Source organism: Carex rostrata, chromosome 20 (genome assembly GCF_964058835.1).
Source record: "Carex rostrata chromosome 20, lpCarRost1.2, whole genome shotgun sequence".
In the NCBI taxonomy this organism is placed as follows: Eukaryota; Viridiplantae; Streptophyta; class Magnoliopsida; order Poales; family Cyperaceae; genus Carex; species Carex rostrata.
In genome coordinates this window covers 1364411-1436499 of record NC_135937.1, presented here as the reverse complement: position 1 = coordinate 1436499, position 72089 = coordinate 1364411, and the positions used below count along the sequence as shown (strand labels likewise).

General features: G+C 32.7%; 3 protein-coding genes and 1 long non-coding RNA gene across 15 annotated transcripts; 2 read left to right on the top strand and 2 right to left on the bottom strand.

The window, feature by feature from the left end:
* Nucleotides 1-28178: 28178 nt before the first annotated feature.
* Nucleotides 28179-29402, bottom strand: LOC144572894 (uncharacterized). Its single transcript, XM_078322578.1, has one exon. It carries the CDS (start codon nucleotides 29255-29257, stop codon nucleotides 28208-28210), a length of 1050 nt encoding a protein of 349 aa, XP_078178704.1. The 5' UTR covers nucleotides 29258-29402; the 3' UTR covers nucleotides 28179-28207.
* A 9570-nt stretch (nucleotides 29403-38972) lies between these two features.
* Nucleotides 38973-47917, top strand: LOC144572400 (S-adenosyl-L-methionine-dependent methyltransferases superfamily protein). 11 transcript variants are annotated; one of them, XR_013517723.1, is made up of 13 exons: nucleotides 38973-39137; nucleotides 39410-39505; nucleotides 39860-39943; nucleotides 40216-40290; nucleotides 40373-40453; nucleotides 40687-40826; nucleotides 42229-42453; nucleotides 42557-42758; nucleotides 43832-43915; nucleotides 44162-44339; nucleotides 46244-46383; nucleotides 46968-47445; nucleotides 47818-47917. XR_013517723.1 is itself a non-coding variant. In XM_078321965.1 (13 exons), exons 1-13 carry the CDS (start codon nucleotides 39006-39008, stop codon nucleotides 47648-47650), a joined length of 1629 nt encoding a protein of 542 aa, XP_078178091.1. In that variant the 5' UTR covers nucleotides 38973-39005; the 3' UTR covers nucleotides 47651-47917. The 11 variants fall into 11 exon arrangements, 9 of the variants coding, with proteins under 9 accessions (XP_078178091.1, XP_078178090.1, XP_078178088.1 ...); XR_013517722.1 differs by having other exon boundaries at nucleotides 47621-47917; XM_078321965.1 differs by having other exon boundaries at nucleotides 40699-40826; nucleotides 42232-42453; nucleotides 46968-47144; nucleotides 47621-47917.
* Nucleotides 47918-56107: 8190 nt separating this feature from the next.
* LOC144572103 (NAC domain-containing protein 21/22-like) lies at nucleotides 56108-64999 on the top strand. 2 transcript variants are annotated; one of them, XM_078321516.1, is made up of 4 exons: nucleotides 56108-56488; nucleotides 62386-62504; nucleotides 62678-62830; nucleotides 64410-64999. In XM_078321516.1, the coding sequence occupies exons 1-4, from the start codon at nucleotides 56296-56298 to the stop codon at nucleotides 64863-64865; spliced, it is 921 nt and encodes a 306-aa protein (XP_078177642.1). In that variant the 5' UTR covers nucleotides 56108-56295; the 3' UTR covers nucleotides 64866-64999. The 2 variants fall into 2 exon arrangements, with proteins under 2 accessions (XP_078177642.1, XP_078177641.1); XM_078321515.1 differs by having other exon boundaries at nucleotides 56168-56488; nucleotides 64407-64999.
* On the bottom strand, nucleotides 59437-62377 carry LOC144572104 (uncharacterized). The gene is made up of 2 exons (XR_013517681.1): nucleotides 60801-62377; nucleotides 59437-60570 (listed from the first exon to the last, which is right to left on the bottom strand). It is a non-coding gene; the product is annotated as an uncharacterized LOC144572104 (long non-coding RNA).
* Nucleotides 65000-72089: the final 7090 nt, after the last annotated feature.

Below are 72089 nucleotides of genomic sequence, written 5' to 3'. Positions count from 1 at the left end.
ATGTGATACTATCGTGTGGAAATGGACAGCTAGTGGTGCATATACGGCTAGTTCACTGTACAAGATGTTCAAAATTGGAGGGAGAGTTAATTTTGATCATGCATACATTTGGAGGCTAGCCATACCACCTACTGTACATATTTTTTCTTACCTCATGATCCAAGACAGGATCCTCTCGGGAGAGATTATGACGAGAATAAACATAGGGAACCGACATTCATGTATGATGTGCCAAAATTGCCCTTATGAATCAACACTCCATCTCTTGTTTCTATGCCCTAATGCAGTTCAGGTTTGGTTTGAATTAGCACAACAATTTGGTTTTCGGCTTATGATACCAAAGACAACAGTTGAGGAAATCATAGTGGTCTCACGAAGGCAAGCTGAAATGGAAGGAGAAAGATGTAGCAAGATATGGAATTCACTATTTATGTGCACATGTTGGATGATTTGGAAACAAAGAAACAACAGGATTTTCACGGGAACACTTGTTCCACCATGGGTGTTAGTCGGCCGAATCATTGAAGATACAAAGATGTGGATGAACTATTGTGGCCCAGGAATGATGAACAGGAATCACAATCTCATTGAAGAACCAGATTGAGATGATGGTGGTTTGTCTTAATTTGTCTTAATTATCTTGGCAGAATACCTGTCATTTTATTTCTAGTGCAATACTCTTTAATTTTGCATGGTAGCTTTTTGTATACGCTGTGAATGTTTCCTGAGTGAAACTAATGTAAGACAATTTTTTAACATTCAATAAAAATCCACCTAGGCAGCCACTGCCAGGTTTTCAAAAAAAAAAAAGATAGAGAGCTCCAATCGATGGTGCCCAGCCCGATTGGTAGTGTCTGTGCTTGATCGAGATCAGCAGAGGGATTCGATTAAAAATTTATACGGAGAGAGAGAGAGATTCGAATAGAGAAGCATCGGAAATTAATTTGTAAAAACCATTATTTAATGTCAAACAGGAAGGTTGGTTCATTTATGGTAGTATCGGACAGTTATAATTCGTTAGAAGCGCGTGGGGACCTGTCGCTGTGGAAAAACTCTGGACAGAAGGTTGTGGACAAAAACCTTTTCTCTTCTTCTTAAATCTGACTCATGAATTTTAGGCAAGTGAGCTTTGAGCAAGTTTAACTGTTAAATTGAATTATTTATCAAGCTTATATGCTTAACTGCATGAAGTCTTCAATTGTTATATATAAGCTAGTAATATAGCTTGTCAGAAGTACTACAATAGATAATATGTAAATATTGAACACATGGCCGGTTGGAAAAATCTAAAGAAAAGTAACAAGTTATGAAATTGAGTCTTAGGCTCAATTAAGAATTGGTAGCAGTAAATAAAGGAAATCAATAGATAAGTGAACACATGGACGGTTTGAGACTTGTGAACAGTGGACTGTTGCACAATTAATCTTAATTGATGTGAGTTAAAAAAATGGATAATGAAGTCATTAATAGAAAGAATTAAAGAATAAGAAATTGATTAGTACATGATGCCTTTAACTAACAACGAATAATAAATAATTTTATTATGTCATAGGTGTCAAATTGTCGATATATGGAAGTGAAACTTGATGGGATTGTCAAGAACAGCTTATACACAATGATTAACAACTCTATCTGTCTACGTTATCAGGTGCAGGGGTTCACTGGCTTTGTTTTGATATTCATTTCTAAGAATTAAATTGTATTCATTTTCCATGTTGAATATCTAATTGACTGCATTATATGAATTGTTGCATCATATGCGTAATACAATACAAATGAAACTGAATTAATGGTAAATTGATGACTTATCATTTTGGTACAGTTTATCGATTGATTGTTCCTTGTTATAAATAATTGAGTGATTCCACAGTTACCGAATTTTATTGGATTTACTGATTACTGCAAAGTCTAGGTCATGACTAGACTTTGACCCAGGACCCTTATGCGCATATGGTGAATGGCCTCAACTGAACCCAATACCAGTTGGGTAGAGGATATTGTAAATTGTGACTGTAAGGATAGTAAAACTGTCACACCCCGCGGCCACGGGTAGTAACAGTCCCCCGCCGTAAGCATACAACGCCGTGTATGCTCACAAGGCTAATCAAATAATTTAAACCAAACAACACGCAATTCAAAACGAGTTTCTAATATAAAATCAGAGTACACAGTCTGGACAGTAAATAGTACAATATAAGTATCTCCTCCGGATACCAACCACGAGGCCTACCCTAAATCTATACAACAAAAACACATCTAGGGTCGTATACTGGTAAGCTACTAAGGCCTACTACTCTCGTGCCTCTCCGGAATCCGTCGCACCAGTACCTGTAACATAACGGGGAAGGTGGGGGTGAGAATAAATTCTCAGTGCGAAAATTTGCCACATTTGAATTATTGGACTTGCAATCAAACTCTATATTCAAAGATGAAACCCAAACAATAACAATGCAACAGTTATATAAGAAACATAAATAACAGAATGCCACTACTCGACAACAGTTAATCAACCTGAAACACAGTTTACGAAATTTACAATATGGATTTCAAACACAACATATATTTTGGCTTAACTCGATTCCTAACTCAGTTCAATTGGGCTTGTAGCAATTACAAATGTTCTCTCGAGCTGAACCGTTATCAAACCCACATCTGTAGGGTTACAGACGCCTACAGATGGCCAACCGCTGGACCCTTTATCAGACACCCATCTGCAATTGCTGTTTGGCTTAACCATTTCCTAAGGTCCGGTTTACAAGTCACCAATACAGGTCAACTTGACACAAATGCAAACACACGGAATCAAAGTTACCTATACAGGTCAACTTTGCTAAATCTCAAGCAAATATATATCAAAGCCACACATATAGGTCAGTCTCGCAAAATCATAACAGGTCAAACGCATAAGTCAGCAGCGTCACCCTATCCAGCCACCTAAACAGGTCGGTCTGGCAAATTCTAACAGGTCAAACGCATAAGTCAGCAGCGTCACCCTATCCAGCCACCTAAACAGGTCGGCCTGGCAAATTCATAAACACAGGTCAACGGATAGGTCACCGTTACCTTATCCAGCCACCTAAACAGGTCGGCCTGGCGGATTCATTCACATCAAGAACAATTAATAGAACTAATCAAATAATAACCATACCAACATGCCAAGTAATCTTAACCAAACAATTCAAATCATTCTCAGTTATGCAAGAATCAATCTACAACATGAATTCCAAAATATGCAATAATTAATCATTCAACATGACAAACGAATAAACAGTTTAATTCCTGAAAATAAAGTATCAAACAAGTCCAAGAATCCCGCACCTGTTTGACGAGCGTACCGCTTAAGCTAAGGATCGGACGTCTCGTATGGTCTCGCAAGTTCTTGCTCGACCGAGCCTACACCTATATCATACGTATACTTGGTTTAATTCGGGTTCAGTGGTCTATACGTTTACTTAGGGCTTGTACAGTCCTAAATCAGTTCTCATGGTTTGGTATCGATTCTTTTCGGTTCCTTCTTTCTTACCAAAATCTCACCAAACGGTACACAATTCCTTCTAGGCCCTCTAGCCTTATACTATGTCACTTTGGTAACCATCAATCACCGCTTTACTACTTTGGTTCTCGGTTCATTTCAATTTACCGTTTGGTTAACCCTAATTTGGTCAAAATCTCAAATCAGTCGTTAAATGTTCTAGAAATTCACGATCAGGAGGCAACCCTACCGATTACAAGTCTAATTGGTCGGGTTAAGCAAATCAAATCACGATTAGGCCAACTTTCAATCTTGGCACGAAACCCTAGAAATCAGATTTCATAAATCGGAAGAAATCGGGAAAAAGAATGACAAACAAACTAGTAAGAAGTGTAGAGGAACTAGTCCTCGAGCAATTCGAGCACAAATCTCGGGTTTAAAACGAGAATCCGAGAAATCGAGAAAATTCGAGGTTTCGAAAGTAAAAAGGAGAGAAAGAAATACCAAATAGAAGGGTTCTAAGAGATCCTCGGCTGCTTTCTCGGTTTCAAACTCGATTTCTCGCAACAATCGGGAGTCTGGAAGAAACGGAAACTCACGGGATCTTTTCCTTCTCTCTTAACCGAAAATAACTTAGAAATGGGGATAATGGTGAAGTGAGAGAGAGAGAAGGTTTAATTTGGGTTTTAGGGTTAAAATTACCCTGAATGCGGATTAGCCAATCCGCACTGCGGGTTACCTAATCCGCACTCGAGACTTAGTCGGTTGTCAGCCGAATCCAGGAAAAGTCCGAGCCTACTGCGGATGAACCTGATCCGCACTGCGGTTCACCCTCATCCGCACTCACTACTTAGCCGATTTCAGGAAAATTCAGTGCAATACAGAAATTCATGAGTGCGGCTAAACTCATCCGCACTGCGGATCCCTCACCCGCACTCACTACTTAGTCATTTTTTTGGCAAAATTCCAGAAAAAGCCTGAGCCACTGCGGATGGCTTCCACCCGCACTGCGGTCAACCTAATCCGCACTGGGGCTATAAAATTCCGAAATCTCGAAATTTCGACGCGGTTTCAATTCACAATTAACTTACTTATTTAGGGGAACCTTAATTAAGGTTTAAACTTCCATTTTATTAACATGATTTATCGATTCTTTCTTTTAAATCATTCGAATTTAATTGTAAAAATTTCATAACGTAACAAAAACTGTGGTAAATGTCTATTGCTGGTCACTACCTATGAGGTGTGACAATATTGCTTCTATTATTGAATTACGCATCATTGAATTGAATTGTTGAATTTAAGTGTATGACTGTAAACCAGACTGAATAGAACGGTATAGGCCAAGCACAACAGATATGGGTATGTGTAAGGCAGATGTGGGTTGATGGTTGGCATATGTACAGGCAAGAAGGATGGTATCTGTTTGTGTTACCCGACCTAGTATTTGCATAAATTTAGAACCTAAATATTTTGATTATAGTCATTTGATTTTCATTGATTATTCCTATTGATTATCGTTTGACTGTCAATAATTAGCATTGCATTCATTGTTATAGAAATTGAATTGATATCATATTGCGGATATTTAATTTTGGATATGGATTCTTACGAATCCAGTAACCCGAATTAAATTCTGCACTGAGAAATATCGTTGTTATTTCTCACCCCCTCCCCATTTTGTGGGTTTTACAGGTTCGTTAGACGAAGAGATGCGTTTATCGGTTATAATTGACAGCAGGGCCAAACAAAAGATATGATATTTTGGATTGTAATATCTGACAAGATGTAGAGAGTATTTCTCTAGCATCTTCCACCACCAAATGTCAGATACATCTTGTAAACATTTTGGTTTGGGATTAATGTAATGAGTTATATTGGTAATGCATAAAAAGATCCATGCCTTGTGTATACTGAATTGGAAATATCATGGTAGGCTGTTGTACCCCCAGATTTCGGGTGTGACAGAAATCAATTCTAAAATCTATTGAATTGGCTTCAAATGATGAATTTAAATTGTTGAAATCTTTTTATTTTATGAGTGATGTGTCTACATGCGAAAATTTTAAAATTTTGAATTAATTGTGTATAAAGTCAAGTGGTCAAAAGACGTCCAAAAAATAAATGCATTATAATTAATTTATAAACTATCTAATTTTGACTACTTGACTCTATACAAAATTAATTCGAAATTTTAAAATTTTTGTATGTAGATACATCACTGGTAAAGTAGAAGAATTTTAACGGTTTGAATTCGTCGTTTGAAGTCAATCCGATATGTTTTAGTGTTGAGTTCACAAAGAATTTTGTGAACTTAGGAACACCCTAGTTCTACTCCTATGATTCTTATCATCTTATGTAAATTGTTGACGATTGCACAATACTTCTTAAATGATATTTTTTTATTTATAAATTATTATATAATAAGAGACTGAAAGAGAAAGATTAACTTGATTTTTCTATACTTTGGTAGATTGGTAGAATTTTTTTCCAGTGTTCTAAATAGCTAGCTATATATAATTATTGCGCTATAGTTTTTTCGGACCCTAAAAGCTATTATGGGCAATATATAGCTGGCTATCGACGCTATAGTTAGCTACTTAGTGCAATCGTTTATTTTTTTTAACTGTCTCGTTATACCACTATAATCGCTATTTAAACCATTGATTTTTTCCAATTTAAATTTTAAAACAGTAAACTTTCTATTGATTTTGAAGTCTCTTTTTTTCCAGCTGTCTGGATTTCTTTGTTATATTTATTGTGCACTATTCTCTTTTGTTTTGACTACCATACTGATCTATTAAACAATAAATAATAAAAAGATGCTACAGAAGATTCTTCTGTCTTTTCAAGTGAGATTTTTTTGAAAAAAAAAAAAAATCATAGAATTTTTATCGATCATTTTATATATGAAAAAATAGAGGTACTCTCTCTTTTTTTCTTTCCCTATCTTATTTTATTATATATTATATTAATAAAAAAATTATCCACTTTAAATCCAAGAACGGATCTAAACTGTAAATTTTAGATCGACCGGTTCAGATTTTTTAAATAATATATAATATATCCATTCCTTTACACTCACTCTGCCCTTAACATGTCAATCAAACGGTCAAAATTCTGACAGTATCCGTTCCAACCTGACCCAATATTAGAGAAAAGGAGAAAGGAGCTTAATAAAAAAAGAAAAAGAAAAATCATATCATCAATTTGTGGGTCTCCAATACAGCTCTTCTGGTATCTTTTCTCTATGCTTGATGTAGAAAGCACGTGATGCACTCGTACAAATAAATAGGTCCCATTTGTAACATGGCCACTGCCAATGGATCATTTTTCATGTTGGTTCAAGATCCTCTGCGTCGGGTTTTAATGGTCACTTGGTGTAACAGTCATCAATTCATGTCAGATCCATCACCTAGTAACTTTCCACACGCTAAATATTCCTGCATAATCATTTACAAATCCCAAACTCGGGGATCAATAATTTCACCTGCCTTGCACCGTTGCACGTAGATAATAAAAATATTTAAACCCAAGTACGACAATTACTCAAAGAAGTAAAAAAATTATATATAAGAAAATAGAAATGTATATCCGACAATTATATGACAAGACCCGCTAAACAAAGGTAAGCGCATGTTATTTAATTGGAAAATGTACATGTTTCCCGATATACTTAATTTACAACTCTCAAGCAATGAAATGCGTGGAAATTAAGTTCCCTCAATTACTTTTCTGTTTAATTTACAACTACAACAAAGTATACACTTTTTACGAGGAAAAAAATACATTTATGACGGTCGTCCGTCGCAAAAAGTACCATTGCAAAAAGAAAAAATTGAATAATGAGAATAATCCGTCACAAAAAGTCATTTTTTTATTCTCGCGAAAAGTGTCTCATTCTTGAAGCAAGGTACTTGAACAACAGATATATATCATGCACCTATTTACAATTTTAATTTAATATCACACAGTTTTTTTTCCCTCACTGTTATTGCAAATATTAGATATAGATAATGGATGGCTGAAAATGCAACTGATAGGGTGAAATTCGCTTCGGAACGGGAAAAAAAATTGAGTTTATACTGTAGCGGATTAATCTTAATTTGTCATGAAATTTTTTTTTTTTTTTTGTACACATTTTGTCAACCTCAAACCACTTGTTTAACGTTTTTTATTCAATAAAACTTGAAATTCTTGTTGGTGTTTTAATTACACAAGAGTTCTATATATGTTTCTAGACGACTTACATGACCCCTCAAAACTCACAACTATTGCAAGAGTTCCAATAACAGTTACAGGGTGTATGCAACCGTTACAACTCTCTGGATTTCTTCATATAACGATTCTCAACCATTGGGAAGGTTCTAGAATATTCTGGAGCCCGGCCTGTTTTGAGTGTCAATTTAATCCAATTATTTTGGTGTTTGATCAGAATACTTTAGAGATGATCCAAGTATCTCAATATATTATATTGTCTCCACATTCTAATTTGCAATATATACTTTCGATATTTAATAATACTATAGTTGTTATTTTACAAGCATCTATTACTTTTTTACCATACCTAAATTATAATATTACTAGGTGTAACATTTTGAGTCAGCATTCCATAAGAGAACTGTAACAATAATTGTGAGTTTTGATCAGATGAGAGGGACATGATTAGATCTAGATATGAACTGTAATAAATTTGATCTTGAAATGTTAATCAGATCAGAGGGACATGATTAGTTCTAGATATGAACTGCCTTGATCTGATCAGAGCTTTTGATATTATTTGTTTCTACTGCCAATGCCATGTGGAGAATTCCGAACCCTAAAGGCTCGAATTTAAATTAAATATAAAAATAAAGTAAATCTGTCAAGTCTCAAGAATAGAAGGGACCACATATACCCCAATCCATATGAATTCTCCTTATCTTTGGATCATGGGCAACTATCATGTACTTTCACATCCAAGATATGATAATAATATTAAATAAATTGTTTATATTGAAGTATAATTTCAAGTTCGTTTGAACGCGCGTCTTTTCTTTGTTTGAAATCCACAGAGCTTTTAATTATTTTATAAACAACTCAATAATCTTTGCAATATTGAAAAACAAAGAATTGTCTCACTAGAACTTTCTAGAGTAATTAATGTTAGGTCATTAATTCAATATTAGACTTAATTATATGTAAAATAGTTATGTATTATATATTGTCAATTTTATACTAAATTAAAATTGATTATTACAATTTATGATATATTAACCCATTAATGTGTTATATAAGGTGTGGATCTTTAATTTGTAGAATTTAAAATGTAATTTTCATTTTAATTATGGATTGAATTGAAAATTACAAATGACTACGTAGCTCAATGGATGTTTGAGTAATATATTATAGATTTAGTCTTCCATAATATAAGATATCCTCAACTCATTTTTGTTATCTCATTAGACAAGTGTAAGAGATTTTGAAAAATATAAAACTAAAGAAGACTCTCTAAAATGGACTATGTTATTCTTGAAGAATCAAATCGGCGCTCTTATGCAGAAGAGGATGTTGATTCATATAAATTTTCACATTTCAGTTTTTTTATATTCAGCACAGATCGATGGTCTTAAAGCTGGAGACACGATGATTTTCGTCAGTCCCAACAATTAAATACAAGAGATCGATGTTCTTGGAGAAAAGAGAAAGAGATGATGCGACAATGTAATCTAATTTTTGTAAATTATAATAATTACAACGACAGATATTATCTTTTAAAAAATGGTCCTGAATTCAATTGTACACTATTACAACTTTGTTACTAGAGAAAGTTTGCTAATTTTGTAATTACAGAATTAGAGGAATACAAATCGGTTTTAATAAGACGCGATTTAATTATATACACAATATTTCTGAAGCACTATAGTGATTTTTGTTAATTTATGTACTGCTGGAACTTGAACTCTCTCTTGTTTTGTCTTGCAGGTGTAGAGCAGAGATGTCAATGCCTGCCACCTCAGCGCCTATTATTCTTTCATGGATGGCATCACATAATTGATCATGGCTGACATATACGTGTTGATCATCAATCTGAGAAACAATAAATGGAGATGCATGCAAATAATTAATCAAGTTATGATCAGAGTTGAGCTGCACATTACTGGACTTACATCTGGCAATCAGATTAGGCTGGATCCTGTACAATACTGCACTGTGCAATTGTTTTCTTTATCTGCTACTCTCAATGATGTAGCACATACAGCAAAGAATCTGAGAAGTACTATAAGGTGTCAGGTTTATTTATTCATTTCTTAGTACTGGGGCATAAGTCTATAGTTCTCTCCTTCAAAAAAAAAAAAGTCTATATATAGTTCTGGAAATTACAGTATTCATTGCTTGAATGCGCATAACCAGTTATCATAGTTTCATCAGAGCTCAATGAAACCAAAATTCGACCCAAGAAAAATAAAAATGCATTACCAAACTACAGACAATATACTTTCAACAATACAGTTGTGTTGTTTACTTGTTATGCTTGCCCTATATATATTTTAACTCTTTTTTTTTTTTGAGGATTTGCTTATGACAAAAATAAAATGCATTTACCAAACTACAGACAGTATACTTACAGCACTAAGTTATCATAGTTTCATTTAGACAGAAGTATCATTCTGATGAGATTTGAGGAAACAAATATTGATAAACACACGACCTTATGTTCCAGAAACCCAAAAGTTTTATATTATGGAAATTCTAATGGCCATTGCAGCAAAATTTCTATTTTGTAACATATAGTAGAGAAACTGTGTCTCTAATTTCCTTAATTTTGATTTCAAAGGAAGTCAACCTCATTATTTTGGTGAAGATTTCTGTAATATTTCTATGGTTTCTAGTTGCTATTTATTACCCTGTGTTGGCAGCTAAAATTAACTATCTTGAATGCTCAAGTACACCATAAAAAATTTAAAAAGATATTGAGCATCCCTAATATCTATTTGAAAAAAAAATTAACTAAACAAAGGAATAGTTTCTTTCTTCTTTTTTTTTACACATTTTCGAATAAGAAATATAACATCACTGGTGGTGCATTCGAAGAAACTTTGATCGATTATTAAAAAAATGCTAATTGTACCTGGTTTGTAGCAAGGCTGTTGGGCCTACAATTTTTAGGTAGCATCTCTGTTGAGATAGGCCTCTTGAGCTCCTCTTTTTGGGCCTCTTCCATATTTTTCTTTGATTATTATTCTCTTTACCTTTTATCTCTTCACTCTTGCATTCCAATTTCCACACCCATTACCCCTTAACACCAAATCTCTGCCTATTTATACAAGCCACCTCCAAAGAATAGCTCCTAAAAAGGCGCAGAGGTTCTATAATTAGGGTTTGCATCCCCTCCAGAGCCGTTCGATCAATCTCAAGCCATCACATTTAATTGTTCAATCGATACCGACACCTATCTGAGAAAGGGGAGGTAGCACAATTGGCTAGGAAAATGTCCTAGAGTTGTTATACCCAAAGGTCGAGAGTTCGATTCTCCCTCACGAACCTTGGTAGCTACTACCAAGTTTTCAAAAAAAAAAGATACCGACACCTATTATTAGCATCAGAGAAAATGAAGGCTTGAAAAAGAAAGGTTATTTGGTAGATTTAGTCATGACATGTAAAGCTATAGACTTTGACACTCCATAAAAAAAATTGAGCCCAAGTCATTAATCACTTTTAATCGTTGGATAAATCATTTATTATTCTCAAACTTTATTCGTATTGCTGAAAATTATTAACTTTTTTACTAGGGGAAATTAGATCCATGCCACCCCAAAACTTTAAATTTAGAAATATGCCACTCTAAAGTTTTGATTTTGTTAAATGCCACTCCAAATCTCACTTATTAAGATCCATGCCACCAATACCAAATTTTTATACATTTGTAATAAAAAATAAACATAAAATGTTGTATTTTGAGTGGTATTTTTGTATATTCCACAAATACCCTTACCCTTTCATTTCTGCAGCTTTAATGGGTCTTCTCCACTGTCCCGCAATATTGCATCAACCATTCGGGAACTGTACCTGCTGTCCAATGCTCCCATGCCTGCTTGCAGAGTACAGTTCCAAAAATGAGCAAAACAATACAATTGTGGCACATATGATATGCTACCGAAAAAACCAAGTGATGGAGTCATGACAAAATCGTAAGTTTGAATTCAACCATCTAGATTATTACTGCCAGCCTTTTTGAATTTTTGGAACATAAGGGTTTAATAGTAAATTTTTGAACTATTTGATTTTTGAACTGTTCTAGATTTAGGACATTGTATTGGTTTAATCAAAATGCTTATAAATATTTTATCCAATAATGGGGCATGAGGAAAGAACTTACAGAGCTTAAGAGGTCCTAGCCTCATCTGAATCCGACAAAGCACTATTTCTTTTTCCACCGACCAATCGGTACGCACTACGCATTAATCTCACCGTCTATCTCACCTTGACACCGCCTGGAAACACAAAACAGATTTGGAGTGGAGAGGAGGGTTTTGGATCAAGGTTATTTTGGTAACTTCAATTATTATGTAAATTGTTAAATTAAAATTATACATTCATATTGTATTGGTGGCATGGATCTTAATAAGTGAGATTTGGAGTGGCATTTAACAAAATTAAAATTTTGGAGTGGCATATTTCTAAATTTGAAGTTTTGGGGTGGCATGGATCTAATTTCCCCTTTTTACTAATATATATCCATCAATGTGTGAGGTATACCTAATGAAATTAATTATTTTACTTTATAATCATTTATTAAATTTGATGTTGTATTTTAATCAGTGTAGTGAATAACGGTATGTGATATACCATTAAGTGATTAATCGCAATTTTGAGGACAATTTATATTCATTAAAATTATGTTCATATACTTATAATTTATTAAAATAATTAATTTTACTTATCAAACTTATTAAATAAACTAATTTTAACAAAGTTTACTTGTTAATTAATGATATTTCATGAAATTTTTATTTATAAAAGATCCAGATAAGTCAAGACAAAATATAGTGTAAAAAATAATAATAAAAATAACTGACTAATTGGCTGTATAAATGAAAAACAAACAATTAATTGGGTCATTTAAAAGGAAACCAAGTGACTAATCGACAAATTAGCCAATTAGTTGATCTCATCTACAAACAGCAGTGACGAAGCTAGTGTGTTACAACTACCCCTGGAAGCACCAGCACACCTGAATTTTTTTTATCTAGATCGTTTGATATATAATTAGCAGTTCATATTCTATCAACATAGAAAGATACACTATTAGAGATGTACGGGATCAAAAAATGTGGGTTTGAAAATTTTTACTACTTGATTTTTCTTGCTAGGACAGTTTACAGTTCTTGCTTTTAATTTACTACTTGCTTTTATTTTTACTGCTTGCTTTTAAATAGAAGGAAAACTAATGAGAGCACATATATATAATATAGATATCAAGTTTGAAATAGGTACGGATAGCGTATCATATATGATACGAGATACGTTGATACGATAATTTTTAACACAATATGAGTATCAATACGGCAATAAGATACGTATCGGATACGGGTACGGGACTACAAGTATATATGTTGAAATTTGTTATGTTAATTTTTTTTTGCAATTATATATGTTTGCCTAGCTCTGATAAAATTTCTAACTTCACCACTGACAAACAGCCTTTCGACAAGTCTGTTCGTGATGGTTTGGTCACCACCACTGACTAACTGGCCTATTAATCAAGTTAAACGGCTATTTTTTACAACACTAGTTTTAATATAATATTTGTCTTAATCTAATAATAATTTTGTTCTGTATAATGTATACTATTATCTTCGGACAAGACCTGAAAAATAGTCCTAACTTGACATAAAATAAAAAATAGTCCTATCAATTATGAAATAAATAAATTGCATAATAACGTCCATGGTTTTACATAAAAAAAAAAAATCATTAAAACGAATCTTTGTTTTTCACAGAGACGCACAAAATAAACCAACCGAGCGTGCATTTGAGATACTCTCCTTCACATCCTATTTTGAAATCAACTCAACCACTAGCCCACGAAATGGGCCCGGCCCGATTCAGTAAAAGAGAATTATTTTGAATTGATAACAACGCTTAGACTCGGACCTGAGCCCGATTTAGCGCTCCGTCGAATATTTTGGTTCTAACTCTCATTATCGGATCCGATGATCCAGCAGCTGACCAGTAATTTTTTTCCCCCCTGATAATAGAGAGTTATGTAATACAGACACGTCTATAATCGAGATATTATTCTTACCTGACCCATATTGGACAAACTACAGTCAATTTAAATAAATAAAGGGTTACCATAATTTATATTTTTCATATTGTCTGTATGGGTGTCGTTGTGTGTCGTATCGTACGAGACAACTTAATCAATGGAAATGAAATGAGTAGATTGTTTCCTAGTTATTGAGAGCAACCTTCTAACTAGCAAGGAAGAGAAAGCCAAACTAAGTCAATTTCAGCATTGATGAGGCTAAAAGGTTTTAATTCAATAAAATAAGTCATTTTATTAACCCTAAAAAAATACAAGTCATTTTACAACAAGAGAGTTCAACTGTAACTCTGTTTTTTTTTTTTTTAATTTATTTTATAATACGACATTACTTTTTGTTGTGTTGCAGCAGCAGCAGACATTTTTGTAATTAGAAACATAATGAATAGATTATTTCATAGTTATTGAGGGCAATCATATATGACTAGCAAGAGAGAGAAAGCCAAACCAAGTCAATTGCTGCATTGACATGTGGCCAAAAGGTTTTAATTTAATAACATTGAGTCATTTTGCAACAAGAGAGATCATTTATAAATATATTATTTAAACAATATGACAACTTTAAATAGCTTTAACAAAAAAAATTAGAAAAAATATGAACTATTGATGTTACTTTATACGTATATGTTTACCAAAATTATAAAATTTGGAGTTCTATTTAATGTGAGATCATTTTTTTTATGTGCTGATGAATCAAAATTCAAATATTCTCTTTTTAACATATACATTGCAAATAATGATCGATTATAAATTTTTTTTTCTGTCTAAACTATCTTAGCTGAAATAATATAAACTGTTATTCCAGCCGTCATACTGCACCGCTCATGTCTATAGGCAGGAGCGGATCTATGTATATGACAGGGGGTGCTAAGCCACTCTATGATTTAAAACTTCTTAATTATGTATATTAAAATTTAATTAAATTTTTTAGTTTTTTTAACTTTTATATAGTCCAGCCCCCTTCATAAAATAACAAACGTTTATTGGTAGTCTAGTGGCTTGAGTTCTAGTTGGTCTGTGTAAGGTCATGGGTTCAATTCCACACTAACTACACTATTTTTGTCTTTTTCACATATTACATTTTAGGGAGAATTTCATATATACCCCTCAAAAACTATGAAATTCCGTATTTACCATCCAAATTTCTATAATTACATATTTACCATCTAAAAATTTAATAACTCACATATTTATCCAATTAATCAAAAATGAGATTAATTAAGTTTAAGATTATATAAAATATAATTAATAAGTTATTTAGTCTCTTCTTCTTCTCTACCCCAATCTTTCGCGCACAAATTTCCCTCCCGTCTTTTTTGACATAACTTCCCATTTTCTCTTAAACTCTCTCCTTATCTCGTCACTCCCGCTTAAACTCGGATTTAAGGATTTCAACTCCAGCTTGATCGTCTAAAAACAAGGTAATCGCCCCAACTTTTCTAACAAAATAACTCATACTGAATTCGACGATAATATCGCAACCCATTATCAAAGTAGTAACTGAGTTTGAGAATTCGTGGTTTGTTACTGGCTCAGTTTGGAATATCTGTTTTTAATCTTTTATATTGGGTATAAAGGAGAACGATTCTAAGAAAAGAAAGAGAGGGTGCTAAGTTAATCCTTGATTAATTATAGTTTTAAGAAAATTAAACATAATTAATATGAGTTTTGGGTATATTTGATATATACTAAAGTTTTATTAGGTAAATATGTGAGTTATTAGATTTTTAGATGGTAAATATGTAATTACACAAATTTGGATAATAAATATGTAGTTTCACTATTTTTGAGTGGTATATATGAAATTCTTCCTACATTTTATAGATTAGCCCCTATTCAAATTTTCTAGTTCCGCCATGTCTATAGGAGCTATTTTGTTCAGTAAGAATTAGAAATTTTAAATTGGGATATCAAACATAATATACATAATATACGTAGGAGCTATTTTGTTCAGTAAGAATTAGAAATTTTAAATTGGGATATCAAACATAATATACATAATATACGTAGGTACAAAATATGTGGTTACTGAAGTTTGAACTCAAATTTTGCAACTACAAAATAAAATTCTAATAACTAGACTCAAATACATATTTAGTATTTTATGAGATATGCTACACTATATTAAAAATAATAATAATAGAAATTCAATTAAATTCTGTATATATACATGATTAAATATTTTGAAGTTTTGAAAATAATAGCCAGCATAGATTTGCCCGTGGAAGAGAAGGTCAAAGTTTGATTTTTGACAATTATGCAGAGCTTGTATTGACTAATCGCTTTTGGGACTAAAGTTAGATGCTCTGTTTTCATTTGTAGACCTCACAGGCATCATTATTCTCTTGTAAAAATAAGTTATTATTGAAAGTGAGATATACCGATAGGCGATAATCATAACTCGTATGATTAAGAAAACTTATTAGGAAAACTTATTTGTAACCTCCGCTCCGCTCCAGAAGATTAGAAAGATTTTGCAGCAGCAGTTTTGAGAGTCGACCGTCCGTCTTTTTTTCCGCCCCGCCACGCCATTTCTATTTCTCTCCTCGTTTGTCCGGTTATTTTGACTCGCTTCATTCGAGAGGAGATTTTGTTGCTACTTATAGCTCTGTCTCACTTTTAAGCAGGTGCTTCCTTCCAACGGATTTAGCCACCGTTCGCCAGTCCATCTCGACTTACTCCAACCGAACGGATTTGGTCATTGCTTATCGATCCGCTTCGACATTCTGGATTCGACTGAGGGTGTTGTGAATTCGCTCCGCCCGCCATAGTATCTAATACAACTATATATGAATAAGGTACGTGTTGTTGTGGTTGTGACTCATGATAATGATAATAATGATGTGTTTTCTTCTTCCTCCTTCCTCCTCTCTTTCTGTCTCTTTTCACTTTTGTGCCCTCATGTGAGGTGACTGTCTTGGTCCGATTGACTTAGCTTCCGGTCTGATTTGATTCAGTGCCTCGTCAGCTGAGTGGTGACTGTTCTGATTTGGTTGATTCAGTTCCCTGCTCGGTTTGATTCAGTGTCTCCTCGGCTGAAGTGGTGACTGTCATGGTCCGGTTAATTTAGTTCCTGGTCTGGTATGATTCAGTGCCTCTCGGGTGCGCATTCTTCTAGGCAGTGTTGACAAGGTGTAGTCGCACTCGCTCTACTGCTACGTTTGCATATCAAGATAAGAGAATTAACGGGCCCATTGACTTGCTAATATGACGCGAATTGAATATTTAGCAGTGAAAGATTTTACAAGTAGTTTAGTGTATAGGATACTATATCTTTGTGTAATATAAATATCTACGCTAGAACAGACTTGTAATTTACTTTGATATTTAGTGAAATCGCCGTACAATAAAAAAAAATAAAAAAAAAACTTATTTCGGCAATGAACTTCGTATAACAGAAAATTTTCTATTTACGTACCTTTGTGTTCAGTCTGTTGTTTGTATTGTTACGTCTAAATTCGTTTTCTCGCTGGCAATTTCACATGTTACAAAAAGTAGTATTAGTGGCTAGTCATTAATTTTTTGTAATATTGTTTTTTTTTTTTGCCTTATAAATAATCGAAATTATGTACCTTATCTACTCATGTGCCTCCCTCGTACAACGTACACAAACTATTAAAATATACACATATATTCCTCATTTATGTCTGATATTTCAAACTTCAGAAGTCTTTTATTTAATGCTAATGCTAATATTCATTTATTAAAAAGAAAGAACTTTGATTTGTGGTTGTAATCTGCTCTGTCTGCATCGGCCTTCCATGGAAACATGAGCTGTGGCGCTGTGCACGCTCTGCTCCTCTTTTCTAGGTCTGAGGTCTTCTTGTTATTTCATAAAAAATTGTGTCTTTTCTTCAAGGTCTTACTTGGTATATGGCTCAGAGGAGGATTCTATGTGGCGATGTAGGGGTCATTTCCTGTAATTATTTGTCAAAGATAATGTCAAAAGCTAGTTTTAGTAGAGATCAGCCTCGGTCTTTTATTTTTCATATGTCAAAATATTATACAATGAAAACAAAGTAATTTTGATGTTTAAGTTAAATTAAAATTGGCTAAGTTTGATATTAGTGACAAATTTTGATTGAAAAATATTTTGGACATAATATTGACAAATCTTTATATAAAAATAGTTATAGGGACACACAGTTGATGTTGATAGTCGGAGTTAAATTCATTCACAATTCATTTATTAATGAGCACATAATATTATTTGGAAACACCAATCTATTTGTCTATTTGTGTTTAAAACTTGTGCATAATTCTTACATGATACCACACAATAGCAGAGTTATGGAAAAGAAAAGGGGGTCAATTATTTTTTTTGTATTTGTGTCTTATTTTTCATATAATTTAGGATAAAATATTATAGATAGTGTAAAATTAATTTCTATTAACATTTGACTTCCATAATTTGAAAGTCTGATTCAGCCTTCAATTACATTCTTAATAAAAAAAATTAAGTTGACACCTACAAACAATATGAGATATTTATTAGTGTGCGACAATGATAGACGATATTATTCTCATAATAATTTTCACCCATCTTAAAAAAAATTATTAGAATACTAGCAAATGAATAAATATACACACGTCCATAAAAATCAATTATTTTATACAATATATAGATGAAATGGTGGTATAAATTTGTACAAAAAGAGTAAAAAATAAATATTTAAATAATATGGGTTATCTGCGACTTAACATTCGCCAATGAAGAATTGATCAACAATTTTTTTTTCCAAAAATAGTAAAATAAACATATATAATTTTATTTTTTCATCTTGAGCTCCACATCTTATCTCTATTAAATAATATCATTTCTCAAAAAATAAATTAGATTTCAAAAAGCTTCAATTTTAAAAAGTTGAATATATTTACTCAAGTTAGAATACTCAAAAAGTACTTGCAATAATGTAATACTTCTTCGTTGATTTTTTTAGTTATATTTTTTTTTGCACAATACTGATTATAAAACCAACTCTAGTTAAAATCTATAAAGAAAAAGGGAGAAAGATTTCGGTCCTCGATGAAAATTTATTTATTTATTTCCTCATTTTGTTTTGAGAGAAGCATTTAATTCTAAGTAAAGGTTGTTCGCCAAAGCGCTAATATTCACTAGTCACAACTCACAAGATATGAATGATCCACAACAGAAAGGAGCACAACTTTCTTGCATTGTTGTTTGGCTGTTGCACTTTTCTAGATGCCAGAATAGGAAGTACTGAACGTCAAATCTAATTGCCAACTACCTTGAATTAATTAACAAATAACACAATACCCAATAGGCCATATTAGGTTGTGTAGCAGACTAGCAGTAGCACAACTACCTAGTTTATTTTCTATTCTTTTTTTTCTCACCTACCGGGGTTTTGGATTGTTTTTTTTCAACAGAAAATGGTACAGCTCGAGATCATAAATAATATACAGAGGAGGGTTGAAATGTCTTTCATTTTTTGTGTCTCCATCATGTCTTTATTTTTAAAATATTTAATAACTCAAAGTTTAAAACTTAAACGTCAAAATAAAACCGTTACATGTGATCTATGTTATTTTTTCTATGTGTCCGTAAAAAATTATCACATTTTGATTTTGCTTTTATATGAATCAAGAAGGTGAAAAATCAATGTATAGAAAGTATCCACATTAGTATACATTTTTATAAGTTCAAGATAACAATCAAAACGAAGTTAAAATGTCATAATTTTTTACACGTGCATAAATAAAATGATGTAGTTCATATCCAACGGTTTTATTTTGAATTTTAAAATTTAAATTTTGAGTTATTAAAGATTTTAAAAATGGAGGCATAATGGAGGCACACAAAATGGAGACATTTGAACCCTCCTCTAAATAATATAGACCAAATGTATGCAAGTCAAATCTGCAAATACCAAACTTCTTGTTAAGGAAGAACAATCACAAATTTTGGATGGGTCGAATACTCGAATGTGTTAAACGGATTAAAATATTTTTGCATAATTCCAAGTAAAATCCAAAATATCAGGTAAGAAAATAAATAAATAAATAATTTTAGAAATTGTTTTAAAAGACGTTAGGATAAAACTATCTAACTATCGGATGTTCACAAAAATTCACTCAATCAAAAGATCGAATTTTTAACTATATCATTTGAAAAAAAAAACCAATAGAAAACTACAAATTTTGTAGAATTTCATATTTCAAGTTGGGTCATTAATGTATATGGAAATTGACCATTAAATAGATTATTTATTAATTTTCAAAAATAAATAGTAAAACTTATAATTTAAATGTACTAGGAGGAACATCAAACAAAATAGATAACACATCTTCTAATTTAGATGTACTGGAAGTACTACAAAATATTTTTTGAGCAGTATATTTTTGAAAATTAGAAGGAGCAACTTATAATTTGAATGTACTAGAAGGACCTCGATAATTTTTTAATACCCATAAGTTGTTTTTTAACATGGATGAATAACTGAGATCCAAAATATTTTTATTTATTTCCAGTAACATATCAAGAAATAATTTATTTTTTTACAGCTGCAAAAAATCTTGCCGAAATATGTTTCGTCATACTTCTAGTATATCTAATATATAAGATATTTTATCTATTTTGTTTGATGTTCCTTCTAATATATTCAAATTATAAGTTGCTCTCTCTATTTTTTAAAATTCATAAAATAATTATTAAAACTGTGGTGAATTCCATGTTAATATTATTTAATGGACGCAATCAAATTGCTTTCACAATTATTTAGATGCAACTTGAAATTGTGTCCACATACGCAACTTGCGTCGACATCTTTAGTGGACACAATTGCAAGTTGCGTCCACATGAATTTTGAGCATCTCAAGATTGAAGATTGATATGTGGACTGTAAATATGGACTTCCACATAATTTATATTTTTTTGTTTATCATTTTTTTCAAATAATATATTTAAAATTTCGAATCAAAAGACTTGTTAATACTTTAAGACACTTATTTATGGAGAATATGAATCGCTTTGTCACAATATCATGATTCCTGATTCCAACTGATCTTATAAAAATAATGAATGTGGGAATTCCAATTCTTTCGTTATAATACCAGATCAATATATACATAACCCTTAATTTATTTTCGATATTATAATAATTAGAAGGGTTAAAATGTCTCATTGTACTTCACATTATATATCTCTATTTTAAAGTTTAAATTGTTGATCCGAACTATTTAACATGATCTTCATATTAAATTTTTTTGGAGACCAAATTTTATATATATATTTTTAAATTGTTTAGTTTTTTTTTTTAAATATATATAAAAACATTGTTTCTAGACCATTCAAAAACAAAGATCGTGTATCTATCTAAGCAAATAGTAAAAATATTCTAACAAATAGATAAAATTTGGTCTCCAAATATATTTTAATATGGATATTATGTCGATCGGTTTGGATCGACAGTTTGAACTTTTACTATAAATTTAGAATATGAGACACAATGTAACATGAAAGACATGAAACATTTGAACCCTCCTACGTACTAAATGCTATATTTGTTCTAAACATCAATATGTATAGAGGAGGGTTCAAATGCCTCCATTTTTTGTGCCTCCATCATGCCTCCATTTTTAAAATCTTAAATAACTCAAAGTTTAAAACTTAAACGTCAAAATAAAACCGTTAGATGTGATCTATGCTATTTTCTCTATGTGCCCATAAAAAATTATCACATTTTGATTTTGCTTTTATATGAATCAATAAGTTGAAAAATCAACGTCTAAAAATTATCCACATTTGTATACATTTTTATAAGCTCAAGATGACAATCAAAACAAAGTTGAAATGCCATAATTTTTTACATGTGCATAAATAAAATGATATAGTTCATATCCAACGGTTTTATTTTGAATTTTAAGATTTAAATTTTGAGTTATTAAAGTTTTTAAAAATGGAGGCACAATGGAGACATTTGAACCCTCCTCGTATGTATAATACCCTTAATTTATTTTGCCCACGCCTATCGGTTTCTTTTATTTATTTATTTTCTTTCCATCAAATTAAAAAGAAAAAAAAATAGTCAGGCCACAATTAAAATGCTTAATGTTTTGTCCATCATCACCTTACTATGTCGGCTGTGACAAATAAGTTGCAGAAAAAGGAGCAAATTAATATTTTCAAATTAATTGGATGATATTTTCCAGACTAAATTATAAAAGCTTTTGATATAATATAAGGTATAGGATAAATTGGAGACGGACATGACAGTAATTATATGATAATTTCATCAGCAGTTGATCGACAAGGTCGAAATGCATCAAATTTAATTGATTGATTAACTAATCGTGATAATATATTTGTAACTTACCTTTTTCTTTATTTCGGTCCACTTTTGGATGCGGTTGCATGAATTTCCAATTAGATAATAATTTGAGCCAGCATTGCATTTAAATAAGATAATTTCTTTGCCTACTAATTCAAAACCCAAAGTTTGCAAGGTACCTGTTTAATTAAGAAAAATAAATCCATAAAACCTCAAGGCCACCATAAATTACAATATCAACCAACACATAGGAACATCTCACATTGATTTACAAAAAATTGGATTCAATCACAATTATCTTCGCCTCTTTATATATAGCGCACAGCTTAGTGTGTTCGAAAGAAAATGCGGAGTATAGCCAAAATAAGTTATTTTTTATAATGTACGTAGCCTGACAAATTAATACGCGATTTTAAAATCAAAACAGACAATCCGAACCATTCAACATGATCTCCATATTAAAATGTGCTTGGAGACCAAATTTTACATTTTTTTGAAATTTTTTTAGTATTTTATTAAGATGTGTACAAAATTGATGTTTTCATGCAATTTTGAACCATTAAAAAATAACAATTTAAAAAAAATTCTAAATTATTAGTAATAAATTTCCAAAAAATGTAAAATTTGGTCTCCAATTACATTTTAATATGGACATCCCGTTGAACGGTTCGGATTGGCTATTTGAATTTTGAAATCGCAAAATTTTTTTTTATAAAAATATGGTATCAAGATGTGTCACCATAAAATAGTATAATTGAATTCCTCCTCACATATTATATTATATATATTGAAGGTACGGGATTGGTATCGAGCTGATATATAAACGGAGTATCATAATCAGTCTTAAATACGAACCGATGAGTTTAAAAAAGTATTAAAAATAGTTGTTAAAACATAATCCAATCAGAAATAAAAGCAGGAGATCTCTATGATCAATAATTTTTGGAGATATAAAGCAGAGAAATTAATGAGTGAATTTTTGGACCGGATCAATGCCGGTCGAAACTGAATTATTAGTATCGTACTCATAAGTTTAGTGTCAGGCTCTATCATTAATTGTATATGAGAAATTTAAATTCAATCCAAATTTTATAATAACTCATGTGAGATATTTTTTTTTCTTTTATGTTCTGATTGAAAAAAAAAGCTTTATCAGGGAGGTTACAGCGAAATAACGGTCATTTTTATTAATACCCTAAAAAAAAATTAAAAATGCCCTTTGATTTCATTTTTTTTATAAATGCCCCGACTGCTAGGCCTACGGGCGGCCCAGAAATACCACCAGACCTCCAGGCCCACGGGCGGATCAGCACAAGCGGACCCCGCCCCCCCTCCACGGGCGGTCCACTCTTTTTTTTCTTTCTTTTTTTTAAAGAGATCTTAGTATTTGATTTAAATAATTTTGTGAAGAAAAAAGTTTTCTTATTTAGAGTGTATGCCAAAAAATAAGACATTTGATATATTTATGAAGTGATATCGTAACTCTTTATAACTTTGATTTTATTTTTTATTTTCTTTGGTGAACTTTGATTTTATTTGTCAGTTGGATATCACAAGTCTAAATATAACACTAATTAAGGACTTGGTCTTTATTCAAAAATTTTCAAGTTCTGACAGCTTGTTATCTTCTTCTCTTTTTCTGATTTTTTTAATATATGTATAATATATATATGAGTAAGGCTACGCTACTTCGCGAATTAAACGAGTTGTTTTAATTCGCGCTCATATCTCTAATTTCGAAGTCCAAATAGCTGATCCAAACCGTTAGATGTTTAACCTATATTAAAATGTGCTTGGAGACCAAATTTTACATTTTTTGAAATTTTTTTACTTTTTATTAAGATGGTTTGAAAATCATTGTTTTTATTAAAATTCTGCACCATTAAAAAATAGCGATTTTCAAACCATCTTAATAAATAGTAAAAAAAATTCCAAAAAATATAAAATTTGGTCTCCAAGCACATTTTAATATATATTAAACATCTAACTGTTTGGATCGACTATTTGGACCTGGAAACTAGAGATATGAGCGGGAATTAAAAGAGCCTGTTTAATTCGCGAAGTAGCGTAGCCTTATTCGCTACGCTACTTCACGAATTAAACGAGGTGTTTTAATTGGCGCTCATATCTCTAGTTTCCAAGTCCAAATAGCTGATCCAAACCGTTAGATATTTAATCTATATTAAAATGTGCTTGGATATCAAATTTTACATTTTTTTGAATTTTTTTACTATTTATTAAGATGGTTTGAAAATCGCTATTTTTTAATGTCTACTGTCGAACGAAAATTTAAACTTAGTTTTTGAGGCACTAAAAGACGTTTTTTTGAAATTCTAATGTTTCGGATATCCGGGGGTGACCTCCTGGGTGATATTCGAATCCGTCTCGTTCTTCCCTTTTCGAAACGTAGGCCTCACACACTCACACATTTTCCTGCCTTTGACAGAGATCGAACCCACATCTTCCTTGAAATAGTGGAATGTCTTACTAACTACTTTAGACAATAGTGACCTCACACACGCACTTAGTATGTGATGAAATATGACATACAAATTTCTCATTTTTAAGCGGTAAAAAAAAATATAACGATGGATCTGAATCATTAATTTCGTACAAGTGACTTTAATAATTTCTATAAATAAAAAATTTCCCTGTAGATGCGTGTCAAGATTTGGATTCCTGGGTGAAACTGACACACCGACGACGCCCCTATCTTGACCCTCTGATATAAAAAAAATACAGAGAGATTTGAAGGATATGACGGGCCCACTGTACAGATCAAATATCAGAGCTGTGTTTTTTTTTTTGAACAATATCAGAGCTGTGTTGTTGGTGCGCTGCAGAAACGAGATAGAGTGCTGCTACTGTGCTAGAGAGTAGATAGGTCCCCTCACCCCTGGCGCTGCTGCTACCGGATCTGAAAAAGGAAAAAACCACAACTGAATTGATTCGACAGCTGCGCTCGCACAGTTCACTCCAGCTACTTTCTCTATGACTATCATTTCATCATTCATGCACCTCCTCCCTCAGGAATGCGTATCCTCTGCATTAACTCAAAAATGAATCTTTTGAGTTAATGAATATCAATCATCATTCATGCACCTCCTCCCTCAGGAATGCGTATCCTCTGCATTAACTCAAAAATGAATCTTTTGAGTTAATGAATATCAATCGTCTGATGTTAAATGAAGCCAATCCAGTCACTGCTTATGATATAGGGTCTTTTAAGTTTTAATATCAGTCACCAGTCAGCACGTTGAAAGCAATGCCAAAAAACAAAAAACAAAAGAAAAAAGAACCCTAACTTATTTTCCAAATTTCCTTGATTAATATTCATGTCAATTTTGCATCGGTATCATGTTATTGCTTTTGTAATTTATATCTTTTGCCAAAGAAAGTAGGAAAACGAGCGTCTTAATAAATGCAGAGAAAGAGAGTATGGATACATTTTTATAATATTTTAGGCGTAATATTTACTATGAATTATGCCTATAAAGTTGATTTTCGTATTATATTTTTTACTTGTTACTGTTGTTAAAATTATTAAATTTATTATTATATCATCAATAGATCTGGGGGCGGTCAATCATGGAAGAACATCATTTAATCAGATAAAAAGAAACATATAACCAAATTATCAAGAGATGGTTTAAATGCCTCCATTTTTTTGTGTCTCTACGATGTCTCTATTTTTAAAAACTTTAATAACTCAAAATTTAAAACTTAAAAGTCAAAATAAAACCGTTAGATGTGATCTATATCATTTTCACTATGTGCTCATAAAAAATTATCACATTTTAATTTTGTTTTTATATGAATCAATAAATTGAAAAATCAATGTCTAAAATTTATCTACATTAGTACGTTTTTTATAAGCTCTTGATGACAACCAAAACAAAATTGAAATGTTATAAATTTTTACACATGAATAAATAAAATGATGTAGATCATATCTAACAGTTTAATTTTGACTTTTAAATTTTAAATTTTGAGTTTAATAAGTTTTTAAAAATAGAGGTACGATCAAATACCTCCTCAATTATCAATTATAAAGGTGGGTCTATCCAGACTTTAATTCTTACCATGGTAGTACACTAGGAATTCACATCCTCTCCAATACCTGATAAGGGAATCTTTTACAATTACTAGATCTGAACCGTACTTTTTAACTTGGCACGAATCTCAAAGCCCAAAAATGGGGCCCTCTACAGTGACCCGAATCTCAAGGCGGTTGAGATTTAATCTCAAACCGTAAAGTAAGTGATCCTCTACAATAATTGTACAATACCTGAGAGGATACGGGTTCAGTACACTAGTACATAGGGCTACTACTGATTTTGATCGACCTTCAAGAAGCTACTGTGCCTGTCACATGGACCTAGCTTTAGCAGTTCTTTTACTTTTTTTTGTTGAGGAAATTGCTTTAGCAGCTAATGTTAGTATATGTGCAATAGGACGTTTCATGGTTCATCCAGCAGTTTAATAAACAATTGCTCCAAGCCTCTCAATTGTTTGGTGCAGTGGTTAAAAGGCATCACTCTGGTCTGTAATGACCAAATTAAGTTTGAATTGCAAATGAACTGCATAACCTACAGATTTGTAATAAATGGAAGTTTAATCGTTTAATATCAATACTTGATCAATAACCAAATAGCTTTTGAAATTGTACCAATTTTATGTACTATAGAGAATATTAACTTCACTTCTTAATTCTTATATACAATTTATATTTTCAAATAGTTGATATTATATTGCTTATTAAAATAAAATTACGCTCCCTAAAATTTGGCACTATGCACACCATTAAGTACATCTGTGAACGAACAGACCTAACAAGCCTAGTTTAGGCTGTTCCAATAGGCAATAATGATTGAATAATAAATTATTTACTATCATAAAAGTAAACGAATATTCGCAATAAAACTACTTCAAAGAGAAATTTTACGAAATAAATTAAAATTGAAGGAGCTACAGGGTAACATGGAAACGTGGTCAAGCACATGTTACAAAAGTTGGTATCGCTCCAGGGCCAAAGACAGGAAGATTGATTACCGGCTGTTGCTAAAGTTTGCTTCTACGTACACAAAAAAGTATCTAGCTGTGTTAGTAGTAACCTAGATCCTAAAGCGCATGCTAGCAATATTACGAATTTAGGATCAAAGATACAAAGACAAAAGTCCCAAGGAAATCCATCAGTACAATAGCCAGGGGCGGACACAGGATTTTTGTCAGGGCGGGGCAATAATCGGATGCAAATAGCTTATCGGGTTCAAACCCAATAGCTTATCGGGTACAATTCAACATAACAAAAAAAATACCAATCAATATAATAAAAATCCTAAATTACTTGAAAAAAAATCAACATTTATAGGAAATTTGAAATCAACATTTTGGTTCAACTTGGCAGCCTCTGCCTTTGAATTCAAAAAAAAAAAATAATAAAAACATTTTGGTTCAACTAATTTTTGCTATTTAGGATCAGTGCCTATTTGGGCTCCGGTAATTTGTTTCGCTCAGAGTTTATATGGGCTCCGTTCTGTCTATTAGATTTCCAAAATAGGCTACAGGGGGGCAATTTGAATTCCAGGGAGGGGCAGAGGTCCGAAAAGCAGATTTTTAGCACTATTTTTGAAAATCCAGCGGGGGGCAGCTGACCCCCCTGTGCTACAGTAGATCCGCCCCTGACAATAGCAACATTTTAATATTCAAACTATGTACAAAATTATCCAATAAGCAAAAAATAAACGACAAGGATTGCACTGGAGCCAAAACGTAATGAAAACAAGGAAAAACAAAATGAACCCAACTACCCAACCTTAAGAAAAATATTATTCTATTGGTGAATTTTAATCAGCACCAGTTTCAGAGAAATTTCCAGAAAACATCCCATGTACTTGAAATTTCATCCAAAATCGGAAAACCATGAGATTAATAATTAGTAACTCAACCTCCGATTTTTTTTTTTTCCATGCCTCTTCTCTTTTCGTAATAGAACATCTTGCGATATCTCAATCCAAAGAAATTATACAGAAATTGGAAATGATTTCCAAGCAGATAAAAGACGGGAAGAGAACATTTTCTTTTTTGCTTTTTCCTCCCAAGTCTCAAGTAAAATCAACTATATCACTTGATCTACTACTCACCCTCGCTCTTCCCCTTGTTTGCAGAAGTACTTGCACCAGCTCTTGCTCCTACAGACGAAGTGGGACCTCCTCTCTCCCTCCTCTCACCTTTAAAGATGCGCTCGAACCCAAAAACTGACACCGACTTCCTCGAACCACGAAGTGAGCAAACGGGTACATTCAAAACGGGTGCAATCCTCACCCCGTTAACATTGACGGAATAAGACCTCTCGATGCCTCGGTACTTCACACGAGGTCCACCAGTGAAACTACCCGGGCTACTGGAGCTCCTCTCAAGACCCGTAAAGACCACCCTACCAGCTGCATTTAGCCTAGGACTATCCACCGAGGGACCCGTTCTGGGTGGTTGAGCCGTCTGGACCGGAGCGGGGTGAGCTGTGATCCGGTTCGGCCTTATCTGGTCCGTGTCTGAGTTAGGTACTTCAGGCGGAACAGGACGGACTAAGCGAATTTTAGGCGGCAATGAAGCAGATTCGGATTTTTCTTCCTGGTCAGAACCAAATGGGAGAAAAGGTAAGCTCATGGACTCCTCAGGTGTAGCTTTCAGGTTTGAGTTTTTCTTCAGAAGGAATCTAAGTGCTCGCGGATTCGGATTCGGGTTGGGACCCGTCTTTTTAGAGGGAATTGGTACTCCTTTGGCTCTCTTGAGCCTTAGCAGATCTTTCCATCGGCTGGCACACATTGGTGCCCGAGGAGAAGGAGCAAGGGGGTCAGAGGATGAACTGTCCTTAGCGGGTTGATCCGAATCCGGATCCGAAAAAGGGGTATCCTGGTCCAAAAGAGGTTGAGGAGAAGAGCTAGGATGGAGCAGTACGAGCTTGCCATTGGAAAAGAGCTCATCTGCCGTGATAATCGAGGCTGGTTGGTGGAGGTGGAACTCGAAATCTGATGCGGGTTTGGGAGATGTAGATGGATCCGGTTGAGGAAGCACGTCGGATTCGGGTTTGTCGGAGAGGTCGCGGCTGAAGGAAAGGCGAGGGCTAAACCAGAGAAGCGTGTCAGGCGAGCTCGTGGCGGCGTTAATGGCACATGCTGAGGCCATTGTGTTGCATTAAAAGAGGTTAGGAAGAGAGAGACTGGGAGTGTGATGAAAAGGAGGGTCAATGGATTCTCGAGGTGAGAGGAATCTTTTGGTGTTACTTGGTTAGAAATCACCTTTAGCTAGACGCCTAGACCGAACTCCGTCTCTTCGTTTGATATCGGGCCTATAATATAGTGGCATGGTTTTTAGACCAGGTGCTAGAGCTAGACACAGCTCAGAGTATGGTATCTAAGATAAACGCGTGCCGTTCCGGTGATCCTGGACCATTAGACTCCTTGGAAGTATTCCGGAGAGCAACCAAGATTTCGGCGTTGGTTTTTTGTGATAGAAGAGCAACCAAGATTTCTTCCACTAAACAACTGGCAACTTAACATATATGAAGGCTTTCGTTGTCTCTAGTTTGCGGGGACCAGCTGTCAGGAAGCATGGTTGAGACTTAAATAATCGAATTGATTTATGGATAAGCGAACATAACCGCAGCTGTGGCCTACGTGGCGGTTCGGAGCTTGCTTCCAAATTACAATTGTTTATTTTGGCTACGAGTATTATTAGCTCTAGTACTTTCCTATGTTCTTTTCTGTTAATTTAATCTTTTAAATATTCCTATTACAAGTACTCTGTACTTCCCAGTTGCTTCCCAAGTTCTTATTTTTTGTTAATATAAACTTTGTTATGAACACAATTACAGTGTCGTATTTATTTTATTAATTTGAAATACAGAGACTATGTTTAATTAGGCTTTATCTTTAAGAGCGGATTCAAAAAATTTGTTAAGGAGGCTAAAAAATAGCAAATCGGATTTAAATAGCTAATTAGATTCAAAGCTATTAACTAAACATATACAAAAAAAAAATGCTCTAATTTATAATTTCTAATACTACAACTTATGATTAATTCTCTAACTTCTAATTCCAATTATTAATTAGAATTCAAAAATATCATTATAATTTTAATCCTAAATTTAATTCAAATTATAAATCAATATGCTAAAGAAGTGTAAAAAAAGTTCCAAGATACAAAGTCGATACATAACTATAAGGCCTTTTATTTTTTATTATAGCCCGTAACACAACCCCCCCCCCCCCCCCCCCCCCTCTATTGACATAACTTTGACCTAATTAAACTCGAATAATTTTCAAATTTTATGAATTTTTCTCGAATTTTTTTTCAGAATATATATTTTTTGCTCTCTTGCACTACTGAGAACTCTGATCCGGATAATTCCGAATCATTTCCAAAATACTCGAATTATTTTTAAATCACGAATTTTTGACCTTACTGGACCAAATCCGAATAATTCATTTGTCACTGTCGGAAAATATTAATATATATTCAGATTTGGTCCAGTAAGGTCAAAAATTCCGACAGTTATTGATCCCGGTTCAAAAGTCACTTCTAGGTAATTCAGAAAATATTGTGATCCTTCTAGTACATTTAATTTATAAAAAGTTGTATCTATTTTTGAAAAAAAATCAAAAACTTTAATTTATTTAATTATTGTTTTTCAAAAAGAATTCTCAAAATAGATACAACTTTTTATAAATTAAATGTACTAGAAAGGTCACAATATTTTCTGGATTACCTAGAAGTGACTTTTGAACCGGGATCAATAACTCAGAATCTAATTATTTTTATTTTTTTCCAATAACACATAAAGAAATATATTAATTTTTCTTACAGCCGCGAAAAGTCCAATCTGAAAAATATTGATCCGGGTTATTTGTTGCAGTCTTTCTAATAAATCAAATTATATTGTATTCTATCTATTTTCAAAGAAATATATTCAATATTTCTAATATTTTAATACAAAAAAAAATTATGTTTTCAAAAAAAAAAAAAAAGAGGCAAAATGCACAAATCCGGTTAACCATTAACCGGATTTGTGCATTTTGAGTCCGGGGAGTGGATAGCCGAACATTTCTATCAAATCCGGTTATTGGATAACCGGATTGGGTAATAATCGAAATTCAACGGTGCTTCGGTTATTTTTTGTAATTTGATTTAATTTTTGGATATATATAAAAAAATCGGCTATTCGGATGTAAGGTTATTTATTGTTTGTTCCCAAAATTATTCTCAACAGACATAAAACTTAGGAAAATCAAAATAAAGTAGAAGTGAATAAATTTTTTTCCCGATACTCTATCTCTCCCACGGGTGGATTTGTATTTTTTATGTTCACTCTCCTCTCTCCACATGTGCTTCATATACACATATGAAATGTTATATGGAAACAACTCTCTCCTTGTTTAATTTTCATTGTGTGACTAAGCAATGTCCGAATCCCAACTTTTCTTTTAATTTTTTTTAGTTTAGTTAGACTTTCAGTTGTTTTACTATAACAATTAATGAAAAACAGATTAGAAGATTATGTTAGAAACTTTTGTTTTTTTTTTTTCAGTTTCACTAAATATAAATTTGTAGTCACAAGTTCAATTGTAATTTAATTACAGTAAATATTCATTAGACATTAATTAGAAATTAATATAATTGGATTTCATTTTTTATTTCTAGGTTGCTTTGTAAGGTGGAGTTAAATTAAGTTAACTAATTTTTTGTTGTCTTATTTGATAATTAATTAATTTTTCTCATCAATGATATACATATTACTCCTAGGTAGAATGCATCAAAGATCCACTTTTTCAAATTGAAATATAATATATATATATATATATATGAGTAGAACTAGGGTGCTTTTAAGCTCACCAAAGTTTTGGTGAGCTTAACTTTGAAACTCATTAAATCGATTTCAAATGACGAATCTGAACCGTTGAAACCCGCCTACCTTACGTGTGATACATCTACATGTGAAATTTTTAAACATTTGAATTAATTTAGTATAAAGTCAAGCGGTCAAAATTAGAAGGTTAATAAATTAATTTTAGTGCATTCATTTTTGAACGTTTTTTGACCGCTTGACTTTATGCTAAATTAATTCGAATGTTTAAAAATTTCACATGTAGATGCATCACACGTAAGGTAGGCGGATTTCAACGGTTTGGATTCGTCATTTGAAATCGATTTAATGAGTTTTAGAGTTAAGCTCACCAAAACTTTGGTGAGCTTAAGAGCACCCTAGTTCTACTCATATATATATATAGAGAGAGAGAGAGAGACTAATGTGCATTCGAATGTATATGGGCCGAAATACATACGGTTCAAATTCGACTTTTCAAAATCCAAACGGTCGATCCAAACCGTTCATCTTGTTCTTTATATTAATATGTGCTTGGAGACCAAATTTTACATTTTTCTGAATTTATTACTATTTATTAAGTATTTTACAAAATTGTTTATCCAATGCTGGCTTAACAAAACAGTAAAATCAGCAGCCACCGTTGGATCAACAATTTTGTAAAATACTTCATAAATAGTAAAAAAAATTCAGAAAAATGTAAGATTTGGTCTCCAGGCTGTTGGGGTTTACGGGGTGCTATAACCAAAAACCCGTTTAGGCTTAAGTTGCGGAATGACTGTAGAACAAAAATTTCTACGGCCAACTTAAGCTCAGGATTAAAAGGGGTATGTCAGGAAACCTTCCAAGGCGGTCCACCTTCAGTATTCCTTTGGCATCAAAACCCAATTTAATCCTTTTACAGATCTACTCCATGATTGATTTCTAAAACTTTAATCTACTTACCAATTAAATAGATTAATATAACATATTTATACCTTGTTTCCAAATCACAGTTGGAATGCAGACCGAGCGAGTAGAGCCTCACCAGGGAAGGAATCGACTCGGAGTATCACACGTGTGATACCTCTATCGGTTATCCACCAGGACTAACCAGAGAGCGGTTTGTTTCTTCTGCCAGAAATACCATAAATCGCGGAATTATGCAAAAACACTATTCACGGGGAAAAGACGAAAACCCGTAAACACGAATTTTTGGTTGCTCAGTTTCATCAATATGCAAAACTGACATACTGCTAAATTCGGTAAAACACTATTCATCGATCCCGTAAATATACTCCACAACAACCCGCAAGATTATACGTCAACTACGTATAACTTTCTTTTCTCAACCGAAACACTATTTGGGAGAGAAACCGAGAAAGAGAGAAAATACCGATCCGTTTCGACACGAAACCGGTACGAATGAATTAGTGAATTTCTCTCAACATGCACTCCTCTATTTATAGGCTTTTGAGGAGGTTCGCAAAAGACCGAAATACCCCTCAACTTATGCCTATTTACAAGATATGCCATTGAATGGATAAGGATGACATGTCATGTGGATAAGATCGATGACGTGTCATCTGGATAGGATCGATGACATGTCATGCGGATAAGCACGAATCTGAAAAGACCCGAATGTCCTCGGCCCGAACACAAATAATGTTTGTATAATTATTCTGAACAATTATATATATTTTTCTGCGGTTGTTTGTTTCGGTATCGATGACGTGTCATCTGGATAGGATCAATGACATGTCATGCGGATAAGACGAATCTGAAAAGACCCGAATGTCCTCGGCCCGAACACAAATAATATTCATATAATTATTCTGAACAATTATATATATATTTTTCTTGCGGTTTGTTGTTTCGGTAATTTATACAACGTGTCATGCACATTTATAAATTAACCGGTTAACTTTTATACAACGTGTCACACACGTTTATAAATTAACCAATGTTTTTGCTCGTTATTTTTACATAACATTTATAATTTAATTATAACACGTATAATTAATTATAACCATCTTACTATTGATCATAACCAATTTATAATCAATCACAATAAGATTCTCCGATTAACTCCTATATGGTGTGACCCAATAGGATCTGTGTTATGTTGGTAAATAGAGTTAAAACTGTTTTAACTTCTATAATCATGGGTGGCATCTGGCAACACATCATGACCATCCAATTACACAGATGATGCTGTACAGTACAATATCACGATCCAGTAAACAATTTACTTGTGTCTGTTCTTCTGTCTCATAGCTATCAGATTAGTTTCAAGGTAGATGTGTGTCATCCTTGCTAACTGAATCTTTTCTTGATCTTGAGCAGATTATCAAATATAATTACTCTTGTAATTATACCGCTAACAGATAATCTTACTCTATCAAGGGGCCCAGTGATGCTATAGCTCGTATAAAATACGAGGGACAAATAGTATTCTTGGTAAACTATCACTTCCTCAGCTAAGCTATACATATGGAAAAGCTACCGTTATGACTGCTTTTTACGGACAGCGGTAGATAACAATCACACATACATATTTCTCAGTGGGAACGATAAATACCTCATACTGTAGAACCTGACACTGAATGAAAACATAAATGACACGAACACAATTCTATTTAATGTTTCATTCGGAGTCTGTCAAATACCATGTTCCTAGAACATGTATCTATGTGATTAAAATGACATCTCGTGTCAGGTGGTTTGTAAAACTTAACCATCTTTTAATCCACATACTAACCTTATCGCGGTAATTAGTGTTCCTGCTAATTATCTTGGTCAGTGACCTTTTAAGAGTATATATCATCTATATTATGGAGTTTCACAATTTCAGTCATGAACTCGAAATGATCCATAAATTCAATAATACTCAAGGCAACAAAATGATATATAAATAAACATTCAATTCATGAACAAAGCTTTATGATAATTTATCGTATTATTGACTTCTAGATTATTACAAACTAACACAAGCACATATTGATATGGAGAACAAGATGAACGGTTCAGATCGACCGTTTGGATTTAAAAAAATCAAATTTGGACCGTATGTATTTCGGCCCATATACATTCGAATGCACAATATATATATATATGTATATTTAAAGTAAATCACGATTTTTCAGAACTAATTTTACAGTACAACTAAATAATATTTCAACGCATTTCCACAAACCAATCTCGTATGTACTCATACCTATAGGTTTCTATTTTTTTCAAAAGTGAATTTCCGTCTCCATCAAATATCATTTGGTGTAATTATGATATCAATTATCATTCGGTGTAATTATAATGAATAGCCCCCCCCCCCCACCACACACCACACACACACACACACACACAACCTATGCGGGTCAATCCGCCCATGCATATCTTGGTGAATTACATAAATGGCGAGTGGGGCTATTTTGTTTTTTGCTGAGTGCTGACCCATACGTGTGAGGACATCATTGACTAAGCAATAAGAGTTAAAAAAATAAAATAGCCCCACTCGTGTGAGGACATCACTTGGACAATGACTATTTTGATAATATTATTAATAGTTTAAAAAAATTAAAAAAATAAAATTGTAAGGGAACATTTAGATAGCCTGACAATCAAAATATCTGCAATTTTAATATTGTTTGTTGATACATTTGTTAAAATGTCAAATCTCATGATTAAACATAATACGAAGATAACATAGACTATGCATATATTAATGATAGATTTAAATGTAAATTTATTTTTTTATAATTATCATAATTATCAAAATAAAGAATTGTCAAGTGAAGAAATTTCATCATTATACTTATTTTTTAAACAAGTTCCCGTAAAACTATAATAGCGATTTAAGAAATTAAAATGTCATGTAAATCCTATTGTTGTAAAGTTATGTGTATATTTTAAAATAATTCTTATAGGTCATGTTCGGCAACGAAGATTAGAGTGTTGCAGCTTAAGAGTTTAAGCTGTGCTAAGGAGGAGATGTTCGGCTAACAAAGGCTTAGAGCAATGAAGCTTAAGTGTATAAAGATGCTAAAGAAAGGCTCTAAGGAGGCACTTTTTCCTAAGCCTATGTTTTTTTTGGCTTAAGAATTTGCTTTAAGGAAGCTTAAGAAAGGTGCTCTAAGCTTGTCTAAGGAATTGTTGTTCGGCTAGCTTAAGCAACTAAGAAAGCTAAAGCCACTCTAAGGAGGCTAAAGCCTTGTTGCCGAACATGACCATAAAGATTATCTTGTAAAATTATATGTATTATTTTAGCATATTGAATACTAAAATATACACCTTCCACAAGAAATTAAAAATCTCACCAGTCTTATTTAATTACATAAAATTCTACAAAGTCATGTCAATATTTGAAAGTTCTTAAATCTTAACATTAGTTTGTGAAGTTCCCATCATATCAATTTCGATTAAAAAAATCTTAAAACAAGGCTGTCAAGTGTCAACGAGTTTACTAGACAAGTCACAGAAGATTAAACTCTGATTAATACAGAACGAGCCGAGTTTGATTTTAGTTGAATCAATCGCAAACTGAGCGGAACCAGCTCGTTAACAATTTGTTCATGACATAATAAGCTGCATATAGGTCTCATAGTATATACTATATATATCTAGTTATGTGACGTCAGTGTTGTAAAAGTCATCCGTTTAAGTTGATTAATCGGCCAATTAGTTGTTGGCAATTATCAAACTGTCATGAATTTTTCTGACTAATCGGACAATAATTTCTGAACATAGTCAAATATTTTCCATTATTTTCGATTTAAATCGCTTGACGGTTATCCGTGGACAATACGTTATACTATACATATCATTTGTTGTACCGCTTTCTACTTCTTTTTAACTTGTTTTTGAAATAAATAGTTTTATAATTAATTTAAAATTTTGTGATGTCTATATATAACAGTAACTTTTTGGAATTGCTTTGTCGGAATCTGTATTTAGTTACTCTTAGTCTTGTCTATACAAAGAGTTTCATGGTCCATTAAAACTTGGAAGTGATGTCACACGACGGGTTTACTAATTGTACTTGACCTCAATTGGGTCCAGCCAGTGGTGGAACCAAGGCCTGGGCCCTAGCCCCCCTTGGCCCAGAAAATATACAGTTGATTCCTCCTCCGACTATATAAAGAGAGAGACTTTTTCACTTCGCCTGTATAAATATAAAGAGTGACTGGGTAGTAGTTTTCTAAATATACAGTGGGGAACCTACTATCTGCGATGAGATGACTGGGCTCCATTCCTGGTTCCGTCACTGGATCCAGCGTCTCTAAGTCTTTATCTATGGTGGCATGGTGCCAGCTCTGACGCAAAGCTGTAACACCGACATCTCTTGAAGCCTTCTGCCTTTGGCCACGTGAGCATCGTAGATTGGATCTCCTCCGTTTGTTTTACAGGTTCCGAATCCAACGCATCGTATTCAGTGCCATGATGGAGACAGTACAGGCTCACGCCATGCTCTGATTGCTCTCCTTAGCTGAGTAAGAACTAGAAAATAAAAAATTAACCAGCTTGGTAAATGGTAACAGTCAGGCTTACCTATGAAAATGAAACGATAGGGATTTAGGGTTTAGGTGCAAATTATTTCGTTGGTGTCTGGGAAGTGTGAATGTGTGATTCGATTGATCGGACTAATCTGACCTACTTGAAATATCATGAATCTAAATTCGAACTGAATGGATGTAAATTAGTTTTTAATTAACATGAAAAACATATTATGGATATGAATATAATACGAATTTCAAAATATGTCGCGTAAGATCTTATCCGACCTATATACACTACTTTATTTTATAAAAAAAAAATTATAACGGTAATGACATTGTAGAATCAATGTGGTCCATAGCTTGCTATTTTTTCTTAATTAAAATTTATGTTATTTTGTTGGCCGGAATATGTTATTGTCTTTCATTTTAATTTTTTTTTAACTATAACATATTAGTACTTAAGATTTTGTATCATTTTTAATAGAATAAACAAGTTAGCTAAATATGATCACCTAAAGAAATACGGCTGGATGCAAGGAGACTTTCAGACAATGAAAGTCAAGCATATAATTTTTCTACTACAAAAGAGGATTAATTTTACATTACACATAGTATTTAATTCTAAACTATATACAATTTTTTTTGAAAACAAATGAAGGTTAATTGACCCCTATTCTCTAAGGGTGGCTTCGCCCCTGACTGGATGGTTTCATATTATCATGGATTGGTTATGCATTGATAGGGGTGCAAATGGATCGGATACGGATCGGGTAGTGGTAAAATCATATTCGTATCCGTTTTTATTTTTCGGATACGGATACAGATTGGATATTAGACAGATATGGATAAGGATCGGATATTAACCAGATACAGATACGGATATCTGTTTTTTATAATAGTGAATGACATAATATTTTTTAAAAATACATATTAAATTATATAATATATATCTACTATTCGGATACGGATAATTAAAATTCAAAACTATATCCGTATCCATATCCGCACGGATATTCGTATTAAATTTTCGGATACGGAATCAAATACGGTCGGATAATATCCAACAGGTTTGCACCCCTACGCATTGACCATATTATAACCCAACTTACATTAACTTGTTATATAGACGGAAATCCTTTAGCATGTAACGTTTGCAACATTTCCTTTGTACATGTTATGTTCGCCAAGGCATCCTTAAAGCTCTTCGTGTTTTTTTTAGGATGCATTTGGATCGTCAAAAAAAATTATGTAAGAATTAAGTTATTCAGGTAAGGACTAGTGAGTTAGAATAGTGAGAGAAAAATACTAATCTAAAAGATGCGAGAAGATATTACTATTCTGTTATTGGAAATAGTACAAATATTGCTTGGTCGTAGACTGTTTGAAAAACTGTAAATCACTGGAAATATTTTATTGAATAACACAATAACCTAAAGCCCAGAAAGCCTATCGGATCCGTTAGGCGATGGGACCCAAATCAGAGAATTTTTTTCACTTCACCCCCTATTAAATTATGAAAATTGGAACCCCGTTCTATTTGTCACTCGAAGTCGGAGCACATCAATACAAAGAAGAAAATCTAATGGCGTCGGCAGCGACGCGTAAGCACTGGTCTGGTTCTGCTTCTGAAACTCTAGAATGGATGAAAGCCATCGCCTCCTTCCTTATCCCTTTCAGACCTCTCCTCGATTCTCACGTCGTCAATTTCTTCAAGGTACCAAGACATCAATGGCTGCTTTTCTCACTGGTTCCTTCTTGAATGGTACCTTATGTTACCATAATTAATTAATTTTATTTATGTCTCAATAAACCTCCCAACTGTAGTCAAACCAGTTAAGCTTGGTGCAAATGATCAACAGTATGACGACAAATTTAAGTTCTTCCTTGCTTAACCATCCATTTATCAATTGGGCCTCATTTAAGCTTCAGTTGTTGCAGTTTAGCCTCAATCTGAGTAAATATTTTTCTCATTTAAAATTGATTCAGGATAATCTATGGGAGATTGTGGATAAGGCATGGATGGATTGCCTTTGCAAGGAACCAATGCAAAATTTACTTCAACTGCCCTCTGGATTTGTTCAAGTATTTATCAAATCACATTTCTTTTAGTTAATTATCAGTGGAAGTTATTATCAAACTAGACCCAGTATTTGACAATTTGGTGACTACATTTCTCAAGCTTATTACATCCAAAACTTTTGAGTTTATTTGAAAATAGCACAGTTATATTATATTTTTTAAGGGAAAAGGTGTATCCAAATCCCATTTATATGATGGTCAAACTAGACTGCATTTTGGACTGTCATGAAGTGACATTACCTACAATGGTTTCATTACAAACGCCTTGCTAATTGATCTTGTATGCTGGATGCTAATCGGGTAATTTGCATGAAAATATATCAATCAATCAATTAATTAATTAATTGAATGCTGCAGGATGACTGGCCGAGTTCTCTGAAGGAATTTATCATTAATTTGAGGGCTTTGTCTATTTTCCGACAGCAAAACCTGACACATCATGTATGCTTTCTTCTTCCTTGTTATAAACTTCTCTGTATAGATTTAATTCAATTAATTATTGTTTAAAATTTTTGTAAACATTTTTGGGTGTTTGGTTTTTTGTTTTCTCTGCAATGGAATTCCAATAGGATTGTTCTTCTGGTTTTGGTATTTATATTCATCGAGGGTTAAAAGAAAAAAAAGGGCTACTTGGGTCTCCTATAGACGTTATTAGAATAATTCATTGTGCATTTTCTTTCTTTAACTGATTATTTTCTCATGATGCATTTTAGATTCTCCAAAACATGGATGTGATACCACTCGGTAAAGTTCTCTCTCAGGGCATGATTGCAAAGAAGAAACATGAAGTATGTGAACCTTATTCTAAACAAGTCAACCTTTATTAAGTACGTCTAAAATTTAAGGTTTTAAAATAAACTTCGTAACTAGGTTGAAATCCTGGCTGCAGTCATTAGTAAAATAGCTCAAGCTTGTGGCTCAGAAGCAGTAGTTGATGTTGGATCTGGTCAGGTATATAACATTTTTCTAAACTTCTACTTCTCTGCTTCAAGAAAATCACTTAGGTGGATTGTTAAGTATTTATACCTTATACTATTCTTCTCCATCATTATTTGAATCCAGATATAAAAAAAATACAGAAACAAAGTAAAGTTATTTTCCATACCTTTTCAAGCTGAATCAAACTTCCTTTCCCCTGCAGCAATTATTGGGCTTTTTTTTTACACATGATTGATTTGCTTTAGTTCGGCAAACAGGGATATCTTGCACAAGTGCTCTCTTTTGAGTATCAGCTATCAGTTATGGCACTAGATGCTTCTGTTCACCATGCAACTGTCACCAAAGGACGCTCAGACAGAATAGCCAAGCACTATAGAAAAAAATGGTACACATTTTGATAAAAAGTCAGTTATCATGCTGATATTGTATATTATGCCATTTTCTGAAACTTTCACGTGTCCCTATGAAGCTCAAAATCTCAAATTTGCTAGCATGATGTGCGGCATCTCTAGATGATGGTTCAGAGATGCAGCCAGTGAGGCAAAGTAAACTTAAAATATAGTTTGGGCCCACTGGCCTTGTAGTAGTTTTGGGTTGATAAGACTGAGGTTAGGTAAAAGGATGTAGGGATTATTTTGTATGTACAGTACTTTGTATGGTATAAGCTTTCTTTTAGTCAAGACATGGCCAATCTATAGGAGATAAGGGCAATGGGCTTATCTTGTACTCAAGGAAATCATTTAACACTTTTACTAGGTTCAGTCCCATTCTATACTGAAGTTCCGTGCTTTAGATTTATATATCATTTATTGGGCACAGTATATGTCCAAGAATAATTAGTAGAACTGCTGAGTTAATTGACTATTCTATTGGCCATACTGAGTTGTATGCCTCTACATTACAAAGACAATTTCACACCTTTATTAGGAGTTCATTCAACTTGCTATAATTCAAAAGTTGATTAAAGGCAGTCAGTTTATGCTAATAGAAAAACTTTTGCTTGCTGCATCTCTCTATGAACACCTAGAGCTATAGTCACACATCATATGCACATTCTCCTGCAAAAAGAAATATAACGCAAACCACTCTAAACATGGGGCATCTTACATACATGGCAGTTCTCCTGGTCCCTTAAAAAATTTTGAGACCATCTTTTCTCCCTTATTTTTTCCCTGCAGAGAAACTATTGGGGAGGGGTACTTTCGGCCCTTTGGCATTTTATTGAACAAAACTGGGAAGATGGTTATTTGAGTTGCTTTAGGGTACTTGTGCAATTTCTTTTGCCTCGTTGACAAGCATTTTTTCACTGCAGAGAATAATGGGGAGTTATACTTTTGGTCCATTGGAGATGGTTATTTGAGTTGCTTTAGGTTACTTGTGAGATTCCGTTTACCTCCTTGTTGGCAAGCATTTTAATATATAATCTATTTCAGTTATCTAAAAAGTTCCATACTATATTCCTAGTTCTTACAAAGGAAAAGGCGATCTTCAAGGGGCAGAGTTGACATAAGTTATTCCCTGAATTCAACAAAGAAAGGAATACTGTCAAGTACTCACATTATAAGTTCTGCCTGATTTATATACCACGTCAGCGCATTAAATGTTGTAGTAGTTGGGAGGTTTAATACACTTTCAGTCCCAGATTACAGTATCACTGCTGGGCTGCTATGGTCTATGTGGTGCACGGCATCCGCACAAAGACTCTGCGCTATATGATATATCCATATTTATACTCCTGAAATGGCTTCATGCATTATTGTTTAGATCTTTAATTTCTTTATTGGTAGCAGCACAGCAGACCAGCAATTGAAAGTACCTCAAACAATCACATGTCGTGTTCTGTCTAGTGATGCATTGGCAGCTCTAACTAATGCCGTGGATCTACAAAAACATGCAACTGGGATTAAACAAGAACTAAATAATGAAGAGGTACTAAATGAGTACTTTGAGACACATCCTTTAGTTCTGGCTGGGCTCCATGCTTGCGGGGACCTTTCTGTAAATATGCTAAGGTTCTTAACTCTTTTAGTCATTTTTTGTCAGTTTGGTATGGTGCATATGAGTGAGCTTCTTGCATGCCAATCCTGATGTATGTACTCATTCTTGTTGAATTAGGGCATTTGTGGGATGTGGACGGGCAAAGGCTTTGGTGAGCCTCGGCTGTTGTTACAACTTGCTATCAGAGGAAGAGGTGGACCCCACCTCTTGTCTTGAGTTTGAGGAAACATGTGGCATCGCTGCCGGCTTTCCTATGAGCAAGGGTGCAAAGCTTTCCCCCTTTTTCCTAGGAAAAACTGCACGCGACCTTGCTTGTCAGGTAGAACTGTACAGCTTTTTTACTGTTATTATGCTATGCTGGTTGTTTTTGAGACGAACTGCTACGCTGGTTGTTGAAGAGTTATTATTAGTTCAGGTGGGAAATGAGCAGGCTATGGCAAATCAAGTTTGGGTCAATACCAGGCCTCATACTCACCATTTTGGTTGGTTGGGGTTTTGCCGCTGATTTGGTTTGGATTATTCGATGTTTTGGTGGTTGTTTATTTTAATTTAGGTTAGGTCCTATCTACGTCATGCCATTCTGGATTTTCATTGGTCCAGTTCTCAGGTAATATGGTTTGGTGTCATATATATTAGATTATTATAAGATGCTTTGTGTTTGTGGTGGAGCTATTAGATAATAGGAAGGGATATATTGACAATTAATTTTACATGACAACTGTGAAATGTTCGTTATAGTTTAGTAGACATGTCATGTATCAAAATTGTTGCAATTTGGATAATGTTTTGTCACAGATCAAGTGCCTATAAATTGAACTATTAGTTTTCAAACCGTTCGATGGATGATCAACCGCTACTCGAATGCACCAAACTTAATATACAACCTATTTTAGCTATATAGAATTTTTTATTTTTTATTGTGATAACCATTTGATCAGGTTGTCACAGTTGTCAAATAAGTTTGAAGTCACGTTATTATCTCTTGATTTAGGCCAGGCCACGTTAATGTTACTCAGTGGTGCTTACTTCATGTGGCTCTGGTGCTTGAAAATAGTATGATTCTTGTCAGGTGGTATTCTTTTTGGGTCAGATTTTACTTGCTTATTATTAGGGCTAACATGAGAACAATAAGCATCTCCAATTAACTTCAATTGCCTAGTGCTGCGCAGTTCAGCTGGCTAAGGCATATGTTCTCCTATGGGATAAGCTAGGTTCGAATCCTGTAGTATGCAGGAGTAGAGTGTGTGTGTTGTGGATGTTGTTGTGCCTTACGGGCTTTAATAATAATAATAAAAAAAAACATCTGGAATTTGAAATATAGATGTAGAATTCTGACAGGGTTAAAGTTTATTTGCGTTTCTATTTTTATGCTCTTAACTGCATATTTCACAGAGTGCAGAGAGGTGGAGAAGTCTTACCACAGAAATTGCTCTTCAAAATTTTGATGCGCATGCATATCGTGCTGCTTTCCAACTGGCAAGTACTTTTGCGTCCTTATACTTGGCCTTGTCAGCATCGTTATAATTACTGAATATGTCACTTTCACTTTTATTTTTATTATTTTTATTTTTATTATTACTTTATTACTACTTATCTTTATTTTATGATTGTGATTGGGTTTCATTTCTAGCCTACCCCAACTTGTTTGGGACTAAAGGCTTGGTTGTTGTTGTTGTTGTTATTTATGTTGTTTCTTTTGCCCTTGTTTTTCATTACTATTAGGTGCTTGAGAAGCATTTTCCAGAAGTAGTAAAGTCAAGTCCATCAATTGGTCGGCAGGGAAAGGCACTACGCCGACGGAGGCTTAGTAAGCTTCTAGAATCCCATACAGAGGAAAAGAATTCTGAGCCTATGGAGTCCAATGAGATAGCCACTAAAGTCGCTTCTCTTGATTGTGCCGGTATGTTTGATTAAATGATTACCCATTCTTGAGATGCTGCAAACTTCCTTCGGCATCTGTATCTGAAGTGCATGTGATACGGATTTGTACACCAAATGTATCAAATATGCCACATGGTTATAATAATATTTTAATATTAAATTATCAACCTAGATGATCAAAGATACAGATGGCTATGTGTATCTGGACATGCAAAAATACTTAAAGCATTTTTGCTGAATCTCTCTTGTTACATAGAGTGCAGCGGAGTGTGAGTGGTTGTTTGTTTGTTACTTGGGACTAAAGAGTTTGTAGATCTGGTCCCTTTTTAGTCCTTGAAGTACTTCATAGGACAACCAAGGGGAGTGCGGCTCCAAAAATAAACAATATAAGAAAGTTAAATAAGTAGACAGTCGAATATTCATGTTTGTTACAACTGACAAAAATATTTTATACTTTGATCGAGTAACTTCTATAAAAGTCTATCAGAATTGGGTAAACCTTTTACTTTATAAGCTTTGACAATTTTCTGTTGCCCTAAGATTTAAAAATATCTCTTATTGCCTTGTCAATATCATATTAGATATGATGCTATCAACAAGTTGACATGTGTTGTTTAGAAAACATTGAAAAATATTTCCAAATAGAATTAGTTACAATCATACATACAAGCTAGAAGAGGACTCATGCAGTTAATGATGATTATTGTTTCATTTTTAATTCGGTAACGGTTGACCCCATTTTTCCATTTGACATTTAGCATAAAATGACTTATTTCCATACTACCTTGTACGGCCCATATATAATATTAAAGCAAAACAATAGTCCATGGATTCATTACAAGGAATAAGCAATGCTAACAATTATGGTCCTGTGTCCAAAAGGTATTGACATTTGACAGTGACTATTAATATGCCAATTTTGTTGTTCACCGATCTTAATTCCGAGAAATGTTCCAAGCCTGTTTTCATTTTCATTTTCATTTTTTCCGTTCCTAAATATACTTGCCCAAGGACTTCATTCAACTAGATATCTGTTTTTTTTGTTTGAATTATGGTAATAAGAGTATATTTTCCGCCAGTTTGTAGATAAAGGGGAAATAATTGCTGATCACTCATTATAATACTAAAAATAATGGATACGACCTATTAATACCTTTTGTAAGAGAATGTGAAATGGAAGTACACTTACCAAAGAATGAAAGACATGGAAGGGGAAACAAATTTACTGAGCGGTTAGTTAAAGTGCTTATAATTGTTGGACCAAATAAAAGAATATGCTGCGTAAGATTAAAGCCATTTCTTATACTTTTGTACAAAAGGTCCTTATATATTATAATAATTTGGTTTCTGTAGATGTACTGGAAATTATTCTCTGTATAACCTCTATACCCTAAACATTGAACCCTAGATCCTGATTGCATTTTGCCAATAAGACATCTTATTATCTGATTTTCTGGAATAGGATAATAGCAGCAGACAGGAACCCTCATAAAATTTGCACTGGTCGGAGTGAGCAAACCTGAAATATTAGACAGTTACTTTTTCAATATGAATTATCTCATCTTGATCAAAGTCAAAAAAGATCTTAATCCACAGGTATGGTACACAAGCTACTGCAAAGTTCAATCCTGCAATGGACTTTGTATGCTGCACTAAGATTTTACTAAAAGATTTTAAATTTTATTATTTTTGGATGGTTTTATGTTTTGAAGGGGCAGAATTCTATAATTGACAAGTGAATTTATTATTGATGTTTTGTCAAGACACTGCAAAATTGAGGATTGGTTTTTCTGTAATCAGACTAAATTGGGGCTTAATTGCATAAATTTTGGGTTAAGTGACAATGGGGGAGCTGATTTAGCTTGCCTTTACACTTTAACACCTTTGTTGATCATTTATGTGAAATAAAAAAATCCTGTCCAGATCCTATGGAGCCCGATTGGGAGAAGAATTATGCTCATTTTAAAGAGTTCTGTTATTCTGGACTTCTCCGACTGGGTTGTGGGTCCGACTTACAAGACAATGACCTTCTAGAAGTATGGAAAGAGGTGCAGCCTTTCACTGTAAGTGCAATTCCCTGTGCTCTTTCTTTGTAATACTACACAGTAGGTAGAAAAACTAGTCTGCATTGCTGGCTCAAGTTGCAATCTGTTGTTCATAAAAAAAAATGCAATCTGTTGGGCTTGATCCCAATTTTGTATGCTTGTATTGTTTGTTTTGCTTCTATTTTGTGTTTAGCTTGGTTTACAATTTGAGGTTATCCAAAAGCCCAATTGTTGCTTCATACCCTAGAATGGTACATACTATACTAGTAACTAGGAAGGCATCAAAAAGCATGATAGGGGGTTAAATATTAATTTTTGTTAACAAAGTATGTTTGAGATACTTTAAGAATCAGAATTGTCATCTTCGGTACTGGTGTTTAGTACAAATTTTTATTGTTTGTACTGACCATTACATAAAAAATGGAAAAATGCATTGTACCAGTACTGTTGCAATTGTTTTCTCTTGTATGCCAAATAATTAAATGCAAAAACTACCTTCAATTGGTGCTATAACATACTATACCCACTCAATACTTAGGCTAACTTTTTAAGTTGAAAATAATTACTGTTCAGATTTAACTTGAGACCTTCGACAATTGCAGGAAATGATAGGCCCATTTTGGTCCCTTCGTGTTGCTTTGGGACAGTTAATAGAGACCTACATATTACTAGATAGGTTATTGTTTCTCCAAGAACAAGATAATTTAATCGAAGCTTTCTTGCTTCCTCTTTTTGACCCTGCTCTTTCCCCTAGAAATGTTGCTGTCATTGCCATGAAGGTTGGTTCTGAAATACCTAAATCCTGAATGAAAGCATCCAAACGTACCCTTCGCTTTGTATATTTATACAATAGTAACAACGTAGAAGGAGGGTGCTTTGAGCATTTTAGACAAGAATAGGGAGTTCTGAAATGGTACTTGGTATATCTATGAAGGTAGGGTGTATGCTGTTTTCTGAGTCTAACTTTAATTTTGAGGTTTAATAGAAGATGAATGAATCATGAAAATTTAGATTACCCCAGAAGTTTTATGAATGCCACAATTAGGGGGAGGTGGATAAAAGATGATTTATCTAATTTTGGTACATATGGAAAATGTTCGTCTTTTGGGGCCATTTGAGATGCTTCTCCTTTTGTAGGTTTACTTTAATTAGAGATTTTGAGTCTCTTAAGGTTACACTGGAAACTTTTTACCCTTTTGTTTAGATGACAAAGGATGAAAATTGAACAGGGATTATGTTTTACTTTAATTATTAGCATGGAGTTCATTATTTCCTGGAGAAGTAGCATTTTAACTATCAGCTATTTGAGTGCATTGGATAATACAATTTTTCAATTTCAGATGTGAGAAATTTCACGATTTTCACCTAAAAGCTAACACTGAAGTTAAATGAAAGGCTTCGATCCTGTATCAATGTAGTATCTTTGACTTGACTAAATTTTTGTTTGGCTAGGTGACAAGGTCCTGTTGGCACTGAACCATCTTTTCTAACAGTTGACACAACACGCTTTATTCTTTTTTATTTGGAAAATTTTGAAATTTCTTGGTCTCAACTTGTGTTAGTGCTTATCTTAAAGTACCTTGATTAGATAATATCACCCCCGTTTAATTTGACCTGAATATATTTTTGGTAAGAGCTTGTCTGTACCCAATCTATTTTTTCTATCCGTTGAAATGACGGTGGTTCGCTCCTGATTTTATGCAAACGAAGAAAATATGATATGAAGTTGAAAATTTCTCTACAGGGACTTGCTCGGTTTGATTGGAAATTTTAACACACTAGCAATCTTGAACTGGACCAAATACTAATACGAATTGCTCTGATTTTATTTTTCCTGAGCAGTAATAGTTACATATAAAGCAGCATACTATACTATGAAATTTAACCTTGAGTTTGGTCTGATATGAACCCGATATCAGTTGAATTGACAGGGTTTGGTGTGGCGAACTCAATAATTAAATAAAATTTGTGAAATTGCAATCAAATCTAACTTGATCATCAGGAAAGTCAGATTTGTAGCTTGTAATGACACTGACGGTACATTAGATGTTAACATTCACCACTATAAATATAACCAACTACCCAGTTGCATATTGACTACCAGAAAATGAGAAATAGCTAGAATACAGGACAAGTAACTTAGGTGTTAGCCTAATGATGACCAGTGGTTGAATCTAAGTGGCACATGAGCAAATGTTATCTCAATTTGACAATTTTAAATACTAAAACCTCTTTTGAGAAACCAACAGTGTTTTGATTGACTAGTACAGGGGTATCTTGCCTCTATTAACTTTTGCTCTACCAAAGAATAAAATAAAATGCTATCATATCTTTTTTTCATATGCCTAGTAGCGTATATGCCGATCCCTCTCTGAACCAATTAGGGCATTTCACGAGAATTTTCACTTTTATGATTTTTTTATTTTGAATTAGAACAAAGAAAAAAAATATGATTTAATGAATTTTGCACGTGTACACAAAGTCAAAAGATTATATACTCATTTTAAAACATTTTTTTTTCTTCTAGACTTTATCATTTGTTCTTTGAATGGCAATATATTTATTCATCTCTCCTGTACCTTGGCGTCATATAACTGGTAGTTGCTAAGGTTTTAATAATTATTAAATACAACGGACTTCATCATGATTGCAACTGAATTTTTTACCACAGTATTGGAATAGTTAAAAAAGGTAAATTAAATAAAAGGGTGTATCTGTATCATTGTGTATATATGTAATCAATAATATGTAGCAAATAAAAAGGCTTTCATAGTTTTAAGAAAGAGCAATTAATGTATATAGTAATGCTTACAAGCTTAAAAGCCTGGGCCAGTAAAACTTTATTATTTGTTCACTTTTTCTCATGTGCTGTATTTCTCCAAACTCAATTGAGTTGTCTGAATCAACGCAAGCTGGCTGTACACGTGTGCAACCTAGTTATGAATTTGTTTTGTTCCATTATAGATTGGAAACAGTTAATCGTACCTAAGTGGTAGACAAAAACTAAGTAGAACCACTACAAGAGGAAAACTAACACAGGTAATGGTGACAATGATGCGTAGGTTAGATTCACTCATTCAATTGACATTTAGAATAATACAAAATAATAGAGAATTATTGCGCATTTCACCCTCAAAATAAGAAAAATATCCCGTGCATTTCAACACTTTCAGAAGAACTGTACCAGTATATACCAGCCACATATATATAATATTTTATCCTTTTTTCTCGTGTTGACTTTTCTACATGCTGACTTTGTATCGCCGGGATGATACCAATATATATGTATGTGCAATGTGTATACAGTATACATATATTGGACCTTTAACCAAAAATTGAAATATGACCTTGGACATCTCCTTTTATTTTTTTTTCCCCAAATTATCCACAATGCCCATCTGGCCTAACTCATTGCTGTCTGGTAGTAGGGACCTATTTAGGAAACAGTGAGGAAGGTAGGTTTTTTTTTAATATATATTACTCTTCCAAATTTTGTATTTTTAGAAATAAAAAAAAAAAATCAAATTATCGGAAGGATTTTTTTATTATTAAATAGATGGGACTGAACCAATGGTCAAATTCCATTGGAGTATATACCATTACTGGATCGAACCAGGTTCGATCCTGGTAGGTTCCGAAAGTTGCAGTGTATCTTGATCACCGAAAATCCGGAAAGTATTGGTCTCATTGAAGATGTGAATTTAGTGTATAAATTAATTTATATTCGAGTTAGAAATTAATAGAACCGAAGTAATGGTTCGGTTTCATTGATTTTTCACACTATGTGCTAGTTGGTGTGGAAATCAGTGTAGATTGGGATTGGTTTGTTTCCATTCATTTATCGGAAAAAAGTAATTCATCTTGTTTCCAATAATTTGATTTTTTTTATTTTATTTCTAAAAATATTTTTTTTGTTACTCTTCTATATATGTTTCTAGGTATATAAGTGATATCAGTACATTACCAACTTTTACTGGGATTATAAGTAACATTTTGATGTTTTTAGGGGTGAAAAATAAAACTTGTCCGAAATAATATTACCTCAAGAATTATAGTGGTGCAAAGTAGAAATTACAGAGGCGTGGGGTATCCTCTACCTGTAGTCTTTATCTCTTTACTGGTACACATGGTACAATAACAGAGCTTCTCTTGTCAATTTTTTTCAATCTGCGTAATAAAACTACTTTTAGTTGATTGAGGCAGCACCTAAATGGATCTCTCCTTTTTGTGTTTTTGACATTTGCACTGTTGTTTGTCTCAAGCGATATGTGCTGGCTCAATTCAGGCCAATCAAACCCTAATTTTGGACTTATCTTTGGGTCTATTCCAAGTGGATTCTTCGAACTTGGACAGTTTAGTTTTTGTTTGCACATATACCCTCATAATCCGAATATGTGCCTGTGCTCTTGGAAATAGTAGCCATGGCACAGTGAAAATTAATGGGTTTCACAAACAAAATGGTTTTGTAAATACTACTGATTTTTACGGTGGAGAATTTGTTGGATATTTGAAGCCTATGAAATATATTTGGGAGTACGGGTCTTCTAAAATTATTGACACCGTAAGTCTGCGGACCCATAATGTTTTAACTTATATTTTTCAATACTCTGACTTATCTGATTATTTAATTTATAATTCTAATTACCAATCATAATTCAAAAAATTTATTTTGATTTTAACATTAAATTTAATCCGAATTACAAATCAAACATCCAAAGGGGAGCAAAAAACATTTCAAGGAGGAGCAAAATCGATCGGTAACAATAAATCACCACTAAAACTCGAAATTCAAGAAGGTGGCTGCCCCCTGATTTACTCTGGGTCCGCCCCTGTAAGTCTGTAATGTCTATTCTTAGGATTTTAATATTTAACAATAGTATTGGTTTTGAAGTTTTGCAACTTGAACAAGGGGCTGAGGGGGTGTAAGAAAATGTGGAAAATTTTATGGGTTGATTTGCATATATGCACCCGCATTAATGATTGTTGGATAAGCTAAGCTGTATGGTCTTGGTGAAATTGACTTGAAAATGAAGGTGGCGGCGGAATTACACCTAATTTTTTTTTTTTTTTTGTGTAGATAAACGTTTTGTTTATGAATTTATTTAACGAAGACGCAACTGATCAAGGTATTATTAATTTTGAAAAAGATAAACACACGTATGTTTTCTACAAATTTAGACTGCAAATTAAATTTGGTTCAATTTGAAATAATTTAGTTGCAAATTGAGCAATGATAATTTTTTTTTTTAATTTTCAAAGCACTTGACAAATAATCAAACGATTTTGCAAGTATATGAAAGTTTACATATATCATATCTATTTAATTCTGATTATATTATTTTAATTTTTGAGAGAAGATTATATTATTTTATTAGATGTAACAGTTCTCAATTAACCTATTTCTTTTTTTATTTATCTTTAAGTCCCTTGTGCTGAACTTTGCATTAGAGATTATGTTAGCTGTTATATACCACTTTAATATGGGTCGGGTTAGAAGCAGGTATTTGGATCCATTAACCTGATGATATTTGCTCGTTGAAGAATAATGATCATAAGTATATGATACGATGATATGCATCCACGTTTGTTAAGACCAAGACTCCAAAATTTCTGGTATTGTTGGTTGTTCTTCTTGTTTAATGAGATATCTTTTCAACTTTTTGTCCCATGAGATATTAAGTTCCTAATAATGCTTCTTTTGATAAGCTAGAAAATAATTTCAAAACTATCCAGACCTCTAGGTACACAAACTTAAGAACCTCTGATTTTTTGTTATTAAAAAAAATATATATTTTTCATACTTGCAGTTTATTTTAAGAAAGAACTATAAAAAATGTTTAGTAAATGATGCATCAAAATTCGTGTCTGTTAAAATTTTGGGTGGTGCTCTGTATCAGGTCCATGAACACCAGAAATTTTGCAATTTAATCTTATCTGAACCAATTTTTGAAATTTTATTGATGATTTATCTTAAATGAATTTAACAAAGTTATCAGGATTAATTATTTCAGCAGGGAGCACCAACTTTACTGGTAAGGCATCAATATACAGTACAAGAAAAAAAAAACACAGAAAGTTGTACTGAATGACCTAGAAATTCAGATAAAAGGAATAAAGTTGCAGTTTTGCCCTTAATTAATTTGGAATTTACTGTTTTGCAAAGCAGTCAATCCGCTTTAAAAAAATGTCAAAAATAAGAACTAGTATGAATTTTATTTGCATAGGTCATTGCACTGCAGCAAATAATTGACAAATAAATTTGACAATGAGCTTTAACATCATCATATTCATCATCAATAATTCATCATTTGGCTTGTAAACAACATTTTGCAAGGTCAACTAGCATACAAAATTGGGATCATATGCCATAGAGAGTGAATAGTTTCTTATTTGTCCGACTAGTACAACTAGGATCCACTTGTCAGTACTACAGCACAAGCGTGTGGTAGAATTTGTCCAAATATATATTAATTATTTAATCAATGCCATGTTTGAAGAAAGAACAGCAAATAGCCTTCTGACTGGATTAATCCAAGGATAAAATGGCATTGATTAAATAACAACTTCCAACTAGGGTGACGTGCCCAATCCATGTAGCGAGTCAATAACAACTTCATGTACCTAGTAAAACTAGGGTTTTCTTTCATCGAGCTTCTTTGTGAACTTAATTTTAAAATCTATCAGATTGGCTTCAAACGATAAAGCCAAACCGTTAAAACTCATTTTCCTTACGAGTGATGCATCTACATGTGAACATTTCAAATTAATATATTATAAAGCAGGGCCGGTCCTGAAGATTTTGGGGCCTGGGGCGCAAGAAAAAATTGGACTCTTATATACACAATTTTTTTTATTAATATGTAAATAAATTATTAAATTTGTAAACTAATAGTAAAGGAAGTTCTAAATTAATCAATAGAAAGTTAACATTTAGAATATGAAAAATAAAACACTTTTTCAATGATATTATGTCATCATAATAAAACGTTAATTGCAAGTTGCAACAGATTTTTTTTTTTTACATAATTCAGATTTTTTTATTATAGAAATTATTAAATTCAGTAGTATGAAAATAGAAAGAGTGTCTCGTTTTCATTGAGTCCGATCCAATATTAAGGATATGACTCAATGGTTCCTATTCAATTTTAAAACGATCAAATGTGACAATCACTTTGAGTTCACTCCAAAAAATCAGTAGAAAAAAAAAATTATTTCCACATTCAATCATATTAAATTTGGATAATAACTCATATCCATAATATTAGATCGGACTCAATGAATTCAGGTTTATCATATTAATTTGTTAAAACCGAAACACTCTTTCAATTTATATAACATAAATTCTATAGTTCTCGAAGAGAAAAGAGGAATTTGCCGTGTTATTTTTGGCCTCATAAACCTTGCTGCCTTGATATGGTGAATTTACTCGCATCACCTGACTTGCATACACAGTAGCACGCTGTCACAGCCTTGTTGAATCTATACATTCATGAAAACAATATAGGTATTATGGTTGATTCTGGTGCCATAGTGAAGATTGTAGAGGTATTGAATTTTGGTAGCATGGAACTACAAAAGCAAGGGAAAATGTTGCGGCCGCTTTGCATAGTTTGTCGATTGTAGACAAGAACAAAGTAGACATTGGTGAGGCGGGTGCATTACCATCACTGGTTATTGATTAATCTGCTGCGTCGGGGTAGCCCGCGTGGGAAAAAGGATACATCAACTGCCTTAATTAATTTATGATTCACGCGGCTAACGCAATCGAGGACAATTCTGACTGTACTAGCTATCAGATAATTATAGTATTTTGGACCTTTATATACAACTAATTATTTTTTTTTGGGCCCTTTGGAGTTTGGGGCCCAGGGCTATCGCCCTGGGTGCCCTGGGCCTGGGCCGGGCCTGTTATAAAGTCAAGCAGTCAACATTTGAATGTTTATAAATTAATTTTAATGCATTTATTTTTTGAACGTTTTTTTACAAAAATTTGTATGTAAACACATTACTCGTAAGTTAAATGAGTTTCAACAGTTTGAATTTGTTATTTGAATCCAATTCAATAAATTTTAGAATTAATTTCACAAAGATACTTGATAAACATAAAAACACTCCAATTCTACTCATAATAACCTCTCCCAATTCCGTACAGTTTTCCTGAAATTCCTAAACTGCTTTTGAGTTTCTTGATATAATTCAACCATATGGCGTATAATAATAATCAGTTCAACTTCTTTAGTTTCAATAACAACTTCCAACTACTCGTTTAAAACATGCATCAATCCATGTAGCGAGTCAGACAGCATGGGTTGAATTTTTTTAGTATAATTGGGCACATGTGATAAGGATATTGGAAAAAATGTAGCGAGTCAGACACATATGTGATTAACAAGTCTTTAATTCAGCCATTCAGGAGTCTAATTGCACATGTAATTTCAAGTATGAGATGAGAGCGAGGATTATGATATGCTTGCTTTTAAAACTGCTTGAACGGACATAATTTAATTTTTAAATTTTTGTTGTTCATTGTTCATCCCTAACCCACCATATATTCAGACAATTTTGCTACATGCATGCATTCAGATTCAACTCGTTTAGTCATGAAAGTTGAATAAATGTGTTCAATATTAAATATAGTGTTTTTTTTTTTTACTTTTACTAATACATAACATAAGTATATAACATTTCAATTCTAAAAATACTCTGTTTGAGTTTGATTTTGTGTTAGTGCAACACTGTACTTACGTTGCTTATGTAACCGCATCTTTTATCAATGAAAGAAGGGCTGGACTCTCGTTACTTTCTAAAAAAATAAAAATTCAATATTTTTCAAATTTTCAGATATTTTTATGGCATGGTTGTAAAAATGATGAAAACTACAATGGTAACAACAACAATTTTTTTTTTATTTTGTCTGTGTAGTTTCTGCAACCTATCTCAAGTCAGAAATGAGAAGGGTTGTGTAGTTTCTACAACCTATCCCAAGTTAGAAATGAAAATATTAAAATTTTTAAAACTCACAAATTTATCCATTTTATTGTATTTCATATTAAAACTCACTTTAAATTTATAAAATATCTATTTTACCCTTTATTAAAAGCATAAAAAAAATTGTAACTTGTTTAAGAAAAATGTCGATCTTACAAGATACCCATTATTCTTTACCTTTAATAAAATATCATTTTGCCCTAAAAAACCAGATATCCATTATACCTTATACCCTTTTATAAATATATCCAGTTTGCCCTCAAAACTGATCAAATATAAGTACCGATATTTTTCTTAAACAAGCTACAAATTTTGAGTGCTTTTAATAAAGAGTAAAATGGTATTTTATAAATTTAAAATGAATTACAATATAAAAGACAATAAGGTAAATTTGTGGATTTTGGAAGTTTAGAAGAGGAAATGCGTAATTTCACAGTTTAGAAGGGGGGATACATAATTTTGAAGTTTTTAAGGGTATACATGAAATTCCCCCTAAATTTCTTAATAAAAATTATAAAATCGCAATATTCTCACGATTATTTTAAAATAATTTTACAATAAATGTAGCAATGAAAAAACATACAATTGTATCTGCGATTTTAAAATGACTTTTCTGAATTACCACAAAAAAAGTTAAAAATTGCTCGTTAGTAGTAGTTTCTCTCCCAAATCTCCGAGCTTAAATATAGAGGCGTTAGTTATTAAAACCCCAACCTCTATATAAGTTGAACTAAGACCCAGTATACGACTAATTATTAGGTTTATATATAATTATATATAGGCACATATATCTCCTATCCCTAATTAACTTAATTGCCATCTCAACACCAAGTTACCAACTCAATACTCCAACCCTCCCCCTCTACCCCACCCCCCCACCCCCCCACCTCAACACACAAAACAAGACCTCACAGCGCACAAGCACACAGACACACCCACAAGATGAGTATCTTGAGCATGGTGGAGGCAAAATTGCCGCCGGGTTTTCGGTTCCATCCGAGAGACGATGAGTTGATATGTGAATATCTGATGCCGAAAGTCGGGAGAAAGGACGGCAAATCAGCGCTTATGCCGGGCCTATTGGAGGCCATGGTGGCTGTCGATTTGAACAAGTGTGAGCCGTGGGATCTCCCAGGTCAGTCAGATTATTACCAGATTTATGCTTGTACTTTGATCGTTTTTAATTAAAAAAAGACTTAAGGTTGCCTAGTTTCTCAGAGATGATGCCGTGCATGTTTTTTTTTTTTTTTGATAAACGTGGATAAATCACCGATTTCTTATTAAAGAAACTTACAATGTTATAGGAGACGGTATCAAACCTCTAGTATCAGATTCTGTAAGAAACAAGCTACAAATGTAAAACATACATCTAAAACAATATCAACGGCAACATAGCATCTAACCTATAAAAAGAAAGATCTCCAACTAAACAAGCAAAACAACCCTTTATAAGCACCAAAAATCAAAACCAACTGAGGCTACTCTTCTGTTACTTCACTTTGATACATGTTTTGGTCAGATCCAGCGATAGACAGCAAACCCCTGATTACCTCTTCCTGCCCATGCTGCCCGATGTCGTGCATGTTTATATTGCATATATAACTAACAAAACACTAGTAGTAATGCTTAGTTTCTTCCTCTCCTCTCTCTCTCAGCCTCTTCTCCGCTTCTCTTATCAGACAAACACAACACACAAGGATGCAAATTAAGTCGCCATTAATTGCACTAATACATGTAGTTACTGAAGATATTTCCTAGCAATATATATAGCAGACTTGTATTTACATAGTGATTTGTCATCGTGCACTAATCTTCTTCTTTAATTTGAAAAATCAACTATTTCACCCAAAAATGATGTTGATCTTGATCATTATTAGTTAAGACCTGCATTTCTGCTCGCATGACAATAAAATAAAATAAAATATAATTAAGTATGATTGTACTAATGTGATGTCCATGTAGGGTCGCGTTGGGTCCAATGTCTTAATCGAAACGTTTAGATTCAATATTTTAGAATGACAACTTTTATAGATTAAACTGAGAATAATATCTCTTGATATCGTAAGTGTATCAGTCTTTGACACACACACGGAGAGAAAAGTAATTGATATAATCAAATATAATATTTTTTATTAGGGTTAGAGGGCAAGACGCCTTCTAACGGATTTTATAAATAATAAAAAAGAGATATTTATTTTGTATCCTTTTTATTTCTATACTTCTATAATTAATTAAGTTTTTTTTTTTGAGATCCTGATAGAGATCAGGTGGTTCTATAATTAATCTTTACAAACTTACGATTGATCAGACATGAAAAATTACAGGAACATATATAAATCTTTCTTTCTATTGAATAAAAGTATGATTCCGCTAATATATATTACTATATGTTAGAGATACTAAACGAAGGCATAAACAATAAATACATATAAACAGAAGACAGACCTAGCTAGTCAAATGATTGCAAAAATAGTGAGGAGTCCTTTTCTCAATCCATCTTCCCCTCTCAGTTCATCAGTGGCATTTATAAATGACAATTTAGGTGATGTGTGCCAATACTGGTATACACAGGTACCTTTTTGTCAGTTTATTGCACAATTAATTTTAGATATGCAAAATATCATACATCCAATATATATGTTTCTATATCACATATATCTATAGAATTTTTTCCTCAATATTTTATTAGTGGAATACTATTTAAATTATTTGTCGTCACAAAAGTTATGTTAAACAACAAAAGGTATATATATTATTGCATATATTTGATTAAAAGTGTACATGCATGAGAACACATGAAAGGATTATGTTATTTCATAATTTCTTTTTTAGCACAGGAAAGAAGAAACACCATAAATTAAAGCCTATTTAAATTTGATACATAACAATATGACATGGTTGCCACACGGAGGGTATGACATAAAAACAAGTCCTCCGTTGCAAAACAAAAAAAGGAACATCTTTTATGACAAAGTGTATCCACTTTATAACCTCCTCATGCCTTTTGTTCCTTTCCCTGACGTACCTTGCTTTCTTAATTTTGGAAGCACATTTTTTGTGCACCTTGCCTCAAATTAGATATTAGTTTTGCTTTTGAATATCGATCCTCCTTTTGCACTTATGCCCATTCTTTATATTATATAATCACATGACATGCTACTTTAGTAATTAAGTCCTTAATTCTATATTCCCACTAAAGTATCTAATCCTTACCAAAAGAAAAGGCAGAAGCACATATTCTGTGCTGTGATGCTAGAATATAGTCCAAGATTATCAAACAAAGATATACATAAAAAAAGAAAAAGAAAAAAAAGATGTGTATTCTATCGGTATAAAGAACAATTCCATGAAACTCATACCTTAAAATCTTTTAGAGGAGAGCGGTCCGATGTCCAGTTGAAATCATTTGATTCGCATTAAAATTCGCATGCACTTGATTAACACTTTAATTCTTAAATTGTTAGTACAAATCTTAATGCGGAACAAAGAGACCTTCACATTTTTTAGTCAAATTAAATCAAACCGGCACATATATATTTATATGACGTTGCACAAAAAATAATATATAATCAAAAAGAGAATTTCAAATTGGATAGGGAGAGTACTCGGACAACGGTTAGGATTTTATAAAAGACAAAACAGAATTTCAGTTGAAAAATAAAACAAGATAACCAACTACACCACGACACCTTGATCTCGATCTTAAAAAATAACTTTTAAACGATTATTTTTCATTTTTATTTCTACTCTCATCCCCCAATAACTTTTAAACGTTAAAATTACAAACCGGGGACACTGGAAATTAGGTTCAATTAATGGCAAGAATATATACTTGTTTCTTTATTTGAATAAATTTATTTTATTATGGAAGATAAATCATTGCTTCAGAGTTTAGACAAAGACAAATAAATTAATTAATGAAGGATTATATAATAACCTTATTGTATTTGGTTTAGAAAGCAACTTGGCATTATTAATTTGGACTTCCTGCCCGTTAACACAGTGCATTAAAAAAAATCGGCAGAGTACGTACAATTTGTAGAAAATCATATTTTAATTGAGTTTTGTTATAGTGTTCTTCGATCTTGTAAATTTTCTTATGATGCATTTCACTATCATAGGCGTTGATTTTTTATTTATTTGATATTTAATTAAATATCGATTTTATAAAGGACAGAATAGGTGCACAATAGGTAATAGCATATTTAAACTTAGTTTCTATATTAGCTAAAACGAGGAATACCATAGCAAAACCCATTTTAAGTAGGACAGTCACATCGACTATATATATATCGTTATTGGGTTGGTAATTGGTGGTAATGGTTAGAAAACACCATCTCATAAAAAAAAAAAAAAAAAAAATCAGATGGTCAAGTTAAATATATAATAGTCTTAAAATTATTTTCTAAGTTAAAAATTTGATTGCATAAATTAGGTCCTAGTGGAGGTATGAGGCAAATTAATTTTTTTTAAACAATTTCTATATTGATGTGCATAATTTAGATTAAAATAATATATATAAATATACTTATTTTGACATCATACATTTCATCAAAAAAATCGAAAAAAAAAAGCAATTTTGTGAATATTTGGCACATTCAAAATCCGACCCACGTTCTTTATACCAATTTTAATTATATACGCAGATTCACCCTTTCAACACACGTCACCGAGAACCTGATAATGTCAATAAATTCTGAAAAATATTTTAGTATCTATCTGTTTTTTTTAAATTGATAGATTAATTATTATTTTTGCAATAAATTAACTTAATTATATGGAAAAAAAAGATAAATTACCTACTAATTTTTTTATTGAAAACCAATTGATCAACTAATTCTCGAAATTGTGCCAAATTCAATACACAAATTATATTACAATCATAGAGAAGATATCTACAATTAACTTTCAAAATTTTGATAAATCTTTAACCGGTTGTCACGTTTATCAATTAAGTTTGATGTAAATATATATTTCTTTTCATTTTAATTAAACACTGCTCAGAAGGAAAAAATCTTCATACAATATTTTACTGAACTAAGCCTAGACCATGACACATGCAACTGTTTGGCCAAGATCAGAGATGGGATGCACATAATCACACATAGTTGCGACCGCACAAGATCCTAAGTCGAAGCATGTTTCTGTAAATTCTGTTAAACCTGAGATATTTTAACAATTTGCTGATAAAGAATAGAAAAAAAAATATCTCAGAATCTATTACTGTTTTGTCGAATTCGTATCCTCTGGATGAACTCAAAAGGGAATCTTTTGAGTTAATAAATCCTGACCATCTGATTTATTTTTAATATTCGTGCAGACTAGATCTACACTAATATTAAAGGGTCCCTATATCATAAGCAGGGGCCGGATTGGCTCCGTTTAAAATCAGACGGTTGAGAATTAGTAACTCAAAAGATTCCTTTCTGAGTTAATGCAGAGGATACGCATTCCTGTTTTGTCACTACTGACATGGGACGTGCACTCACTCGCTCGCACACTGACACACACAGCGGAGGCGACGTAGACATGCAACTCTTTGTATCCTCGACAACACAACATCCCATCGCCATCTGTCATTTCATAACTGGACATGTGGCCAAGGCTGTCCTTGTCCAGTTGTCCAACACCTTCTGCCTATTATATTTTATACCTACTCTTAAATTATTTGAAGCTAGCTAGTCGCTATATCATTTGGGTTGTTTTAGTTTCCTACTTGTTAATGCTTTGCTTCCCGATTTCTCACCAGTTGATGCCGAAAAGGAGTATTGGTATATATAATCCAAGACTCTGTTTAACTGTTTTTGTTTTCAGATTTTAGGGGGTTTATATAGAAATCTATATCATATGAGGTAACAGAATATTTTAGTTTTAATATGGACTGTCCAATCAGAATCTGAGTCAATTTTTTTTTTTTTTTTTTTTTGAGGAGAAAATCTGAGTCAAATTGATTTGAAGTGGAATGCACGGATCTCTTTGATACTTGTGCCAGATCAGTTCGGACAATCTGAATCCGAACTCAAATATTTTATTACCTCAGTGATATGAATTTGTTTATATAAAACTGATTGAAAATTTCATAATTAGCCGGGTTATCATTGATAAAATAGGGGCTTGAACCCTGTTTTTCCTAAAAAAATAAAATTCATAGTTAGTAAGTAATATAATCTATTTTTATGATTTGGTGTACAAATATTTATTGTTTAAATATATTAAATTGGTAAGAAATCTAAAATAAGTCTTTAATTTAGTAACTAAGACAATAACTTATGTGTGGGAAATCACATGTTTAAAATTCGGTTGAAAGATTTTTTATGAATATTTAAAATCCAAAGACTTGATTTTCATCATTATCTAAAAATAATAAGTTTATATTGGACATAAGATTGCTTATGATACAGTACTAATCATCTCATTATTGCTATACAGAAACTATAGTCGAAGTCCGAAACCAAAACAAAAATATTTTAATATGGACACTTTAGTTATTAATTAATACAAAATATTGATTGTGTTTATCATCATCATCCCCATAATATTAATCATCGTTGCTATCGTCATCACAATTATTGTTGTAGGGACCATGAAAATAGATATACATTTTGAAAAAAGAGTTGAATATTTAAATTGAAACATAGACTAATAAATAAAATAAAATGTCAAAGATGCACTTAAATTTCGACAGAGAAACACATGATATAGAAATGTAGAATTGAGTGATGTGGATACTTTGCAATGATGAAGCAACCAATAGAAATACTGAATACATTACTTTTTTTCATCCAACAAAAAGAATGAACTGTTACTGTTAGATACTACAAATAAGCAGAGAAGAGGAAGAAACAAGCAAAAATATGCTCGGGATTGCATAGTTGAGGAGACCATAAATTATTATTGAGCATGAAAAATAAGTCAAAATTCTCACTTCATTACAATGACATACATACTAATTTTTTAACTTGATAAATTGTGCTCATTATTAATCCTGATTTTTTTTATATTATCAGATAGCTAATTTTTCTATTAATGCAGATGCGGCGTGCGTAGGAGGGAAAGAATGGTACTTCTTCAGCATAAAGGATCGGAAGTATGCAACGGGGCAGAGAACCAATAGAGCCACTGAGTCAGGCTACTGGAAGGCAACGGGCAAGGTTCGTTTTTCAATTTTCTCTCATCATCACACTATAATAAATTACATTTATCATGATGAACTTGAATTTAGGAACTCTTACCTAATTATGAATTTCGCAATTAATATATAATAAATCGTGTCCAGAAAGATTATGAAACTATATATAAAGAATTTTTTATGATTTATAAACAGGACCGACGAGTGTCTCGAAAACGAACGCTAGTAGGGATGAGAAAGACACTTGTGTTCTACAAAGGGAGAGCTCCAAAGGGGAAGAAGACCGAGTGGGTCATGCACGAGTACCGCATCGAGGCGAAAGATGACTCCACGCAGCTCACTTGCAAGGTGAGTTTTATTTTTTCTATTTTGGGGTTTTCATATAAAGCATTATCTTTCTCAATTTGTTTGGCAATAATTGTTATTTCAATCGAAAATTATTAGAAAAAGTAGTATAAGGTAGTTTAGAATTTTTCTAGCTTTCTCCTTTGAACAATAAAGAAACGAAAATTCCCCCAATTAAAATAATTAATTAATTAATAATAAGATGGAGAGGAATAGAGGGAGAAAGAGAAATAAAAAGAAACACAATTTAGCAGCTGCTGCAAAGATTTCAGGAAAAAACACAGAGATGGAAAGACAAAAAAGACAAAAAAAAAAATTAAATTAATTGGAATTGAAATTAATGATTCATAGTAGTCTTAACACTGAAAAAAAGAGTTGATCATACATTAATTATAAAAAGGGTATATTAACCACAGTACCACACCAGGAGCCCACTGCCCAGGACCAAAATTAAAAGATGCAATTTTTTTTATTAAACCAAATAGAAGGACTTAAAATGACAAAACAATCCCAAAAATTGAACTGGAGAAGTCCAGTGTGTTCACTGCCAAGTGCCAAATCATCAAGTTGCTATCTGATTGGACAGGCGCAATTGCATTGAATTCCCAATTTGTCCTTCATCCTCGTTTTTTGGTGCTGGGAATCTGGGATAACTACTCACAACCTAATAGCACTGTTCTATATATCCTTTGTGCTGTAATCTCGCTGGCATATCTCACTCACATGGCACAATGATATTTTCTAATTCGTTTAGTAGAGTTAAGCTTTATGAGGTTTTCTTTAAGAAAAAACTTAATTAGTCTAAATGGTGTATTTTTTTTAATCACTACGTCCAATACCCCAACTGTGTACATGTATGCGCACGTCACCATATCAATCATTGATTGATACATTGAAAGCCAATCATAGGCTCTTCATTTTAAATAATACAATTTTAAATTGATCTACAAACCTTAATTATTCTAGCACACTTGCAAATATATACAATGTATATGCATGGGTTCCAGCTGTTAGATGTACAAGTAAATAATTATTTAGACAAGTCATAGTCAATATCTATGGGTATAAGAGAAGGAATTATATATATATTAGAGCATCATAGCAAACCAAACAAATTATGAATCTCGTTGTTTTTATTTGGAAATAAGTGCTGTGTTGTGACTTGTGAACTTTTTATTCATATCTTTTTATATTTTTTTTTGTAAGAATTTATTATTGGTCTCTCCTTAAAAGAAAAAGAAAAAGGATCCAACAGCATCTGTGCTAAGTTTGTGATTTAATGATTGTTATTTTATAAATTATGAGTTATATACAGTTTATTTTCTGGTAGGTGCTTAAATTGCAAAAAGATAATCATAAAATATTATTTGTGTAGAACTTATTATCAAATTTAATAGTTGTCATTTGGATGATCTAAAGACTTTAACCTGCTAAAAAAATTATGAATTATGTCACCTCGCTAAATACATTACAAGAGCCAAAAAAAATTTCCTATTCATTAGATAATTTATTCATTATCATTTCCAGCAAAAGGAAATAAACAATGAATTGCACTGAATTTCTTTTCTGTTTTTTCAAGCAGGAAGATTGGGTTCTGTGTAGAGTTTTCTCCAAAGACAGAAACAGTGTCAACTCGAAGCCGAAAGCACTTGCAACTTACAACGCTGGTAGAGACACGGCCTTTGTCTCGACGTACCTTCCACCACTCACTGATAGCCACGTCATTGCATCGTCCCAAAACCAATTCGCCTCTGAGGGTTCAAATTTGGGGTTTGGTTTTGGTTTTGAGCAAGTGCCCTGCTTCTCCAGCTTCAATTCAGGCTCCTCATCTCTTTGTGCTTCCAACTGCACGCCTCCAGTCATGAATGCAATGGAGAAATTCAACCCTCAGCTAGGTCAATGTTTAGACCCGATGCAATATGAAAGTGCTTTTCTAAAGGTTGTGCTTGGTCAATTCAGCAAGCCGAATTTAACTGAAGGGAGCTGTGAGGCCCACTTGTCAGAGACTGCACCGGCCTCTTGTTGGAACCCTTTTTGAAAATTTCATATATAATTGAGCGCTGTGTGTTGGTGGACAATGTCGTCTGAACTATATTTGTGTAGTTATTATTTGCAGGGCATTGAATACATATTTGACAATTGTGATAATTAATAAAATAATTATGAATGTTTAAGAGAATATAATTAGAGATGTTCTTTATATATTAGTATATATAGATTTAATGTTTATCAAATTTAGTACGATTTAAATTTTTAGTTTATTCTTTTTATTACCATTTGATATTGTCAAAAAAAAAAAAAATTCCATTATAACCTACTTCTCTAAAATTTATATTAAAATACAAGGTTCGATCGTTACTGAACAAAAACAAAACAAAAACGTGTATCGCACTAGAATATGAGAAGGATCTCTGAGCTGACTGTCAGCCTTTGTTTCAATAAAAAAAAAAAAGTAGAATAAGAGAAGGCAAGAATAGCCTGTTAGGACGGCTATAACTTTTAGTAAAAAAAAAAAAAAAACAAATATGATTTGAATGTTTAACCCCAATTTAATAAGTTCGCAAACTACTTTGTTTATTTTTTTTTCTCTTTAATTTTTAGTAGTGAGAGATTTTACAAGTACTTCAGTGTATAGAATGCTATTTTTGTATAATTAAATATCTACGCTAGAACAAACTTATAATTTACTCCGATGTTTTAATGCAATTGCCTAAGGGCTTACAACCAAAAAAAAAATAAAAAAAATAAATTCGCAAAGAAACGGAGGGAGTGGTGTCCGGAACAGAAGCCCCTAACAAGTGATGGAATCAAAATATCAAGAAATTGTTCTTTAGGATCTCAAAACTACTGTTGAAGTTTCTAATTCTATGACCTGTTAAATTATTGATCATAATTTTACAATATTCAGCATACTAAAATTGAATATCAATATTATAAAAAAATACAAATTAAGTTAATAATAAATTTAAATAGTATTAAAATTATTAACTATGCATTCTCTAACAAGGTTTTTAATTATGTTTGAGAAGTTCAAAGAAAAAATAGTACCGCTGACATTTGGATTACGATTGGAAAATTAAAAAAAAAAAGTGATTTTATGTTATGGATAAAAATTTAGGTGGATCTCCTCCTAACAGCCGACATTTTTATTTTTACTCAATTAAAAAAATAATTTAATAATAATAACCATGATCCAAGAACATTATTAAAAGTACCCAACCCATGGAATTTTTCCACGGCTCCAACCTCTCTCTCTCTCTTTTAAAAACAGAATTTTTTATTTTTTGAATTGAAATATTAGAAATAGTGAATATATTTCTTTAAAATAGATGAAATACAATATAATTTAATTTATTAGAAAGGCGGTAACAAATAGATATAACTTTTTATAAATTAACAGTCTTTCTAATAAATTAAATTATATTGTATTTCATCTATTTTTAAATAAATATATTCACTATTTCTAATATTTCAATTCAAAAAATAAAAAATTCTGTTTTTAAAAGAGAGAGAGAGAGAGGGGTTGGAACCGTGGAAAAAATTTCACGGATTGAGTACTTTTAATAATGTTCTTGGATCATAGTTATTATTATTAAATTATTTTTTAATTGGGTAAAAATAAAAATGTCGGGCCGCTTAAAGTTTGAAAACAATGCATTGAATTTTATTGCAGAATCATTGAAGGCACATCGATATTTTATACTTTAATCTTGACAGCTGTTTATCGATGCTTTATTATAAAACAAAAAAAACATCAATGAATTAAGCGTCAATGTAAATTATACTCCTTCAAGATGATAATAAAAGAAATCGGTCATTCTCTCTCGGTGCAAAAAAAATACATAAAATAATAAAAAAAAATATCGCAGGCAATTGGGTCAAATTAAGTACTACGAGTTATGATTCTAGATTTTTGACAAGTGATGTTATGTTTGGATTTTTAATTTTTTTATGTTTTAAAATGTATGTGTTGAAGACATGACTCACTAATAGAACCTGTATTATTGTGCTGGTAGTTACGCTTTTTTGTGTGGATATATAAGAACTCACACAAAAAGAAAAAGAAAAAAGAAATGACAAAATGTCCTCAGTACCTCTAAAGTATTAACATGGGTATTTTTAAAATAGTAAGTGGTCCAAGAAAATATCTTGATTTTTGACACGAAAAAAAATATGGGAACCAACTCAAATAATATTGCGCATGGCTTCCCTCATTAAGGGCGTGTTCGGCGTTCCCAGTAGGATTAGGAATAGGAATAGGAACTGAAAATTTATTGTTCACGTGAGAAAAAAAAATTCAGTCTGAATGAATTTTCTTTTTCCCACGCGAATAGCCCTAACAGAAATAATAATATCTAAGTTTTATTAGCCCGCAATGAAAGACATTAATACATATGATAGTCATGTTTGATATTAATATTAAGATCATCTTATTGCTTGTCGTATAAATTTTATTTTATTTTTAAATATTTTTTTTAAAAATGAGGTTTGATCTCCTTTCATATCCAAATTTAGCAGTACATGTTGGCATGAGACTTAGTTCGCCAACATGCGTCACCCTTAACACTGTCGAAATAAATAATGCATATTGAATCATGACCAAGATACTAAATGAATTGTAAGCTAATTATAAGTCATGACCATTGACCAAGCCAATCATGACTACGCTAATAATAATACATATTGAATCATGATAGCGAGGACAACGATATTATGACTAAGCTGCTCAATTAAATAAAAAAAAGATACAAATTGACTCGAGATGTTTGCATCAATTCATGTTTCCTTCTCATTAATTATGAAAGTCTATTTGAGAATCAATTTTCGATATAGTGGCAAGAGCGAAACCATTTATATTAGAGGTCGCAAGTTCAAAGTTTGAATAATTTTTTTTTTTTTGTGGATATTAAATAGTTGAATGATTTGATTTAAAGACGGTGATAGTTAACTAATAGGGTCAATTGACTTTTATTTATTTTCAAAAAAATTATATTTATACATGACTTTCTATATACTTTAGAGTAAAATGTTATGAATACCGTAAATTGATCTTCATTTACAGTATGAAAATTTTATAATTAAACTCCATTTACATTTAATCCCATAACCTGAAAGACTCCAACCCTAACTTAATCTCCAATCTTTATTCAAAAAAATTATTAAAGTCCTAACAGAGAAAATAGTCAAAATACTATTATTCTTCGTGTCTAAATCTCTCTTCCCATTTCCGAAACTGAGAAAAGCTATTGCTTATATCATCACGATAATTAAAATATGGATTTGCTGACAACAGAACAGGAAAAAAAATTGAAGTTCGTTTCCGTTAGGCACCGCCATTCCAAACAGACACAAACCATGTTGCTTTTGATTTTGGATATGTTATTGGTTGGCACTTGACACATAATTATATGATCTTATACTAGGAGGGTTCAAATGCACTCAAATTTTTGTGCACCCAAATACATCCTATCTTTCAAATTTTTTTTCTCCGTTTTCAAAGTCCGAATAGTCAATCCGAACCGTTAGATGCGATCTATATATTAAGATGTGCTTGGAGACCAAATTTTACATTTTTTGAATTTTTTTTACTATTTATTAAGCCACTTTGAAAATCGCTGATTTTACATTTTCTGGACCATTGGATCAGCGATTTTCAAAGTGGCTTAATAAATAGTAAAACAATTCCAAAAAATGTAAAATTTGGTCTCCAAGCACATCTTAATATATAGATCACATCTAACGGTTCGGATTGACTATTCGGACTTTGAAAACGAAGAAAAAGGATAAGGTGTATTTGGGTGCACAAAAATTTGGGTGCATTTGAACCCTCCTCGATCTTATATAGATGATGGTTCAAATGTCTCTATTTTTTGTACCACCATTTTTAAAAGTTTTAATAATTCAAAATCTAAGACTTAAAAATTAAAATAAAACCGTTGGATGTGATCTATGTTATTTTCTCTCTGTGCTGATTAAAAGTTATCATATTTTAATTTTGTTTTTATGTGAATCAATAAGTTGAAAAATCAACGTCCCTAAATTATCCACATTAGTACATTTTTTACAAGCTCTTGATGACAACTAAAATAAAGTTGGAATGTCATTAATTTTTACACGTGCATAGATAAAATGATGTAGATCATATCCAACGTTTTAATTTGACTCTTAAGTTTTAGATGTTGAGTTATTAAAGCTTTTAAAAATGGAGGCATTTGAACCCTCTCTTATATATATTTGTCAAAGATTTAATAATTTGGCTTGTGTATTGAATTAGATGATGCTTGCTTAATTCATCAGATTTGATTGCATTAATTAACTATTGTTAGTTAGTTTTTGTAAACAAAAAAATTGAATGATAGTAGTAAAAACTACACCTCAACAAAATTCAAAAGAAATCCAATAATATAACTGTCACACCCCGCGGCCACGGATCGTAACAGTACCCCGCCGTAAGCATACAATACCGTGTATACTTACAAGGCAATTAACACTTCAATCAAGACAATAAGCAAAATAAAACAAGTTTCTAAATATAATCAGAGTGCACAGTCTGGTTAGAGTATAATACAACAAAGTATCTCATCCGGATACCAATCAAAAGGCTAAACCTAGAATTATACAACAAAATATCTCTAGGGTCATATAAGGTAAACTACCAACGGCCTGCTACTCGTGTGCCTCTCCGGAATCGGACGCACCAGAACTTGTAAGGTAACCCGAAGGGTGGGGGTGAGAATAAATTCTCAGTGCGAATTTGCCACAGTTAGATTATTGGACTTGCAATCAAGCTCCATATTCAAAAATGAAATCCATACAACAGCAATTCAAACAGATATATATATTCATAAATAAAAGAATGCATATGCTCGACAACAATTCAACCAGATGAATCACAATTAACGGAATTTCTAAGATGAATTTCAAACACAACACATATTTGGCTTAACTCGACTCATTAGGGCTTGTAACAACTACAAATGTTCTTTCGAGCTGGACCCTTTATCAAACCCTCGTCTGTAGGGTTACTGACACCTACAGACGTTCCACCGAGCTGGACTCTTTATCTGACACCCATCTGTAATCGCTTGGCTTAACTGTTTCCTAAGGTCTGGTTCAAGTCATATAAAGAAAATCCTCTTTGAAATCATTCCAATGTTCGTAACATTCAATTGACCATCCAAATGCATTAACACGTAGGAGAATGCCACCGAGCCACAGACGTTACACATGTCACCCACGACTCCAAATCACACATCAATACAATCACTCACCCCTCGTCCCAACCTGTACTGGGAAAACTGAGGGCCGTTCACCTAAAGAGCTAGAAGGATCCAGGGCTCAAGGTCAGCTATACAGCTCATGTTAGTTTGTAATAATCTAGAAGTCAATAATACGATAATTTATCATAAAGCTTTGTTCATGAATTGGATGATTAATATCATTTTGTTGCCTTGAGTATTATTGAATTTATGGATCATTTCGAGTTCATGACTGAAATTGTGAAACTCCATAATATAGATGATATATACTCTTAATCTTAAAAGGTCACTAACCAAGGTAATTAGCAGGAACACTAATTACCGCTATAAGGTTAGTATGTGGATTAAAAGATGGTTAAGTTTTACAAACCATTTGACACGAGATGCCATTTTAATCACATAGATACATGTTCTAGGAACATGGTATTTGACAGACCCCGAATGAAAACATTAAATAGAATTGTGTTCGTGTCATTTATGTTTTTTATTCAGTGTCAAAGTTCTAAAGTATGAGGTATTTCTCGTTCCCACTAAGAAATATATATGTGTGATTGCTATCTAACACTGTCTGTAAATAGCAGTCATAACGGTAGCTTTTCGATATATATAGCTTAGCTGAGAAAGTGATAGTCTACCAAAAGTACTACTTGTCCCTCGTATCTCTATACGAGTTATAGCATCACTGGGCCCCTTGATAGAGTAAGATTATCAGCGCGCGGTATGATTACAAGAGTAATCATATTTGATAATATGCTCAAGATCAAGAAAAGATTAAGTTAGCAAGGATGACACACATCTACCTTGAAACTAATCTGATAGCTATGAGACAGAAGAACAGACACAAGTAAATTGTTTACTGGATCGTGATATTGTACAGTACAGCATCATCTGTGTAATTGGATGGTCATGATGTGTTGCCAGATGCCGCTCATGATTATAGAAGTTAAAATGGTTTTAACTCTGTTTACCAACATAACACAGATCCTATTGGGTCACACCATATAGGAGTTAATCGGAGAATCTTATTTTGATTGATTATAAATTGGTTATGATCAATGATAAGATGGTTATAATTAATTATACGTGTTATAATTAAATTATAAATGTTATGTAAAAATAACAAGTAAAAACATTGGTTAATTTATAAACGTGTGTGACACGTTGTATAAAAGTTAACCGGTTAATTTATAAATGTGCAGGACACATTGTATAAATTATCGAAACAACAACCGCAAGAAAAATATATATAATTATTCAGAATAATTATACGAATATTATTTGTGTTCGGCCCGAGGGCATTCGGATCTTTTCAGATTCGACCTTATCCGCATGACACGTCATCGATCCTATCCAGATGACATGTCATCGATACCGAAACAAATAACCGAAAGAAAAATATATATATATAATTGTTCAGAATAATTATACGAATATTATTTGTGTTCGGGCCGAGGGCATTCGGGTCTTTTCAGATTCGAGCTTATCCGCATGACACGTCATTGATCCTATCCAGATGACATGTCATCAATCCTATCCACAAGGGCAAAATGGTCATTTCACACCTATGCCACCTTGCATGTGTAGAAGCATGGAGAAGGATGTGGAAGGGTGTGGAAGGGGTATTTTGGTCATTTCACATATAAAAAGGATGAGGTGTCAATGGCATATCTTGTAAATAGGCCGAACTTGGAGGGCATTTTGGTCTTTTGCAACCGAATCTAAACACTATAAATAGGGGTGGAGGGGTAGAGAGAGAAAGATATATTCACATATATACATATGCACATTCACATGTATCTTTTCGTGCAGAAACGAATCGGTATTTTCTCTCTTTCCCGGTTTCTCTCCCAAATAGTGTTTCGGTTGAGAAAAGAAAGTTATACGTAGTTGACGTATAATCTTGCGGGTTGTTGTGGAGAATATTTACGGGATTGATGAATAGTGTTTTACCGAATTTCGCGGTATGTCAGTTTTGCATATTGATGAAACTGAGCAACCGAAAA

Excerpts from the sequence above, each read along its gene's own strand:
- LOC144572103 (XM_078321515.1), top strand. The coding sequence starts at position 56,296 with ATGAGTATCTTGAGCATGGTGGAGGCAAAATTGCCGCCGGGTTTTCGG. Across the intron at positions 62,505-62,677 it reads ACTGGAAGGCAACGGGCAAG|GACCGACGAGTGTCTCGAAA; the intron begins GTTCGTTTTTCA and ends ATTTATAAACAG. Across the intron at positions 62,831-64,406 it reads CCACGCAGCTCACTTGCAAG|CAGGAAGATTGGGTTCTGTG; the intron begins GTGAGTTTTATT and ends TGTTTTTTCAAG.
- LOC144572894 (XM_078322578.1), bottom strand. The coding sequence starts at position 29,257 with ATGGCCTCAGCATGTGCCATTAACGCCGCCACGAGCTCGCCTGACACG.
- LOC144572400 (XM_078321961.1), top strand. The coding sequence starts at position 39,006 with ATGGCGTCGGCAGCGACGCGTAAGCACTGGTCTGGTTCTGCTTCTGAA. Across the intron at positions 40,454-40,686 it reads TTGATGTTGGATCTGGTCAG|TTCGGCAAACAGGGATATCT; the intron begins GTATATAACATT and ends GATTTGCTTTAG. Across the intron at positions 43,916-44,161 it reads ATCGTGCTGCTTTCCAACTG|GTGCTTGAGAAGCATTTTCC; the intron begins GCAAGTACTTTT and ends CATTACTATTAG.